The 72089-nt window shown below is 32.5% G+C and overlaps 4 protein-coding genes across 10 annotated transcripts in view; 2 read left to right on the top strand and 2 right to left on the bottom strand.

Annotated features, from left to right (window-relative positions):
* The window catches only part of LOC133669596 (uncharacterized), a 6822-nt gene extending 337 nt beyond the window's left edge, over window positions 1-6485 (bottom strand). Inside the window, exons 1-11 of one of the 3 annotated variants that reach the window (XR_009833916.1) lie at window positions 6194-6485; window positions 5884-6091; window positions 5690-5815; window positions 5434-5598; window positions 4305-4434; window positions 4111-4152; window positions 3427-3765; window positions 3245-3287; window positions 2045-2122; window positions 488-749; window positions 1-154 (exon numbers count right to left, since the gene is read on the bottom strand). The exon at window positions 1-154 is cut by the window's left edge and continues 337 nt beyond it. Coding sequence is in view for 1 of the 3 variants with exons in the window: in XM_062089797.1 (XP_061945781.1) it covers window positions 671-749; window positions 2045-2122; window positions 3245-3287; window positions 3427-3765; window positions 4111-4152; window positions 4305-4434; window positions 5434-5598; window positions 5690-5815; window positions 5884-6091; window positions 6194-6258 (1275 nt within the window). In the remaining 2 variants the exon portion in view is untranslated. Of the gene's footprint in view, window positions 155-278; window positions 750-2044; window positions 2123-3244; window positions 3288-3426; window positions 3766-4110; window positions 4153-4304; window positions 4435-5433; window positions 5599-5689; window positions 5816-5883; window positions 6092-6193 lie in introns of those variants that run through there. The other 2 variants (XR_009833915.1, XM_062089797.1) reach the window with 2 other exon arrangements.
* An 18421-nt stretch (window positions 6486-24906) lies between these two features.
* Window positions 24907-33721, top strand: LOC133669565 (protein LNK1). 4 transcript variants are annotated; one of them, XM_062089779.1, is made up of 8 exons: window positions 24907-25112; window positions 25524-25631; window positions 26240-26823; window positions 27094-27412; window positions 27635-28327; window positions 29060-29208; window positions 33178-33310; window positions 33399-33721. In XM_062089779.1, exons 2-8 carry the CDS (start codon window positions 25608-25610, stop codon window positions 33504-33506), a joined length of 2010 nt encoding a protein of 669 aa, XP_061945763.1. In that variant the 5' UTR covers window positions 24907-25112; window positions 25524-25607; the 3' UTR covers window positions 33507-33721. The 4 variants fall into 4 exon arrangements, with proteins under 4 accessions (XP_061945763.1, XP_061945756.1, XP_061945748.1 ...); XM_062089772.1 differs by having other exon boundaries at window positions 25449-25631; window positions 27094-27445; XM_062089764.1 differs by having other exon boundaries at window positions 24908-25112; window positions 27094-27445.
* A 6550-nt stretch (window positions 33722-40271) lies between these two features.
* Window positions 40272-41511, bottom strand: LOC133681087 (uncharacterized). Its single transcript, XM_062104184.1, has 3 exons — window positions 41472-41511; window positions 41134-41301; window positions 40272-40492 (listed from the first exon to the last, which is right to left on the bottom strand). Exons 1-3 carry the CDS (start codon window positions 41509-41511, stop codon window positions 40272-40274), a joined length of 429 nt encoding a protein of 142 aa, XP_061960168.1.
* A 12573-nt stretch (window positions 41512-54084) lies between these two features.
* On the top strand, window positions 54085-63973 carry LOC133675275 (uncharacterized). 2 transcript variants are annotated; one of them, XM_062096606.1, is made up of 14 exons: window positions 54085-54355; window positions 54442-54515; window positions 54607-54690; window positions 54800-54880; window positions 55206-55286; window positions 56723-56815; window positions 58566-58745; window positions 58950-59017; window positions 59320-59371; window positions 59830-59883; window positions 59962-60054; window positions 60493-60605; window positions 63397-63519; window positions 63620-63973. In XM_062096606.1, the coding sequence occupies exons 1-14, from the start codon at window positions 54214-54216 to the stop codon at window positions 63624-63626; spliced, it is 1245 nt and encodes a 414-aa protein (XP_061952590.1). In that variant the 5' UTR covers window positions 54085-54213; the 3' UTR covers window positions 63627-63973. The 2 variants fall into 2 exon arrangements, with proteins under 2 accessions (XP_061952590.1, XP_061952599.1); XM_062096615.1 differs by having other exon boundaries at window positions 54086-54355; window positions 60493-60559.
* Window positions 63974-72089: the final 8116 nt, after the last annotated feature.

Here is a 72089-nt window from a genome sequence, read left to right as displayed (position 1 = left end):
ATCCAATATATCTCAAGAAAAGTTGATATAGTTCACAATTTCTGAATCGCTGAAGCTTCAAAATTTCTACTAGCAGGGTTTCCCTGCTTTTAGGTTCTTGGTCACTCTGTAATGCTGCTCAATGTGAAGACCAGATCAAGCAGCGATGTGAAATCTTTATATGCAGCAAACAGCATAATTACAAAAAGTTCATGACAACCGGCAGTGCCAATTATATGTGCAATTCCAGAAGAATCAACCAACAAGAACAAAGAAGGCACTAGAAAATTCAAAACAACTTCTAAACTAAAGAGATAATCCCTCAATAATGGATATCAAACCCAAAGAGAAGTAACCCAATCAATGGAATAACAATCTTCAGAAGTGTTGAGAGAAATTTCTAAGACATGCTTGGATAAATTTGCTTCATCCTATCCTTGTCAAAACAAAACATAAAGATTTTGAAGATAAAAGGCTTCTAAACACAAAATGGTAAAACACCACATACCTACAAGTCCTCATTAGCATTCACAATCGAGAAACTTTAGCTCGTCTTTCAAAATGATAAATCACTTTATGGGTCAGGCCAGCTCACTAGCATAGAGAACAGTTGTTATATCAGTTCACATATCACAACTTTTCCTCTGTAAACCTGTACAAACTCCTCAAACAAGCAACAAAACCAGTTCCTTTAGTTTGCATTGGTTGCCACCTCATGAATTTCATTATGAATTTCACTGTACGTGCCAGTTTCCTCGTTAAATAAGTACCTGATCATAAAAAGCAAGAAAAAACAATTAGCTTGTGGACCATGTATTATTGCAACCACATGCCTGTGGATATCTCATTTAATGACTGCCACCAACTTAACTAAATTCCATTCACCCGACACTCAAGAGGGGAGTCTGTTTTCATTTTTCCTTCTCTTTTGGTTCAAAAGTAGGACACAAAACCAAGTGCATTCTCCTCTCCCATGCTTTGGAGAGGAGATCCATTGGGTTCTTTATTCCCCATGGACATTTGACATTCATAGGGAATCTCTACACAACAATAACAAGATAACATAAAAAGCAATGGTGAAACACCTTCCTATTTATATTGCAAATCATTTGGAAAACCCTCTTAAACAATCGCATGGCCTATTATAAAAATCCTATGAAAACCTTTCTGCTGCATAAAAAAGCTTATGATGTGCACATAGCTTTGAAACTACACAGATTGATGAAATTAACGAGCACAACACTTCTACAATCTTAATTTAACATGGTTCTCATCAGGCAGAAAGGCAGTGATCTAAGTTGCTCCATACAAAGGAAGTGCAGGAAAGTGATCGCGAGAAGTTTAACCAATCCGGCCTGAATATCATTCTCATGTGCTTGGACATACTAACAGTTGGTATGTTGGTACCATGGATCTGCTTTTCTAGGAACATTTCAAGTGTGGGATGGACCCATTTGATTTCCCTTGGCAATACTACCACCTTGCTAGATTTTTATTCAGGCCATTATAGCAAAGAAATATATTATGTTAGCAATCTATTTTATACCCACAAAGAAATACAGGGCATTCAAAGACCCATTAGACACCCAGCAATAAAGATCTCCATAACTTGACACGAATTGAGACATTTGCCTTAATATATCATATGAAGCAACGACCGAACTTTATAAAGCACAACCTAACTTCTTTATATTGCAATATCTTCAGTTATGGGCTACACAAAACCTTCGACAGGGCATCTGTGAGAATTACAACTTTGTTTTTCTTTTGGAGCATCTCAGAAGTACACCTTGGGTAAAACTAGTTAGAGATCACACGTGAGATGTTATACACAAATCTTGAAGGCATCATTATGTTCCTATACTACCAAATATTTATATCTATATATGTTGATCACTTGAATTTCAAACTGGGCATCTATTTCTTTTTTCTTTCCTGCGTGTGGATATCAAAACAAGGCATGCAAAAAGCAAAACCCAAATCATAAATCAAACAACTCATTAAGTTGGGATTTTCTTATACTGTAAGTAAAATGAAATTAAAAAAGAAATTGCAACTTAATTACCATTGCCCTGATGTTGCCTGGCAGAACAGCCCCGTAGATGGGTCATAATAATATCCCAAATTGCTGCTGTAGTAGTACCTGACATGGGGAATTTAGTGTTAGTTCGAATTCCATGAAAACCCTATATAACAAAATTGTTTTTGTAGTTTCTGCTATCCCATGTCCCTGGAAAAATAAAAAATTGAAATATAAGAAGTGTTCACAGATAAATTCTAGATAATTATTGCAATTTAACCGCAGCTGTAAGATTTGTGCGAAAACAAGATCTTTTAGCCCAAATAACTAAAATCTGTGAAAACAAGATCTTTTAGCCCAAATAACTAAAATCTGTAATATGATGAATTTGGATATATCAATAGTCAAAAGCAACGAGAGCAGAAAGAGATAAAATAATTCGAAAATGCAAAACAAGTCAATTAAAATATGGATTACTGAAGATGTTCTTTACTACTTGCAAACATCCATAAAACAATCAAAATGTCTACCCACAATACTCTTAAAGGGCCTAAAGGGGATCATCTTTCAAAATAAGAAGAGAATCAAATGATAAAGGAACCAGCTGTAGGAAGTAATTTGACACAGCGATACCTAGTCTATCGAAATAAGAATTCTTTTGACAGTTCTACAATATAATATTACTAAGTTCTCACTCCATTGAAACATGCATTTTTAAGAAACCTTGTTTCACTTTTTCTGTATCAGATCAAACTCAAATCTTGTCATTCATTTTCAATATTGATCATGAAATAATGTCAATACATAGAAGACCTTGCTTTATAAGACTTCAGAAGAAATTAACAAACAGGTTAGCTTGAATATTTGGGACAGATACAACAACATTTCTTAGAAAGCTTAGAAAGCTGGGTTATGAATTTTGAACTAACACCACACCATATTGTCTCTCTAACAACAGCGATGATGGAAGAAAAATAATTAATGAAGTTGATTGCACAAATTCTTTTCTTCAACTTCAATTATTGAGACAGACAACAATATGCTTCAAAAGCTTGGAAATAAATTTTGAACCAATACCAACACCCAAAAGTCAGGTTATCTATACTACAATAACTAAGGAACATTAGCAAGCAAGAACAAGAAAACATGTTGCAAACGGATCAATGATACACAAAATACTACAAGAAATTTTATTGCAATTTACTTAAAAGCCTGGAGAGAGAGAGAGAGGGAGAGGGAGAGTACCCAGAAGTCTCATCATAGACATAATCATTTTGCAAGGGTCCAGCTGCAGAACAAGCAATAAAAAGCATTAGAAACAAAAGGTCAAGCATGGAATGTGTAACTATTTCATCTGTACAATTGACTAAGCTATTATTATTTCATCTCAAAACTTCTACAATACTCAGATAATTATAAAAGCTTACTTCCAGAGATGGTATTAAGACCATCTGATGATGGTTGACAGGCTACATTAGACTTGGTGCCAGGGACAAAATTACTAACATCAGACGATGCAACAGCTATAGCATTGTCCTCATCATCCCCAAACATGTCATATGCATTACCGTCATTGCCTGAGATTTCTGCAGTAGATACATTTGGGATTGAAGTACCCACATCCATATCAGAGAGCACTGAAGAGGCTGCACCACGATCAGTCACACCAGATGACAAGTCCTTCTCCATGCTAAAATCAGAATCATCCAGGACATCACTGATGGCTGTGCCCTTCCCCCTAGCTAAAGCTAACTTTTCAAATCCTTCTAAAGAACATTACAGAAAATAATTATTCAATAAACACATAAAAATAATTTCCACACATTTGCAAAAGCCCATGAAGAGGTGATGAAAGCAAACTTTTGCAGATAGAAGCTTTTCTAAAACTCATCATCCTGAAACCATGACTCGTGACATGTATGGATAACACATTTTTGTGGATGTCAATTCAATTAACCATCTGAAAATATTCAATGACAATCCAATAGGACAGCTCAAATTGTTGCATACTATAACAGATTACATAACCATACCCAATTCTTCTATTCAAAAGTTGAACTGGAACAGAGTATCACTGGTAACATATATAAGGTAAAAGGAAAATTACCAACCTGCCTCACGCCTGAAAACCTCTTGCTTGTCATAATATACATCTGCATAGTGGATGATTAAATCAGTAAGAGTGGACAAAACAATGGAGCAGGGGGGCACAGCAAACAAAAATGAAGACTGCATGGACATCATAAATACTCAGGTATACTTTTCCCTTCAATGAAACCTAAGAAAGGGGGAAAAAACACTTAACTGTACTCGCCATGATCCAACAACTTGTTGGCATCTTCAGTTAGCTGGTCAAACAGAAGCTGTGTCTCAGTCGGCATCTTTTCCTTGCTCTTATTTGATCTTCCTTTCAACCTTCTCAAAGCTTGTAAGACCTGTCAACAAAGGGTAAGACCTGTCAACAAAGGGACCCCTCCACTAATCAATTCTTTTCTTTTCTTTCTTAGCACTTATTTTTCCACACACCAAAAACCAAATAAGTATTTTCAAGTAGTTTACATTAACATAACCAAACATAGGAAAATACTTTTCATCTAAAATATTTCCAAAGACAAATTGTTTTAAAAGAAAAAAATGGAGCCCCAATTCTCAATTTCTCTCTCCTTGACTGCATCATTCAGAAATCCAGTAGTAATAATAAGAAGTTCATAAATTATTTTAGTTTAATTCAACTTTAAATTCTCAACATAACAGTTTATCTAGTAATTTTAATCACATAAGATCTATGCCCATTTGGATATCTATTTCCTATTTTACTTGGAATCATTGGGGATTTGGGTGCCTTTATAAATAAAACAGATTCTATCTAATATTTAGGGCTTTGATAATGGAGTTTTGAGTAATTATGGATCGAGTCCTGCGAAGAGTGTGTCCCTCTCTTTTCTCTAAATATTATTCTCTTCCTTTCTTCTTCCAAAATTTTGTTGTCACAATATCTCAGGTTACTACTCACAACGAACAACTCCAATTTCTTCTAAACCAAGCCCCTTATCAACTCTTACTCCTATAAACTCAAACCCCTAACAAAAATCCCTAACTCTCTGAATCTCTGGTTCACCACAAGCAAAAACCTTTATGGGATACAAATTCAAAGTTATCCTGCATCAAATTTCTTATTAAAAAACCTACATAACCATCTTGCATTACTCACTAATAGATAATTAACGATATGCAACTCTAAACCTGGACTTCAGGCTCGATATACTAGTGTTTTTAATAATACCATGTCCTTGCAAAGTAGTAATCAATGACAGCAGGACACTTATCCATGACATATCAAGTGGAACAACTCTAATACAATTTAAATTATGAAAGAATAAACTACTTCAAAAAGGCTAAAAAAAATCAAAGAATCAAGCTTCAATCAATTTTACTGTTTCTCCTGGCTCAAGCAAGTTGGCAATGCGCTTCTTCATTGCTCCAATTTCTTGGGAAGAAAGTTCACGGACATCATCTTTATCATCATGTTCATTAATTCTAACCATAGAGTTTTTCCCAGCATATCTTGGATCAACTTGAATACTATCCAGCCACGCATCCTGCAAAGAACCCATCCACACACAAAGATTGAAAGCAATGCTTTTGTAGTCTTAAACAAGAAGGCAGACAGTAAGATAGAGTTTGCTTAACCTTGATTTCATTTTGATTGATATATTCAACAAAATTGCCCTCTGCATCAAAATAACCTTCTTCTCTCTCTTTCTCGAGATTAAATGGTTCTATCTGGATGCCATCTTCAACAAAGTTCTCATTCTCCTAAGAAAAGAAAAATCCCCCGTCATAGATTAATTGAGAAGGAACCCTAACCCTAACCCTAACCATACCTCATAAGCGACTTCAGCAGCAGAGAGATCATTGGAATCTTCACTAAAAATTTGAGCAGTAATTTCATTGCGAAGAATAGCACGTTCCTTGGCAGCGAGACGAGGATCCTTCCTCTCACTTGGACCTTCTTCTTCAGCTTTGCTTCTGTCCACTATTTCATCTCCACTCTTCACCTTCTTACCTTTAGGAAATCTAACCTTCTTCTGCCTGCAAATTAAAAATAAATATATAAATCATTACCTGAGGAAAAACTATGTATATATATGTATATATATATATATGAAGAACCAAATAATAACTTCAGCTCACTTGGATTTTTCAGATTCATTGTCTTCGATTTCTTCAAGGAAAGAGCGCTTCCGCTTGCTCTCCATTTTTGCTCAATTTTATGAGTTGCTCTCGAAAAAAGACAGAGAGAAGGGGGATTAAAGGGAAATAGACTTCGCTTGCCGGCAACTGATGGGGCCCTGGCTTGCTCGTGCTCGGAGTCGATTCAATCTTTTATCTTTTTTATTTCGTAAATGTGAAAATAAGCACGTCTTTTAATTTGCCGGTAGCCGTGCCAGTTTTCGCCGTGGACTTGGCTGAATTTTCTGTAAAGTAAAAAATTGATGTTCAAGTGCTGCTAAAGTATTTTAAAGAAAAGAAAAAATTCATGACTTTATTAAAATAAAATCAAGAAAAAATACAAACATCAATCTCTAAGGATTTAAATATTTAAGAATGAAATCAAAAATAAATAATTAACAAAAAAAAAACTAAAAAGATAAAAAATCAATAAATTTAGGTGAGGTCACTAAAACTAGAGATCATATAAACAAAATAATTAAATAGAAAGCAAAACAAAATTTTTTAACCCTTAATAAAAACCTATTCATGGGAATCGCTTGAATTTTTTCATAACAAATTTATTTGAAACTACCATCGAAATGATTTTTATGTTTGGAATAACTTTGAAATTCCAAAAATTATCCATTAAAAATAATCAAATTTTCTTTTAAACAACCACATCCCCAAAGAAAACCTGAATTAAACGCTTGAGAGTATGATCAGGCTTGGGGCAAGGTAATAAAAAGGCACATGATAAGGCTAACTTCATGATTTCTTTTCTAAGAAAACACAAAATGTAAGGCAGAGTTGGCAACCTTTGAGATAAAAGTTTGTAAGCAAATAAGTATGTTGATATCATGTCATTTCTAGAAGTCAAGATCATAAAATGTGACTTGAGTAAATAAAAACAAAAAAGTCATCAAAGCTTACTATGGAGACTTAAAATTTTGAGGGAAAAAAACTCCATGAAGAAAAAGGGACCAATATTTCTTAGGTAAATACACATACATATTAATCATAATGCATTATACTTTGATCTTTGATAAATGTCTTACCACAAATCTCCTTTCGAGCATGCCTTTAGGCCCTCATCTCTCAGGTAATGTGTTTTATAACCCCTCATTTCGAGTGCACATTTGAGCCTTCATCTCTTAGATAGTGTGCTTTTTAGCCCCATCTTCTTTCTTTCAAGTGCGTTTTTGAGCCCTCATCTCTCGGGTAGTGCGTTTTTTAACCCTACCTCATTTCGAGTGCACCTTTGAGCCCTTATCCCTTAGATAGTGTGCTTTTAGCCCCATCTTTTTTCTTTTAAGTGCGTTTTTTAGCCCTTATCTCTCAAGTAGTGCATTTTCTAACCCTATTTTCTTTCAAGTGCGCCTTTGAGCCCTCATATCTCAAGTAATGCGTTTTCTAACCCTACCTCTTTTCGAGTGCTCTTTTGAGCCCTTATCTCTCGGGTAATGTATTTTCTAACCCTACCTCCTTTGGAATACGCATTTGACTCTCAACTCGGGTAGTGCATTTTCTAACGGCACCTTCTTTCGAGTACACCTTTGAGCCCTCATCTCCCAGGGAATGTGTTTTCTAACCCTACCTACTTTCGAGTGCATCTTTGAGCCATCATCTCTCATGTAGTGTGTTTTTTAACCCCTACCTTCTTTCGAGTGTAACTTTGAGCCATCATCTCTTAGATAATACGTCTTCGAGCCCTATCTCTTTTCCCCTAAGTGCTCTTTTGAGCTCTCATCTCTTAGATAGTGTGCCTTTGAGCCCTATCATGTCGTCCCTTCAAGACATCTCTGGCCAGATTGAAAAAAATTTAAAAGTCGAGGGACCAAATTGAACTTTGGTCAAACCCTTAAATTAAAACCCTAAAAAGTCTAAAACGGCACCATTTTGAATAGTAAAAAAAAGGACCAAATGACTTGTCATCTAGGTATTATTCATCTTCTTTTTCTTTCTTGAAAAAGCTATTTAGGTGATTACTTTTCAGATGCATTTAATGCTTCATCTCTCAATCAAACCAGACAAACCATACACCACTATGATGATTTGACACTTGATCATACTCCGATATGGTTTTTTCTAGTCGATTGACACCAAAGCAACCATGGCGTCGGTCTAAAGAGGCCAACTCAAGCAGCCTTTAACTGCCAAAATTTGACAGTTTATGATGGTCACCTTGAGCTAACAATTGGAATCCTTCCGGTTCGAATCAAGGGCCGAGATTAGTCCCTAAAAGAGATAAAATATCCCTCTTCCACCCCTTATAAAAAGGGGTGGATTCCATGCATTGAGGGGGAAGAAATCAAGGTGCAAAGTTTGGAAAAACTTAGTCCCTCCCTTAGTTTTTCATCTGCTAGCCTCTTTCTTTTCTCCTCCACAACTTTGGTTTCTTCAGCCACCACCACCTCAGAATCACCATATCCAATAACGATCCAACACCCTTGCAACCTCGTTTCTTCACTGGCATCAGGAGTAACCACCATGAGCTCCTTCTCTATCCCCCACACAATAATCCTTGTCAACCCCTTTTCCCAGTAACCAACAAAGCCTCCGTGAGCTACTAACACCTTCATCCTCCTCATGCCGAACCACCCAATACAACCACCAACCAATCATCTTCGCGTCAGGTAATCATCTTCACTCTCCCTCTGTTTTTCTTATTCTTCTACATGTAAACATGCAGGAAGTGAATTATAATTCACATTTTATTGTTTACAAAACAACTTAATCAATGGGTTGGGTAGGGGTGAGCATTTTTGGTTTGAATCGGTTTATATCTAAAAAAATAACCAAAATAAAATTTTGAAAAACTGAAAAATTAAAATCGAAACCGGTTCAAACCAACCGATTTCGGTTCGGTTCGATTCAGTTTTTTAACAGAAAAATCAGAAACTCTGTATTTTTTTTTCTTTTTTTGGGCTGGGTTTTTGATAGGCTTATGATTAATGTTAATATTATCTAATTTTGTTACAAGATTCTATAATATATTTAATATTTTTTGTCATTGAATATTCATTTATATTAAATTATTAGTGCTAATATTGTGTTCAATATGTTGCAAGTCTTTTTAATATTTGTGTTTTGGACTCCTCCTACATCAAAGTTTAAATAACACACACACCAAGTTAAAATTTAAATTACAAAGCATCGCATTTAAAAGGGTTTAAAATAAACAACAAATAACCTTGCCATAAAAAATAAAACACTTCATGCAAAAAATACAAATCTTCATTGTGCACATCATCCCAATCGAAAAGCACATCAAGATGACAAGAACATTGCACTTTGATTCCTTAATATCATTGACATCAAAACCTGGAAATCAATATCTAAAATTATAACATTATAAAATAAATTAGAATATGTAAAATAAACAGTAGTAATTTACCACCAAAGTAACTTTTGAACTAATTATCATTCATTGCTACATGTAACTTTCCACTAAATTCTACAAAATAAAAAATTAGACATGTTAGATGATTGCAAATGATTTAATTAATAAATTACAAAATAAAAGGTGCAAGTTTATAAAAAAGAATTACCTGAATCAAGGTTTTCACAGGTTTCAAGATCATTTATCAAGCTTCTAATATCAGTTGCAATTGATCCATGATGCAACTAATTTCGACAACAAATGAGTGCTTGAACAGTTGTTTGAACAGATGCACCTATCGAGTAACCTACACTTCAGCTATTCCTTAAAATGTAATTGGAAGAACACCAATTTCTTAATTTCTAGCTATGAAGAGTATTTGATTTACTGTTCAAAACAATCAACAACAAGGGCAAAGAAAACTTGAGAGATTAATGAGTTAAGAATTATTAGCGCAATAACTCATTTCTAAGATACTCGTACATCATTTAAGAAGAAGTAATTTCAATGGCTACTTTGTTTTTGGGCCTTGTTATGTAAGTATAAACTAAAGATCAAATATAGATTTACAAATGCGCTAGATGTAGTTCATTTTAAAGGAAATTCATTTTAAAGGAAATGCATGTTCCATAAAAACATTCGTGAAGAAAATCCAAAAGTCCCCATGGCATTATAAACTAGCAGTCAACAAAATCAAAATACATATTTAGAAGTTGTAAACAAATAGTGGTACCTGTTTTCTAACTCTAGACCTCGCAGCAAACTCTCTATTCTTGATCATCCTTCGTTGCCTCCTCTCCACCACCCTCTCCACCGGCCCATCAATAATCCTCTTCCGTCCACTTAACCCCTGTATCCATCCTAAACTGATTTCCTGGACTCAGTGGTGCAACCATTCCCACTCCATGACCCTGCCTATACCCACCACCATTCCCTGCTCTCCCAGCATAACCACCATTCCTACTAGATGACTCTCCTATGCCTTGATGCATAACACCACCAACACCCCCACCCCCACCCCCACCCCCCGTAGCCATGCCTAAAATAGGTCTAGCCATGAAACATGTTGTTGCAGCCCGATTATTATTGTTATTCTCGTACAACAACTAGAAAGTAGAAATTTAATCTTTATATATACACAGAACCTTATCCAAAAATAACCTAGACATTATAATTAAAATAAATTAGTAAATTAATCATCCCTATGCTAAATTTATCCATATTCCCAGAATCCACAAAATACAACCAAAATATTAATCACAGATTTTTTCATGCATAAAAAATCACAAAATACAACCTAAACATTGTTGGTAAATTAATCACAGATTTTTTAATGTAGAAAAAAAAATCAACCAGAAAAAAATAAACAGAATCACAGAGCATATGTTAAAAAAATAAAAACAAAGATTGACAGAAAAAAGAAATCATACCTGGTGTGAGTTGTGACACGATTCCAGGTCGAGTGTGAGAGAGGGAGGTGACTGCCTGACTGGTTTGCTAGATTTGAAGTTGGACTCTGGAGGTTTGGTGTGCCAGTTTGGTGTGTGTTATATGATTCAAGGTTGGGTGTGACCGTGTGAGAGAGGAATGTGGCAGACTGGCTAGTTTGAAAATGAAAATGGTGTGGGAGAGGGATATGGTTGGTTGTGGATGAAGATGGATTAACTTGATTTCGTTACAAATCTGTGAGTGAAAGTGTGAAATTGTGAGGGAGCGGCTTAGGATCAAGGAGAAGGATGGTTGGAGTCTGAACGTTTTTTTTTGTATTTATAGTACCCCTTAAACCGAACCGGTTCGGTTCGGTTGGAGTTTTTCCGGTTTCAGGTTTCTAAAATGAAAACCGAACCGAACAGAAAATTTTTACAAAAATTTTAATCGGTTTTTTTTCAGTTTGGTTTTTTTGGTTTTTTTCTCAGTTTTCTCAGTTTAATAAGTTTCTCGGTTTTTTTGCTCACCCCTAGGGTTGGGCCAGTCACTAAGTTGCACTAGGCTGGATTGGGTCTAACCCACTAAAAAAAAGAGAGAAATGCCAGGTCTGTTAGGCCATCTATCAGCCCAACCCGGCTAGGTCTAGCCTAGATGGCTGGGCCGGGCTAATATATTTAATAATAATATAATAATATTAATATATATTTATATAATTTTTTTTTTCAAATTTTCAAAAGGGCATTTTAAAAATATTTGTGAGCCCCTCGTATGTTTTTTCAACAATTTTGTATAATATTGGGCTATAGACTTACACTATAAGATACAAACTCGGTATTAAAAATACTCGATTTCTTCCAAAACTTAAAAATAAAATTTTAAAAATAAAATTTCATTTCAAAAAACAAAAAAAAATGTTTTGTTTTTGTCAATACAGTCGAATTCTAAAAATTTTCCAAGCATATTTTCATAAAAAAAAAACAAAAAATTTCATCTTTCTTATATTTTACAATGTAAAATGGATATCATAATATAATTATTCGTTAGGGTTTGACCAAAATATCAAAAATCATTCACTGATCATTTTGTTCAATTTATATTTAAAATGTTAGGACTTAGTTATAGACTTTGATATTTGAAGGTATAAAATTACATTGTAAAGTATACCCTTAGGTATTAAAGATATAAGGTGTAAAATAAATGAGATGCTAAAATTTAGACATTAGAATGGTTAAGATTTAACCTAATAAGGTAGAGACTTCCTTACGAATAGAGATTTGCCTTGAACCTTAGACAAGATCAATGAACAAAAATACGACTTAGAATAACAATCAAACAATAATACAGCTTACCTTAGGTAGGGTGCACTGGAGATGATGCATTTTCTCCTTACATAATCAGTCCCTTACCCAAACTCTCGCAGACCATAGGTCTCTTAGTAACCATAATACTAAGTGGTGACTCTTGAACCTTATAATTATAACTTTATGATTATACCCAAAACTCTTTCCTTTCAACACATCCATAGAGGCAGACTTGTCATTCTCGATGTCATGCAACCCGCAACAATGTATACAATACTTCACAAACAAACCTACAAACTACCTCGATATGTAAAAGAGAAACTAAAAATGTATCTCATTGCAAAATCTATAATCAATACATGTTAAGCAACATCTCAAGCATTTCTGTGCTGCAAGTGTTAATTATTTGTTTATCTAAACTATTGCCAGAAAATGAAAGTACACAATATAATAATTTCTATCATTAAAACTTATTCAAATATTAGTGGATTCAATACTCAAAAGAAAAAAAAAGGTGGTAGGAAAGAAAGGAAATATAAAGACTTGGAAAGCAAAAAAGAAAAAAAAAACAAACATATGGGAAGAGTATATTTAGTACCTATTTGTTTTTACATTTCAAAAGTGTTTTTGTAAAAAAATAATTTTTTTAAAATTTTTTCTTTGCTTCAAATTAATTTTTTTTGTGTTTTTGAATTATTTTGATGTGTTGATATCAAAATGAATTTTTTTAAAAAAAGTATTATTTCAATGCATTTCCAAATGAAAAGCAACCACTGCTACAATATCAAATAGACTCTTAATAAATCAATTAAATGAAAAACCCATGAAAAGATAAAAACACAATCACAAGTTATCAAAGATTATAAAAACCAATGATAAACTTTAAGTAAAAGAAAACCATTAAAAAACCTATAAATATTGTGGCATTCATCACCCTAAAACCTAAATAGAATAAACTCTAATATCTATTTTAAAATAGAAGGAATGATAAAATCATGTAAAGAAGCACAATTATTTGTTTAGTGAGCACCATAATCTTTTCAATGCCATAAAAAAAAATGTCAAATACTTAAAATAAATTATTTTGTCCTAACCTATAGAGCAACCAACATTAAACTTAATTACCGACATATTAATATTAAACCTTTGAAACCAATATGTTAAACACTTACAATAGTAATAACACATTTATCAATGATCTGTTTATTTAAATGAAAAAATATATCAGCCAAATAACAAAAAACCCATTGAAGAAGAAATTTCATTACAGATAGATGCAGGTCTTCCAAAAAAAAAAACTTAAGGTTAGTGTTGATCTCATGCATCAAATTCGTCTTGAGGGAAAATCAACAATAAAGATAAAATCATATCCTTGTCTAACGCACTCATAATACATGATAGAAAATATCATGTTGACATTAATTCTAATCTTGTCACCTTAGATAGCACAAATCTAATTATAGATCCAAAAATGAAAACTTAGATGGACTAATAACACAAACAGAAAGGCAAACAAACTTCTAAAGAGATTTTCACATAGAACAAAAAAAGAAAAAGAAAAAAATTATATTCTCACAGTAGAAATCAATCATCTAAGTAAAGCATGAATAATGATGACAAAGCTTGGTAAAGATAAAAGCTAATTGAAAGGGAAAACCAAATACATAGAGACATAGTTTTTAGACCAAATATTTGTAACAACAAATGACAAAAATATGGCATAAAAGGTTAAAATATAAGTGAAGAGCAATACCTTTCCTATTAAAGAATATAAACCAATGCAGTAAGCAATAACACAATAAAAAACAAAGCATTTACAAAACCTAAAAAAAAGATCAAAAGATTTATTTATGAGAAAGAGGTAGAATCCCAAATGACCAAAAACCATACATGTCAAAATAATATAATTCATGATATACCCAAGAATTTTTATTAACAATCTAACCAAACCATAAATCAAATCAACAATGACTGACACGTCTTTTACTTGCCAAGAAATTGCTAGCATTAAATGCATAAACATTACACCTTAGAACCATAAAAAATGCTAGTTTATGATATCATTAAAAAAATGATGGCATGAATAGGTGGTAAATCGACAATCATTAGGAATAAAAACTAAAATCAAATGTTAATATAAAAATATCTCTAGATTACCTATCAATAGAAGGACAAAAAAGAAGAAGAAAAGAAAGCCAAAAAAAAAGAAGAATATGCGAATTGAAAGTCTAATAAGGATCCAATGAATAATAATATAGGAGTAGATGTGCAATAATTTCATAATTAGTTTTAGTTTTTGTTATTTTTAATTTTAATTTTTAATGTTAATTTTTTTCCACCAAGCTATTTTATTTTCTAGCTAAGTTTTTAAAGTCTATTTTTTTTCATCATCTACATCCATGCTCTTTATTTTATAGCTAAGTTTTTAGCTAAAATAGCTAAAAAGCCATTTTAGCTAACTCTTTAAAAAAATATGATCACATCCATGCTATTTAAATTAAATGAACATTCAAGTATATATTATTCATATCCATGCTCCTTATTTTTAGCTAAGAAGGTACTTAAAAATCAATCAAAAACTCAAATAGTTGTTATTGTTAGCTGAAAAGGTTGTTCTTTCAATTCAACTCCTTTCTAGTTCTTTGAGTTCTATCTCTAATTCATCCTGAAAATATCCAACTATTTAGATGCTCTGCCATATGAAAAATTATATGTAATTTAGAGAGATATGCTCTCATAGCAAAGTATGATAACAATATAATTTATCTTTTTCTATAAAATATGCATGAAAAGTTTTAGAATTTTGTCATATGCACACAAACAAAAACATATTTTTGTATCTTTTTAAATAAGAAATTTTGGATTTTTGTATTTTTCTAAAATTTTAAAGAAAAACAGGTATATTTAATATCGGGTCAGTATTTTACAATGTAAGTTTACAGCCTAAATATTAAATGAAATGGTTGAAAAATATGTGAGGAACCCATAATAATTTTAAGATGATCCCTGGATTTTTTTTAGAATTTTTAGAAATTATTTGGGGTTTATTTACCAAAACAAGAAAAATAATTTAACAAAAAAAACTGGTGAAAATTCAATAGGACGTATTTGCCAAACACATCCTAAGGATAAAAAAAATGCATTTTTTTCTTTGAAAAATTTTGTACAACCAAACAATGCCTTAAACCTGGAATGGGCTCAGCCCAGCCACGTAGGTTGGGCTTCTTGGTCCAATCCAAAAAACATGACCCACAAACAAAAAAGAAAGAAAGAAAATCAAAAGGAGTTTTTCGTTTGAATCTAAGCCAAAAACACCAAGAACTCAGCGACGAAACCCAAAAATCAAAGTTAAAATATATGTTAGATTATGTCAAAATAAAAGCACAGAAGGATGCAAAATGAAGAACTAATGCATAATCATATGTTGAAAAGTAATAACACGTTCTTATTTTCAATAAATCAAACCCAACAATTATGACCCCTAACATAGGCATTAAAGAGAACTAATGATCGATTGATCCAAAACATGCAATAAAAGGAATAAAAAATGGCATAGAACACTCATACATAGATCTGAGACTCAACTGAAGCTCACAAGGAAAACAAAAATATTAGTTTATGAGGGAACCCAAATTTCAGCTGAAGAACACTCAAGAACACAAATCTAGAAATGCCCATAAAGCTAAAACCCCATAAAAAAAGCATAAAACAATGTAAAGGGACCTAAGCATTGCAAATATAGATTAAACATACTAAGTACAATTTGTATGAACCATCATAAACAACAAGAATCCATAAACAGTAGTACAGCCAACATAACCAATTACCAACAGGCAGCAAAAATTGCATCCCTTTATGTATAAACATTGTTCTATTAATTGATTTCCTCTTTCCTTAACCATAAACATTATACTTATAGTTCAAGTAAACTTAGTAGACTATCAAAAACAGCTCAAGATCAACTAAAACAACAACATCACACTCTAACATATTTTACATTAAATATATTATTGATTAAACTAAGCCTTAAATCATGCCAAAACAAACATTTTAAACTATCATTCATCACTTAATCATAAACTCTAAAGCACAAAATAGACATCAAACAAAACTTGAAAGTACATGATGATTCATGGCATAACAAAACATCTTAAAAAGAAGCATCTATTATATTTAAATTGATAAATAACTTCAAAGGATGCCTAACAAACATTTTAGGCAGAAATCTAAAAGACAAAATAAGAAGGGAGGGAGTGTGCTCATTGAGCGACTCTCCCTCATTAAAGTTAGAGGTATACATTATCTCATAATGTTGTCTCATTTGCTAGGCATTTCTTGCTCCTTCTTTAAGCTTTAGATCTCTGGTATTTTTTCTTCCAATCCTGGACTCACAAACTCTACCTTTTACCTCTTTCCTTTCACTTTTTATTAATACTATATGGGCTTGTTATCAAGAAACTTTAGTGGTTTGATTTTCTTTAATCTTTCATTTTTTCTTTTCTGTTTTTTCTCTCCAAAAACCCTCATCCTCTACTCAAGAGCAAATGCTCTTTTATAACCAAACTAATACCAGAAATTTCAAAACCATTATGATTCTTTGCCAAGAGATTGTTAGGGAAGATTCTTATTCTTTCTCTTTCAAAACCTTTCTTTTTGAAATGGGTGGTGCCTGGTGCCTTTTTGTCCTCTTAAAAACCAAAATCACACATGAGAGAATAACCTGGGAGTCTTTTCTATCATGATGAATTTTTCTTTAGTCATAGATGATTGAGTTGAGTACTTTATCAAGATCATTGTGCATATTGAGTCATAAATGTATCATTTTATTGACCTTGTAGAGGGGATGTATATATGTCATTAAGAACAAACCACATTGAATTTAAAGGTCTAAAACTTTAAATTCATTAATTGGAATGTGAGCTCTTGATCAGCTTGAATTTGTCAATGCAAAGACGGTTAATCATAGACAAGATGTTGTTAAGTCCATTGAGCCAAATGAGGTACAAACATGTGATGATGATAGGTGATTCTTGTAGAGGAGATGTTTCTAAGTCGAGTAGTAGTTAGAGCCGGTGAGGTGGTCAAAGATACCACGTTCATTCACCTGAAAGTGACAACTCGATCAGCCTTCTCGACTAAATGGAATGATAAGAAGACCAAATGACATGTCACTTATTTCTTCATTAAAGTCTGAGTGACGCGTCGTTTGTTTAAATCCTAAAAATTAGGGTTTTTAAAATAAGATTTTAGGAAAAATTCAGTTTAATCCTTGTTTTTCCAATTTAAGTGTATGAATCCTTAATTGATCCTAAAACTTCTCAATTTTAGCAATTACACCTATAGTTTTCAGATCCGGCCCGGCCCAAGGCCTGGGTTTCGGGTTTTGACCAGGTCACCAGGTCGTCTGAGTCAATTGTTTTTTTAAAAAAATTAAAACGACGTCGTTTTAGTAAAAAAAACAAAAGTTAAAGGATTACAACCGAGTTTTTAATCGGGTCTTGCCGAATCAAACAGGTCACACCGGGTTTTTTCTTCCCCTATTTTTTCTTTAACCCGACCCCGTTCCAGCCCTAGGTCGGCTGGGTCTTGGGTCAACCCGTCGAACTGGGCCGGGTTTCAAAACTATGATTACACCCCTAGAAACATTGATTTAAATCCTTTAATTTGATCATCTTTTGCCCTTTGTTTTTTGGCTTTTAGATTATGTAATTTCACCCTTATCAACCATCAAAATTTTAATTTCTTTAAGTATATCCCTAATTTGATTAATTTCAGTCCTCAAACTTACACACCTTATGCACTTTGGCATTTGGTTTTGTAATTCTTCAATATGACCCTCAATAAGCTTGTAGTCTTTACATTTCTCTCAATTGAACTCCTGATTGCACCAATTTAGCCTTTTCAAGTTTAAATTATGTCCCAAATCTTCTAATTTTTGTGAATTGACCCGAATTAGGCCTTCAAACTTGATTTTTTTCAATTAAATCCTTGATTGAACTCATAAAACTATTATAAGTTAAATTAAGTCCTTTAATTTAATTAATTATTCCAATTATGGCCAAATTGACTTTTAAACTTAATTTTTCTTTAATTAAGTCTTTAGCTAAGACAATTAAACCCATTAAAAGTTTAATCAAGTCCTTAAACTTAATTAATTCTTCTAATTTTGATCAAGTTGAATTTTAATCTCCATTTTTTTTGTTAAGTCTTTCTTTAGCTCATCGTGTTAAAATATCTCAGTCTGGTTATTTTACTTTGTTGCAGCTTGAGAGCTTATCTCTTCGTGTCCCAAAAATATTTTTAGATTTTTTTATTTGTATGTATTTAAAACAATTTTTTAGGGATCCAAAATTGAGTTATAAAAGATATTCTCAGGGTAAAACAAGTTTTATAAATTTGCAATTTGGGTAGTATAAATCACAAATATCCTTGTATATGTTTCTTAGCTTAAACTTTACAATTTTATAACTGCAATATCTTTTATGATTATTTTCACTGATACTTTTTAAAAGGTACATAGATAAAGAACAAATAGATTAACAAGTTTGGATTGGAGCTAAGTTTAGGATTATTTAGATAAAAAAAAAATTATAAATGAATATGCTATAGGATCATATATGTGATTAGCATTCGGATTTCTGAAAGAGAATCTGCCATGAGTACCAACCAATTGGTACAAGAAAAGATGTGTTTCGCTATCCAAATTTATTTTGTTTCCATGTGTTAACTAATGCATCTTGGTTTAAATGTTACGAGATGGCATGCTCACACGCTGCTGCGGACTTATAAAACAAATGTACTTGATAGTGTTATAATTGTGAACCAGTGCTAGATAAGTAATAAAAACTAAAGGTATGATAGAGCTAATATTTCATGACAGAAAAAAAAAGTTGTGTTGGTGATCAAAAACTTAGAGATTGAACAAAATGATTTGTATCAATCCATAGTGTTTGTGAGGAAAGATACAGTGCTTTCGCCACATGATTTAGCTTTTCTGTTAATAAAAAGCAAAAAAAATTATAAAGCTAAATTCTCTACCAACTTAATATTAAAAAAAAACCAACAAAGATAATTTTGGAAAGGAAAAAAACCCATGAGAAAAAACATTGTAGCAATTGACAATGTTTTGTGAAGAAAACTACAGTGTTTTCTCCAATAAAATTGATAAAGATAATTTTAGAAAAAATCATACAAAAAACCATTTAGACAAATACTGAAGTAATTCACAATGTTTTGTGAGAAAAGTTACAATGTTTTCCACATATGATTTAGCTTTATTGTAATTATAATTCTTAACCAACTCAATATTAAAAAAAAATTCGACAAAGATAATTTTGGAAAAAATCATATGGGAAAATACTGCAACAATTCACCGTGTTTTAAAGAAAACAATTACAAAGCTAAATTATCAATAAGCTTAAAAAAATAACATCGATAGAGACAATTTTAGAAAAAAAATTACAAAAAGAAAATAAAAAAAAAAACAGGAAAAAAAAACAATGTTGGAAACATTGTAGCAATTCACAGTGTTTTATAATGAAAATTACAGTGCTTCCCTACGTGATTTAGCCTTATTTGTAATAACTTGTAATTGTAATTCTTAACCAGCTCAATATTAAAAAAGATAAAACTGACAAAGATAATTTTGAAAAAATCATAAGAAAAAAAACCATGTTGAGAGACACTCTAACAATCCATAGTGTTTTGTGAGGAAAGCTACAATGTTTTCCCCACATGATTAAGGTTTATTATAAAGTTAAATTCTAACCAGCTTAATATTAAAAAAATAAAATCGACAAAGATAATTTTGAAAAAAAATATTAAAAAAAAACACAAAGGAAACTGGAAAAAAAACCATGTGGGAAAAAACACTATGGCAATTCACAGTAATTTGCAAGGAAAGTTATAGTGTTTTTCTCACATATTGTAACTGTAATTTTTGACCAGCTCAATATTAAAAAATAAAATCGAAAAAGATAATTTCATAGAAAATCATCAATAAACAAAACAAAAAAAACCATACGGAGAAACACTGTAGCAATCAACAATGTTTTTTTTTTAAATTATAAAATTAAATTTTCAATCAGCTCAATATTAGAAAAAATAAAATCAATAAAAATAATTTTGAAAAATAAAAAAATAAAATAGATAAACCATGTGGAAAAATGCCATAGGAATCCACAGTATTTTAAAGCAAAAAATTATAAAGCAAAATTTTTAACCAGCTCAATATTAAAAAAGTAAAATCAACAAAAATAATTTAAAAAAATAAACAAAAAAAGAGAGGAAAAGTTGGAAAAAAGGAAAGTAATTTTGGAAAAATTTAAAAAATAAACAAAAAAGGGGGAAAGTTGGAAAAAAAATGAAAAAAAACAAAAAAGTAAAAAAAAAGAAAAGGAATGCACTGTGGATCACAACAGTAATCCACAGTGCATTGGGTGTGGGTGAACAGTGAATCACCCACACCCTTTAGCTTATTACTTGATAAAAAAATAAAATCAACAAAAATAATTTTAAAAATAAAAAAATAAAATAGAAAAACCGTGTGGGAAAATACCATAGTAATTCACAGTATTTTAAAAGAAAAAAATTACAAAGCAAAATTTTTAACCAGCTCAATATTAAAAAAGTAAAATCGACAAAGATAATTTTTTTAAAAAATAAATAAATAAAGAGGAAAAGTTGGAAAAAAAAAAGAAAAGTAATTTTGGAAAAAAAATAAACGAAAAAAGGAGAAAGTTGGAAAAAAAATATAAAAAAAAAGTAAAAAAAAAGAGAGGAATGCACTGTGGATTACTGTTGTAATCCACAATGCATTGGGTGTGAGTGAATAGTAAATCACCCACACCCTTTAGCTTATTACTTAATTGTAATTCATAGACTTTTCCTATGATAAATACAAAATTAACACCATAAAGTTTTTTTTAAAATTAAAACCCATATCCAAATCTCAAAGTTTCAATTTCTCGTACTTCTATGGCCTAATAACCTCTATTTCCGCAAACTCTTTGTGTGTGTTTGGTATTGCGGTAGTGGTTGTGGTTGTGGTTTGAAAAAAATAGTTTTATAAAAAGTACTTTTAATTAAGGTTGGTTTGAAAAAATAGATGATTGGTTAAAAATGTGGTTGAAATTGAGGTTGAAAAAAAGTAGTTTAATGTGTTTGGGTAAGAATGTTTTTGAAATTGAGGTTATAAAATAATTTTAAAAAATATATATTAATATTGATAGTTTTAAATTTAAATATTGTAGAATTAATTACTCATATTAAATTATGAAATAAATAATACTTTATATAAAATATTTTTTATTATTCCATTAAACTATTTAATAATACAATTAAATAAAATATTATCATGTATAAAATTGATATTACAGTGCGAGTAAATTTAATTTACTCTATACTAATTTTTCGGTAAAAATATATTGTTCATATCACAGTGCAAATAAATTTAATTTACTTTAAATTATTTTTTTAAAAAAAAATATTAATAAAATTAATACACACTAAAAAAAAAAGGTTTTAATAGTGCAAGGTAACTGCACTGTTCACGTGAACAGTGCAATTCTCCTGCACTGTTCAAGTGAACAGTGTACCGTGTACACTATGCATGTTAATTGCACTGTTCAGTGAACAGTGCAATTAGCATGCACAGTAAATGGAAAGCATGATTTTCCTGCTTTTCATTTTTAACGTTTCAGCCGCAAAAAACACGTGGGATCCAGGCATAGTAAATCAAGTTTTTTCATTACCAAACGGCTGCCAACTACGTTTTAATTAAAACGCAGCCGCAGTCGCGTAAACAAACGGACCTATAAAATTTCTAAGCCCACAAGTCAACAAATGAAAAACAAAAAGGCCCCATAAAATTTTCAAAGAAACTCATAAAATATTTGCTTCCAATAAACTAAGATTCTAATATATTTGTCTTAGAAATCCACAAAATCCTAGATACACATTTTTATCATTTGGTTATCATGTATGCAAGTTGTTACTAATATGGTTCACGGGCTTAATAATATCTATCATTGTTTAGGTTTGAACTAGATAAATAACTCGCACTGCTCTACGAGACAAGTTACTTTTTTATCAATGTAAAAAAAGATATTCATGTAATATCAGAATTTTAAAATGAATAACAAAAATCTAAGATTTTGTTAATCAAAAAAGGTTGCATGTATATCAGGTCAGTTACTAGAAAAACAAATAAAAAAATCATGAATCGAGCATAAAAGGATTAAGGGAAGATATCATAAATCATAATAATAAATATCAAATCTAAAACATCAAAACATAATAAAAAAATCGAACATGCAAAATTTTTCAAAATGTTTTTTTACGTGAACAAAATCCCAGATGTAAATAAAAAAACTTATACACGTATCTAACTAAACAAATCAATAGCCATTGTGTAAATAAATAAATAAAAATAATCACCAAACGATATTTAATAATTGCCCTGATATAAAAAACAAAACTAAAAAAACTAAGAGACAAATATAGATCAAGATATTTAATATCGCAATACAGGTAATTTACCAAGTTTTGTTTAATGAATTTATTGATTAAAATAAATTTGTAATATAAACCGACACACATATTAAATTTATTAAATACAATAAAAGAAAAAAATATTATGTAAGGTTCCACATATTAAAAATCTTATAAAAAACCAATATTTATTTTTTTAAAAAAATTAATATATATAGAATTTTTTTTAAAAAATCACAAATGAATCATTCCAATCTCTTTAAAAATTAAACACGCCCAATGTCATTAAAAAATAACCACAATATGAAAAAGGCTAAATAAGCAAAAAATATCACACATAATGGGTACTAATTAAAACAAAAGCAAGAAAATTATTTCACAAAATACATAGAAAATAAGGCATTAATAAAAAAAATTCAAAATTTTAAAAAAATTAAATCAGGTGCTATTGAGCCTGACAGGCTAGGCCCATCAAGCAACGACCCATGTTGGGCCTGCTAGGTCAGGCCCAAGCACACATACCTTTATTTTTTAAAAAGTTAATGGGGGTGGAGCCCAATCATTTTTAAAAAAAATGTGTAACTTGTATTAGTAGACGACGTGTCATCTCGAAATCCCTGGAATCCAACTTTTATGGTGGCTGGAAAAACAGGTCCTAAAGTTTTGTTTTATAAACAAATCTATTTTTGACCTAAAACACCTAGAAAACACTCTAGAAACCTTGTTAAACCAATTCATGACCTTTAAAAACACCAAAAACCCGACACAAAATCCAAAATCAACCTCAAATCCAAAATCTTCTCAAGCTGATTTGTTTTTTTAGACACTTTTAAGGTTAAAAAAAGGTCTCATCTTAACTCTCGTCATCATATGAAACTATTTGACATAAAAACGACTGTTTTGATGATCATAATCATCACCAACGTGTCCACTTTTTTTTATTTATGCCGAAATTTAGTGACTCCTTCTCTCTCCTTCCATAAAAAAGAAAGACTCAAAAATGAGAAAAATAAAGTTTGGTATCAAAATTGATTTTTTAAAAATTAAAGGAACCGATTAATCTAATAGCTAAAAACTATGAGGGACTAAAATGAGCTTTTATAATAAATTTTAAATCCGTCATCTATTCTACCTGTTTTTTTCACTTTAGTTCCCTGTATTTTAATTCAACCATTTATTCTAAAAAAATATGTAATTAAGTGTTGATTTGAGTTACGAAGGATTAAATTAAGTAAAATAAAAGTTAGAAAATTAAAAAAAAATTTTAAAAAAAAACTATTTCAGTCCACAACCAAAAACTAATCTCTTTTAGTATACATTACAATTCATTATATCTGCATAGTCATGCAAAAAGTTCAAGTATTTTAGCCAGGGAAGATTCTTTAAATTCCAAGATTTGAAACAAAAAGAATGAAAGAAATAGAATATATGAAATAGAGTCTTACTTGAGTGTTATTCATTCCTAATTTCCATCATTCCCTTCCCTCTCATGGCCATCATCTTCATCAAATGCTCTTAAAATCACCAGCACGAGAAACCACCATGATCACTCATGCAATCATAATTGCAAACAGATTAAAAAAACCCACTTAAGAAAATAATTGATCAAATAGAATCGATCAGATTGAGTGATAAAATCAGTGCAAGAAAACTCTAATTTAGAAAATAATAAAGTAAGTTTTGAGGGTTATTAATCAAAAAAAAAAAGAGAAAAAAAAAACGTTTTGAAATCAGAGACCAAGAAACCACTATTTGAAACCAGAGACAGAGAACCGTCGGCTCTTTTTCCTTTTTTTTCCCTGTGTACTCTGCTACAAAGTGACGTCAGTGGGCATGACCACGTGCAGGGCATAAATATTCGGGGCAAAGGATCGGTCCCAGACATGTGTCGAGGGATTCGTAGGTGAGAGCTACGTGGACCAATGGGCTGGCAGAAAGTGATTGGATCTCATCCCTTGCTCTCGTCCACGAATTCTTGCTTTCTGTTTTGATATCTGTTACGCTTCCTTGTTTTGATCTCCTACCCACGTGTCAGAACGTGCCTCACCCAGCAAAATTAAAAAAATATTAACCACTAAAAAAATTTAAATTTTTTTGTTTTTGTACCTAAAAGAAAAGAAAAGAAAGAGCGAGATAGAAAGAGAGAGAGAGAGAGTGTGCGGTCTGGTGTAGAATACTAGAAAAGAAGAAGAAAAATTGTGTAGAAACTTCTGGAAATCAGTGGCTGCGATTCGATTAGGGTTAAAGTCTTGCAGTAAAGGAGGAGGAGGAAGATTTCGTTTACTTGGATTCTTTTTAGGTGAGTTTTACTCTGGGAGATCCGTTTGGTCTGTGGTTTATGGCTTGTTTGGTTGCTGAGAATTTGTGAGAAACGAAGAGTAACAGTCCAATTATTATGCTTGTTTTAGATTTAAGAATTTTTTTTTGATATTTTTTTATTCTAGTAATTAAAAAAGAGTTGAGAAATTCCTCTGGTATGTTTATATATTGGATTCAGAAAGAAAAGATTTGCGTTTAGTTGAGTAACCAGTAAAGCAAGACTAATCCCTGATTAATTCTCTGCCACAAACTGGCTAGGTTAATGCTATTTCTGTAAGTATTTGACTCTAATTTGTTGAGTTCTGGTTTGAAACAGATGCGTGAAGAATCTAGTTCTCTTCTGACCCGAATACAAGAAATTGACTGTTAGTTTTTCTTTTCTTTTTTGGAGGGGGCATTAACTTTCAACGAAGAACATGACATCATATAATGAAATTGTGTGTGGCTTCAATGGTGGGTAGGTGATTGTGGAGGAATGTCAGATTTGTGCATGTATGAGGTAGGGATTCTTTTGAGGTTAATTGTTTTTGCAAATAGTGTAGTTTTGTGATGCCTTTATGTGTGTTTGTGGTATTTGATCATTCTTGTATGTTGTTTCAGGTTAAGCCCATTATGCGAAACAGAAAAAATATTCAACTATTCAGTTTTAGAACAACAATTGGTTAGGACGGATTTGTCTGCATTTAGTAATCTATTAACGTACTCAGAATCACAGCCTCTCTGGCTTTCTTGGGACTTTTTTTTTGGCCTGAAATATTGAGTGAAAACATACCCTTTTTAACCACTGACAGCTATTCATTTATTTTGGCGGGTTTAAATTTATTTGCAGCAATCATACTATCCTTACCGTAGAGTTTCTAAATTCCATTAATTTTGTGAAGAAGCTCTCATATTGGGATCAAGACCAATCATCTCACTCACTTTTTATTGGGTCAATATTCTTGATAATATGCACGTCTTCTCTGGCCAATAAATAATTGAATGCAGCGCAATCTTCAGTTTTTGTTCTTGTCTCATCCCAAATTATCAACTTCCATTTTCTATGTGTTTTTATCGTGTTTCCCATGAAGATACTGATGGCTACAGTGTGTTTCTAATCTATGGCAGCTTGAAGATAATCTGTGGGATGAATTCAGTGTGAGTGATGATCACATAGTACCTCATCCTGGTCATGAATATGGAGATCACTTTGTAGCTCAGGGCGTCAAGCAAAAGAAACCTGAAAGTAAGATAATTAATGTTGCGAATAATGAAGACGATTCACTTACCTATAGCACTCAGGAAGAGGAGGAAGCTAGCTTACCTACTCTGGTAAAGAAGGATACAATGTTAGAAAAGGATTCGTGGTCTAACACACCTGACAGTGTGTTTCCTACCTCACGAGATAGTGGTGCAGTCAAGGACTTTATAACAATAAGATCTGAAGAAAAAAGCATGTCCAGTCATTGTTTAAAAAATGGGAATATTGATTCAGTTGGCAGTGAGTTCTGTGCCAGTGATCCTACATCAGTTGAAAAATGTTCCGCAGTTGATAATAACCTGTATAGTTATCCACTCAGTCACATTTCGAAGACAGACAATGATCTCAGCTTCTTTGATAATGACCGTGAAGACAAAGAAAGCAGTGATCCCTTATATTACGGGTGGCCTGATGATATAGGAAATTTTGATGATGTTGATAGGATGTTTAGGTAGTCCAACCCTTCCTCTTCTATATCATCATCATCATCATCATCTCTACTTTTGAAAATTCACACTACTGGTGGAATTATTTGCAATTTCTATAATTAAATATATTCATTTTATGAGTGATACAGTTTTGTATGATCTATTTGAGTACACACACAATGTGCACACGCGCGAGCATGTAAATATGCATAAGAGTTGATGTATACATCTCTATGTATTTGCACACAAAGACACGTGTACTCTTGCATGATATCTATAGGTTTATCTTGCAGAAGTTGTGATTCAACATTTGGGTTGGGGAGTCTGAGCAATGAAGATGACTTGTGCTGGTTTTCATCTTCTGATTTCACTGAAAGATCTGATGATGCGTTGAATCTGGGTTCCAAGTTCTTAAATTCTGAGGCAAGTGCTTTGGATAGTGTATCAGAACATCCTGAAGCTTCACAACTAAGCAGTGATGACCCTTCAGTCCACGATTCCAACAAGAAAAGCATTTTCACAGATGACAAAATAAGCTCCAGGACTTCCAGTGCTGTTGACCATTCTTCTCTTGGTTACTTAACATTTCTGAATGGGTCAGAGACAAAATCTGTAAGTATGGATGACTTGGTACTCAAGGAAAAGGTTGGTGAAGTCTTCATGTTTTCGAACAATATCTTCTTTTCAATTCTGTTTAGATTAGCCGATATCACCTGATCTGAACTTATTTGGGATGGGGGCGCGCTTCCATAAGCATTTTAGTTGATTGCCAGGTTGCATGTTTATATGTATACGTGAATTCATTGCTTTGTTGATTGTGTGGTTGCATGATAGATGAATTGGAACAAAAGGCAGGCAAGGCACAACAACCGATTTGAAGGAAGGAGAAAAGACGGTGATATTGAAAGTGGTTCTTTTCCTCTCGATGTTAACATGAAGCATTTCGCAGATACAAAGCATTCATCTGGAGACTCATACCGTCAAGTTTTACCTCTTCCAGGCATCCAGCAGCATAAACAAATAATAGGATCCAATTCCTTAAATTACATGCAGACACATATTCCATTGATACACATCGACTACAGTCATTCTTCAGATCAAATTTCGACCTGTCCAACTCAATCTAGTGTTAAATCTGAAAACAATAGCTACCCATCTCCTTCTCCAAAGGAGTCTTCCCATGCATCAAATCATGTACGGTCCATTGAGAGCGCTAATGGTCCTGACTTTGAGGCTCCTGCTATAACAACAAATGAGAATGAGGAAAATCTGTATCATTGCCAGGAACCATCATCTGGTATGAATCTCAAACCTGCAAACATGGCAGGTCCAGCAGAATTTTATGGTCCAGTTTCAGCTAAGAAGGTAGCCCGTCAGTCTGAATATGATATCAAAGGAGTTGGCACAGGGATTCCAGCAGAACTAGACTCTTCAAATGCACAGGAGAGCTCTTGCATGAGTTCTGTGTTGGATGGAATTTCACTAGAAGCAACTAGTTTTCGCCAACTTCAACAAGTCATGGAACAGGTGTGGTGTTTTATAAAACTTTGGTTATTTGCATGATATGATTGATATAATAAAAACTGAATCTTCATAGCATTAGAAGAACCTATGTATGTGCGTGCATTTTTCTGTGAGTGCTCTGAATGATTTCGCTTGATTGTGTTTAAAATATTATGAAATATGAAAACTTGGTTCACAAAATGCAGCATAACCTTGCAATTTTAAAATAGCAGCATAAACTATTAATGTCAACTTTCAACATGCTCTCTCTCATGTCAGTCCATGGTGTAAATCGGTTTCATTCAAAGCCTCCAAAGGTTTATATTCAGAGTGAAAAAAAGTTTGTGATTGTGCAACAACTATTACAGAGTGACAAAATACCAATAAAAAGCATTGCATAATAGTCTTCAGCTATTATGTATGGCTATACGGGAAGCTAATGGGAAAATGCTGACCGACCTTTAGATAATATAAGAGATGGTCAGTAACATACTTCTTTTAATGATATGGAATTTTCTAGTTTGTGCTGTTCTTATGTTCAAATTATGATTGTTGTTTATATATCTGCAAATGTGTATGTATGAATGGGATCTGAGCATTTGACATGATAAAAAATGGCTTCTAGATATTTTATTTCTCTTGGTGATGATCATTCTCTGCACATAAAAACTCTGCACGAGCAGTATCCTGCCATTATTATTATTATTATAAAGTCAATATTGTGGGATTTAGTGATCTGAACCTGCCTGAATTCAGTTGGATATTAGGACAAAACTATGTATAAGGGATAGCCTGTATCGCTTAGCTAGAAGCGCTGAGCAAAGGCATAATCATAGGAATGGAAGTGGTGGCAAGAGAGATGGCGGAGACAGAAGTGGGGCATTGATGGCTGAAGAAGCTGACAAGTATGGTCATGCCTTTCTCTTTTATTTTCTCCATTGTTTACCTTCTTTCTTTTTCTTATTTGTGCAGTACTTCTTAAGTTAAGATGCATGTTATTGTTTATTGATTGTAGTTATTCTTGTTATGAGTAATCACAATCTGTGTGTGAGGGTGTGTTTTCGTTGGGGGGAGGGGGGGGGGCATGTGTGCTTTAGCCGGGTACTAACTAGTCAGAATTGCCTAGCTTAGATTCTATGTAATTTTCATGCCTTTCATTCATTCTTTGAAGTGGAAATAACCTATGTTATCATGTCATGTTTGTTGATATAACATGGGTTAAGCATTGGTGAAGCAACTAATATTTGTTTCATGATAAGGTCGCTGGGGTTTTTTTAGAGTTCTTTAAACGATACCATAGTTTATCCCAAACCCCCTTGCATGGTACTTTCTCAAACATTGGTCTAGTGGGCTAAAGTTCCGTTGTGCTCCTTCATGTGGCAAGAATTTGACTCGGGCAGTTGAGCTCAACATTAAGCTTGAGTTTTTTTTTTTTTTTCCCAGCAAGAAGTGAAAGTAACCAACAAGCAGGCCCCACATAGAGGGCATGGATGGCATGTGTGCTTTAGCTGGTTTGAATATGAATTACATAATTTTCATGCCTTTCATTCATTCTTTGAAGTGGAAATAACCTATGTTATCATGTCATGTTCCTTGATATAACCTGGGTTAAACATTGGTGAAGCAATTAATATTTGTTTCATGATAAGGTCGCTGGGGTTATTTTAGAGTTCTTTAAACAATGCCATAGTTTATCCCAGACTTTCTTGTTTGGTACTTTCTCAAACATTGGTCTAGTGGGCTAAAGTTCCTCTGTGCTACTTCATGTGGCAAGAATTTGACTCGGGTAGTTGAGCTCAACATTAAGCTTGATATTGCACCTCTATGTGGAGGCCTACTTGTTGGTTACTTTCAGTTGCTGAAAAAAAAAACTCTCCTTCTCATCTCCTTTTATGTCCAATTTCATTGATATGCTACTTAGGCCAGACACCTATTCAAGGATAATTTATATCCAAGAACTTCAGGCTTGTCTTGGTTTGTATTTGCTGATCTCTTAAGCCTGCTTATTTTTAAAAGGGGAGCGATGTAGCAGAGAGTGATTTATTTAGATATCCTAGACTGACTTGATTTGTTCAGTATATGTTTTTTTTCTTTGTCTGTGTGATCACATGTCTGCTTATGTTTGTGTGTAACTTCTATTATGATTATGAGTTGTTAGGCAATCATCAATCTTGTTGCGTCTCCTGTTTAAAGGTGATTATATAATATTTGTGAATGTAGGTCTGTAGACTCAGCTATATAAAATCATTTACATTTATGTCATTTCTTGTCTCTTATTTTTTTTCCTTGTCGGAACTCATATCATCTGATCCATTTATTCTGTGTCCAAAAATGGCAGCTAATGACCTAGCACATTGAAATTTAATTTAATAAACTCTGTAAAGAAGTTACCCTAATATATATGCTGTATTTGGAGGACAAGTCAATTACCATCAAGTGTTCAACAACTAGTGATCGGTGAGGAATGCTCTTAAAGGAAAATGATATGATGATCGATGGGATTTCGGTGGGTCCATTGCGGTGAAATGTGATTAATGCCATCCCTCCTCGGTGGTTCCAAATATTGATATTTTAGTCACATAAGGAATATCTCATGTAGTAGATGATGGCATCAATGAGATAGAGGGTTTATTTGAAAGATTTAGCTAATTGAGATTTGAGACTTTATTGCAAGCAATATAAAAGAGATTGCTATAAACTATTAAGCATGCATTTCATGGCACTCTTATTGGGTTGGAATTGGGTGTTGACCTAGGTAATTATGTACGAAGGCTAGAGAATTGATACTTTGAGTGAATGTTGTTTGAAGAGAAGGCTAGAGAATTGATACTTTGAGTGAATGTTGTTTGAAGAGAGTTATTCATCTGTATAGGAGGGTGTTGTTTTACTTGGAACTATTATGGTTCAGCTAGATAAACAGATTGAAGAGAATGACATAACTGAGTAGATTATCCCTCAGATACATTTTCTTGATCTCAAATATCAATGCTGTTTCCTTTTGTTTTCTGGATTTGAGTAATTATTCTGAAATTATTACTCTTTTAGTGTTTGAAGGGATCCTTTGGGTGTGTTGGGTTTTAGCGAAGGCATACATTGATTTAGATTTCAAATTTCACCAGTGTGCCTCAAGTATCAGAATTGAAAGGAGTTTTATTTTTGAGCCTTTGGAGAATGAGGGTGATGGTAGGCATCTAAAGAATTCTGTATTTCTGAGGGTTAATGCCAGGACAAGAAGATGGAGGAGTTGCAAAGCTTGTTAGTGCTTCCATGGTGTCAGCCATTGGAACTGAAATGTTTTTTGGGATGTTACGAAGTAGCAGTGAATCTTTTGTGAAATCGATATCATAGATAGAAGGCAGAGTTAAGATGAAAGGGAAATTTGAGCTTGTCAAATCTTACAACAGATTTATACACAAATGATTGTTTAAATAAAAATTTGGGTTGGAATTGGGTGAGGAGGTCTTTTGGGATGTTAACATGTTTGTTAAACAAATGTAAGAGAAAATTTTGAACTTATCAGATCTTACAAAAGATTGAGAAAACTGGAGTTTCCTTGATCTTTAAAAAACTCTACTTTGATGAAACAAGACAAACCATCACCTGGACAATGTATTGAAGAATCTTTCATTACAACTGAAATGGGTATGGGAGATGTTGAGGGCTTTATGGGCTGATAGGATTACATTTGATGTGTTGGGAGATTTCCACGTTCATGAGATGGTTATAGCAGCAAGTAGGTTGGCTTGTAAAGGACACAAGGGTCTTGTTTGGAAAGCAAACTATTTTGTTGAATAAATGTAAAAAATGAGTAAAAAAAGATCTCATTAACATGGTAAAGAATACATGAAAGAATTCACGGTACTTGGTCAGGGTATCCATAGAGTTAGAGGGTCTGATTGTAAAAGAAAAACTTTGAAATAATCACATCTTCAAGGCATTATTTTTAGAGAGAAATTTATATTCGACAGTATAGAAGAACTACTAAAAGAGAAATGCACATGGCATGAGAATAACCCGTTCTCGTAAGAGCAAAAGAGAACAAAACAATGTTAAAAAAACTTTCTAATTCTCTATGTTTGCTAAGGATATTATAGTAAAAGCATCAGTACATAACACCGTAAAGATGCGAGAAAAACTATTTTGTCCTATTTTAAAGGGAGGAAAGCTGTTTGTCCTGGAAGATTCTAGTGTTTCCTTCATTCCGAATGGTCCAAATCATAGAAAATATGGCACACTTCTATGGCACCTTCCCCTGTTTGATCTCCAAAATCCCATTTGGCATGCTAGAGTAGGTCTTCTGGAGAATTAGGGAAAATCTCACATAACATGTTTATTCAATATTAGAGATTTTATAATTGGCAAAAAAGTAGGTTCTCCTAGCATTATTATATTGAAAAGACTTGTTCGTTGATAGGCACTGACATCTTTCACCGTTCTCAATATATGAAAAGATTGGTTGATGCATGGGGATGAACATGCAATGAAAATGGTTGCTTTAGTTGCATTATGTTAACCCAAAAAAATATTTGGGATGAGAGGGAGAATATTATCAGAAACCAAATCAATTTATTTGCTAATTAAATTTATGATTGTAATGGCGCACTGAAATGAGTAGTATTTAGTGCATTTGATCTCAGATATCTTGCTTTGCCAGTTCTATGAGATACAATTAGGAAGGCTCCCATTGAAGGTATAGAAGAATATTAAAGTTTTGGAAGATTTTTTCAAAACAGTTGGAGAACAAAGGGGAAATGTTACCTGAGTAATTTGCTAGTTTCACTTGTAAAAGGCCTTTATGCTATTGGCTAGAGCTCAAATTCTTGCTCTTTTAGTGGTTATTATTTTTATGTATTTTAATGGTTTTCCTCATCCAGGACCGGATTAATGGATATGGAAACTGATACCAATCCAATAGATCGATCAATAGCGCATTTGCTGTTTCACAGGCCATCAGACCCATCTTTGATGCCTGCTATTGATTCCTCGTCGCTCAAGTCTCACACCATGGTAAGTTTTCACATATCTACTTAACATTTAGTATTTCATTTTGTATTGCTGTGTAAATTGTAACCTTACACTGGAAGTAAATCGACAGATTCATGGATCTATTAGCAGCTTGCCGGTGATGACCAAGGAACATTGCCAGGAGGAAACTGCCACTGGTTCGGATGGAAGTTTGTTGATGAGTAATGACAAACAGTAAGTTAGCATTAACATAAGTGCATTCATAGTAAAAGGTGTTCTATTTTCAAATCACCACAGTTCTTCATGTGTAATAACATTGGTTGAGGCACCGCAGGACATACTTCTTAAGGTTTGGTTCCATGTTTTAGATCTGATAATTCCTCTGATGTATAATGTAATTTTTGTTGATGTTTGTCACTGTAGCAGTTATATTTGCTGAGATTGTTTTGTTTATTGGTTCCATCATATCACTAACCATCTGGTTCATGGAATCTATTTCAAATTCCTACATGATTGTATGAGTTTGTCTTCAACTTTTGAAATCTGTAGGCATTAGGGTAAATAATTGCTTTCAGAATCTACTGAGAAACTTAGAAAAGGAAGAAAGGGGTCACCGCCTAGAGGCTTGGTTGGCATTCAAATATATATATATATATATATATATATATATATATATTCAGAATTCTAACGAGTAGGATTTTATGTTTGTTCATGGAATCTATCTCCCTCTCTCACGATTGCTGCTTCAGCTTGAGTCAGCACTTCTCCATCTGGGGAAGCGTTGCCTTCTGGTATATATTCTTGGAATACATTCTTGGTGATGTGTGGTCCTGTCTCACAATGAGTATCTACATCATTAAATATGGTTTTTTTACACCTTATCCAGGACTTGAGGTTGATAACTTATTATTCTGGTGAGTGGTGATGTGTGGTCCAGAATGTACGTTCATTATCTAGGACTTGAGGTTGAGATGGGGTTATTGTGCTTTTTAGTTGATCCTCGATTTGACATAATATAATATAATTTTATTAATTAAAAATAATTGAGATTTTTTTAAGATTAAATTTGACAATGAAACAAAAAACAACATTTTCTTTCAAATTTTTTTACTATTCATGGGCATGCTTTTTAAAATTTTGCTCCTTGGAGTTTTCATGTTTTTCATTTTTGCACCCTTTGTTGTTTGAATTTTTAATTTTTATTCAAAATTTTATTTTATTCATTTTTAGTTGCTAAATCTAAGAGAGGAGAGTGACATCAAAAAATGAGACTCACCGACAATAAAAAAACAAGATTTTTGTGTATTATTTAGAAGTTTTTGATCATTTATCTTACCGTAATAAGTAGATCAGGCTAGAGATTAGGCTTCAAATTTTTTTTATTCAAATGATTTTTTTTACGGATTAAAGGAGATTTAAGATTAGAAATGAGTTTATTAATGTCTTTAAGGTGTTTTTTTAAATATTTTCAAGTAAAACAAAAGGTCAAAAATGATTTTTTTGAATCCTAGAAGTCAAAAAATTTGAAGTAGCTGATGGTGCTAGTTCTTTTGTTAAAAAAAAAAAATTTGGTGCCCAACATGTCTTATCGTGGCGTGCATGGCATCAAATGATGTGTTTTCCTCTTGGGTTGTAGAGGCTTCGAGTGTGTTGGAATTAATCATAAATTTATAATTTTAAAAGGTTCAAGAGTCACCACTTGATATTTTGATCACTAGAAAATCTATTAGTTTATAAGAGTCTGGGTAAGATAACTAGTTGTGCACGAAAAAGATGTATCAGTCTCAATACACCCTACCTATGTAAGCTATATTATTGATTGTTTTTTTAGATCATATATTTTTTTTCTTAGTCTGTTTAAAGTTTAAGAAAAATTATTCTCAATAAGAAGGTTCCTATCTCTGTAGATGCAAGACATCATCTTTGTCATTAAGAAGGTCACTGCTTTATCAAGCTAAAATCTAACATTTCTAGGGATCAAATTTTAATGGTGTATTTATTTTTATTTTATATTTTTAATATCTGAGGATATACTTTACAGTGCGATTTTATGCTCCAAATTATTAAAGTCTACAATTAATTCTCAACATTTTATTTTTTTAATTAGTTTAATTTAAAATCAAAATATGCATTACATTATAAAATTCATGCTCCAAATATTAATTAAATAAAATGATTTTTTTTTATATTTTTTTAATTTAAGCCAAGTCCTCTTGGCTTTAATAAATAAGTTATTAAATACAACATGCATGAAACAAAATGTGATTTTTTAGTATGCTAAAATATACAAATATGATTTTTTTAGAGATTTAGCCACATGCAATAAAATTATTTAAATGTATTTTTTTAAAAAAAATTGTTGTTTTTTTTTGGAAGAAAATTAATTTATTTAATATATAAAAAAACGTAACACGTATTATATAGGAAAGGATAAAAAAATATATATGAAATTTAAAATTAATTACAAAATAATCTAACTTAATCAAGATCTCAAGCTTGAAATCAAGACATTTAACTCATTTATCAACTCAAAATTTCATGATCCACATAATCTAAACTTACGCTATTTGTTATTACGATTCAATTTTCTATTTTGAATTTGATCGCTCATCAACTATTCTAATTAAAATTCGCAATCAAAGTAGCACCTAAAAGAAAAAAAGAAAAAGAAGGAACAAGATTATGATTGACTCATTTAAATACATTTCATGTATCATTCTCAATCCAAGTCATCATATTACTTCCAAACCCAGCTCATGAAGCATATAATCATTCATACAAGAATATTCCATAACAACAAGTTGGAAGTTCATGCTTTGAGGTGGTGTTATTATTCATACTCCTGTTAATGATCACGATTACATCAAAGGCTGCTCACGGCTACTAGAACCTACCACCGGTCGACCGGTTTAATTTTTGTTGGCAATTGGTTTACTGGTTGGAGTTTGCTGCTGTTGATTAGGGAGAACCACCTCTACTGCTTCCAGCTTGGAATGAGTTCTACTGTTGCGGCTGGGATACAAGTATCTCTGGTGCTGCTGTGGCAAGGAGGAAGAATTTTGCTGCTGTGATTGAGAAGAAAAGCCTCTGTTGTTTTTTTTGGTTGAATCTTATATTGTTGTTCATAATGCTGCTGTTGCAAAGTTGAGGAAAAAGCTGCTGCTGTGAGGAGAAGCAAACTCTGTTGCTGAGAGAGAGAGCTACTGGTGACGAAATCTTTGTTGCTCACGTTGCTGAAAAGATGAGAGATGTTGACTGTTGAAGAGCAGTTTCCACTGCTAGTGATAATTGAAGTGCAGACATGATTGAGGAAAACAGCCTTTGTTGCTGCTCACATTTCTGAAACAAGTAATTGTTAGTCCGAGAGACTGTAAGGGAATTGCTCACAGTGGCTGAGAAGAGATGCTAGTGATGGTTGAAGGCTGTGCTGAGGAGACTTAGGCTAAGAGCTCTTGCTGCACTCGGTGGAGTCAGCTGCAGATGAAGCTAGTCACGGTGGTAGCTTGTTGTGGATGCTTTGGAAGGAGATATCACTGGGACTGTTGTGGGGGGTTGTGATGATTTGAGGGCTATTTATGGGTTTATTTCAGGCTGGAAAGATTAAAGAGCGAGGCTTTTACAGTCTTGGCTGAGAGAGAGTATTTATGGCAGTGTTCGTCTCCCTTTCCTCCACTGCTTGGGTTAGGGTTTGTGGGGTTTTTATGGGGGAAACATGGTGGTTCTAGGGCTTCTAAATTTATGTGATCTCGACTACTGATGTTGAAAAATAGATTTATCATTCATTGAAACTAAAAAAAAGAAGGTTGTCCTGCTCTGCAACTGGAAAATAGAGAACATAAGGTTGTTTTTACAGGTGAAGCAGCGTTGGATAGCGTGTTTGAAAGAGAATTTAAAGGTGTTTTTAATGGAATTAGAGCTGGAATTATAGCGTAGATGAAATACAAGTATCAGGATATAAGTTGTAATAAGATATGTGTGTGTGGTGAAGAGGTGAAGAAGAAATTAGAGCTGAAAATTGTCACTTGGACATTTTTTTTTGGTTTTGACAAGAAAAAGACAATGAATAATGAAATTATAGTATTTTTTAATTTAGTTTCTGAACTTTTGGAACTTTGCAATGGAACCTCCAATTAGCCTTCTTTAATTACCTCCTTAAATTTTTATGCTTTTTACAAAGTAGTTCTTAATCTTGAAATTCTTCAATTTAATTTTAAATCAAACTTCAATCTTTAAATTGTTTTTAATTGAACCCCTGATTGCATCAATTTAGCCTTTCCAAGCTCTAATTGTCTTCCTAATCTTTCAATCATTGTGAATTTGTTTGAATTAGACCTCCAAACTTAATTTTTTTTCAATTAATTCTTTAATTAAGTCAATTAAACCCATCAAAAGTTTAATTAAGTCCTTGAACTTAATTAATTCTTCTGATTTTAGCCCAATTAACTTTCTAAAATAATTTTTCTTTTAATTAAGCACTTCATTAAATCATTTAGGCTCATCAAAAGTTTGATTAAGTCCTTGAACTTAATTATTTTGCAAGTTTTCCCTAATATTCAATATCTTTCTTTAATTTGATCCTAAATTCTTGTTGTTTTCTTCAATTAGACCCTTCATTGTTGCAATTGGGCTCCTAACATTGGCTACTCGGTTAAATTTGATCCATCAACCTTCCATTAACTCCCCCCTTTTGTTTTTCATTATTTATTTTTTGGATAATTTTAGGGAACCCAAAATTAGATTACGACAATTGTCTTTTTCTTTACAATGCTTACGACAGAAAATCTCATATGAGACTTTAGATAATAAGTTGTAAAGAAAAAAAATAAAAAGATATGGATTTACCAAATCAAGAAGTGGTTAATTCTTCTCAAAATGATAGGATATTCAAAGATATCTCAAAGAATGACGAATCTAATAAAAACATAAAAAAGGAGGTCTCAAAGGTGCATTATCTGAAAGGTAAAGGCTTAATGGCGCACTTAGAAGAAAGTAGTGTCAAAAGCACTATTTAAAATAAATAAGGCTCAAAGCCATGCTATCTAGAAGACGAGGGCTCAAAAGTGCACTTGGAAGCAAAAAATGTCAAAAGAATTATATAAAAGAGATAAGCTTAAAGGCATGCTATCTAGAAGGCAAGGGCTCAAATCCGCACTTATAAGCAAATAATGCTAAAAGCATTATGTAAAAAAGTTATGGATCAAAGGTGCATTATCTGGAAGGCGAGGGATCAAATCCACACTTATAAGCAAATAATATTGAAAGCATTATGTAAAAAGATAGGGATCAAATGTGCACTATTTGGAAGGCGAGGAATCAAAAACGCACTCAGAAAAAAATAGTGTCAAAATCACTATGTAAAAGAGATAAGGCTCAAAGATGTGTTATCTAGAAAGTAAGGGCTTTGTTATGGTGCATTTCTACATGGAATGCTACCCCTTCATCATATTTCTTCTTGGTTTTTGGATCTTTTGTTCTGTTCATTTGGAAGTCAAGATGATGTAGTTGTTTGAAAGAAATGTTAACATAATTGCTTGTTATATATATTTGCACTAAACTGAATTATATGAGAATTTCATATAATGTTTAAATCACTATGTAAAAGAGATAGGGCTTAAAAGCGCGCTATCTAGAAGGCGAGACGCACTTGGAAGGAAATAGTGTTAAAATCATTATGTAAAAGAGATAGGACTTAAAAGCACACTATCTAGAAGGCGGGGGTTCAAAGATATACTCAGATTCAAATAGTGCTAAAAGCACTATGTGAAAAAGATAGGGCTCAAAGGCACACTATCTAGAAGGCGAGGACGCAAAGGTGCACTTAGAAGAAAATAATACCAAAAGCACTATGTAAAATAGATAGGGCTAAAAGGCGCACTATCTGAAAGACGAGGGTTCAATAGCGCACTTCGAAACAAATAGTGCTAAAAGCACTATATAAAAGATATATGGTTCAAATATGCATTATTTGGAAGGCGATGACTTAAAGACGCACTTAGAAAAAAAAATAGTACCAAAAGCAAGTATGTAAAAGAGATAGGGCTTAAAGACGCGTTATCTATAGAAGGCAATAGTTTACATACACACTCAGAAGGTGCTAACTAGTGAAAAAGAGATAAGGTAAAACACACACTATCTAAAAGACGATGACTCAAAGGCGCATTTAAAAGAAAATAGAGCTAAAACACTATGTAAAAGAGTTAAATATAGAGATTTTCTTATGACAGAGTTGAATTTAAAAATCCTGATGATAAGGTTAAACTTTTTGATGTTTCTGATTGTAAGATTGACATTTTTCATTCCTAATAAAAAGGTTGGACTTCCTAATTGTAGAGTTGAAGTTTTGGTGAAAAATATCTATAATTTTCATGAATAGCTTGTGTTAGATGACCTGCCTTTTATGAAGCGGACCATTTTATAATTTTTCTTTGGATTATATATGCTAGACTTTTAGTTATCTGTTGGAGCCTTGTTGGTTTCATAACCTTACCAGGTTTTTATTTGCTGGATTCTCACTAGACTCTTTTTACTAAGCCCTTGTTGAGTTGTTAATTGTTGGGATTCTTGTTGAGCTCAAATAATTGTTGAGTCTATTTTGTTGGAGCCTTGCTGGACTCTTTTTTTATAAAGAACTTGCTAGGTTTTTAATCACAAGAGCCTTGCTAGGCTAAGTTCCACTGATACAAACCAAGGACACAGCAAGGATACAAATCTCTTCTTCAAAGTGGACCTGGCTGAAGTAATCCAAACACTAAACATAAATGTTCCCACCCAGCTTGAGGTAAAAACAGAACCCATGAAGCAACCGATTGAGGTATGTTTGCACGACACATTTTTCATTAGAAATTAACCAACACTACAACTTCTTGGAAGTATCATACAATGGAAAGGTCCTGATATAATTAAGTAAACTACTTCATCAATCACCACTCGTTGCAGAATAAACTACAATGATTACGCATTTTTCCTTGATGATCCTTGATCCTAACATGTTCTCTAAATTAGGCTAATCAAACTGCTGCCTAAGTTGCATCTCTATCTCACTTTTCCAAGTAGTATGAGATGACTGGCCCTTCATCCTCTTACTTTTTTCCTTGTCTTTGATAACAGATCCCTTCTTCTTGGATTCGTTGCTAGTGTCATTGGGTGGGCGATCACCATAAATAGGATAGACCATTCCACATGTATTAGAGAATGTCTTGGGTACTCCACATTGCAGGCACATCCCATAATCAGGTAAACGAATGTTAACAAAAAGAAATTAATTGGCAAACAAGGATACTTTAAAACAATCATCACAAGGCTATAGGCAAATAGAAACCAAAAAGAATGATGTGTATGGTATATGTTTAAGCTCGTTCTGTAGAGGCTTTTGGTTTTATTTATTCTGCAGTCTGTCCTAGCCAAAGTTCAAAATCCTTTTCTTTTCCCCTGGCCTGAGAACAGCCCAAGATCCACTAGTCCTACTGTCACAACCAGAACTCCAAACCTCCACCTTAGAAAGGCGGATATTGAATGTGATTACATAAACACATGCTGTGGATTTAGTCTAGAGAAATGTAAAGGGTTCCAACTAGACAAAGAAAAGGAGTTGGTTGACTACCTTAGTAGAAAAAACACAGAAAGAAGGCAAATGAAGGTCAGGTTATGTTTCAAGTTGTAGTGCAAACACCATATGATAATTAACTAAAGCAAAGTAGTTTTACTTTCAAGATAGCAGTTGATTGCCAACAATAGAAATCCCCATTTATCATACATATTTAAACTATCAATTTATATCCTCAGCTCGAGGTCATGCAACAGAGAGAACAAACTATAAAATCGTGTCATAGCTTAAATTCATGTTGCAAAAGATGTGAATATATACCTCAATAGCTCTGCAGCATCTTCTGCACTAGGATTGGTAGCAGTTGGAACACACTTTCCTCCCTCATCTATAGTGCTTGGAACTGATGATGGAGGTTCATGGGCCACGATATCACTCCTCACTCGCTTATGAATTCCAACAAGTAGAGGTTTGACCTCCACTATAGCTCCTACATTGCGCACAACACATAAAAGAAAATTATATCTTCCCTGTAAAACAACATTAGCTCTAATCAAATAAATGGTTAATCAAAATAAACAATCATCAAGCTGTTGGTAATTGGTAAAAGCACGAAATCAAGTATGTCATGGACTAAGAAGACGTGTATAATAGATTCACTGCGATCAAAATGGGAGGGGAACTTAATCATGGCAGGCATAATGGAGTAACAGAGAGCGCACTCTTAAATTTCCATATTAACTATTGGCATAATTTCAAAGTAATATGATTTAGTTATATGTGATTCCATCATAGTGAGATTTGGTAATTGAGATGGTCATTGTGCTTTGAGCCTCTTGATAGTTTCCCTGCAGAATTACATGGACGACATAGATGGTTAAAGAAGGTAGGCTTGGTTTTTAACTATCAGTGTGAGATTTCCTTTATTGAATTTAGAAAGCAAATCAAGCTTGACTGTTGAACAGTGTAGAGCATTAAGATAAAGAGCTAGATAGATTAAAACCAAGTTGCAAGCTTAAATGCTTGTAACAGAACTAGCTTACAAGAACTCCATAAGTGAAACATCCTGACGAAACTCTCTGATAAACTAAGCCCTTGACATAACTAAAATACAGCTTTTATGCTGACAATAAATTGTCCAAAAATATAAGTAGGGTACCAAAAAGATAATCAATCCTCTATCCCTCTTTCCTTTTCACTATTGTGGAGAAGACATTCAGCTTGCTACTTGTGATCTAATGAGAAATACATGCAGCAAGTGAAAAGCATTTGAAATGGGAAAATCAATAATTTACTAGAAGGCAAATCTTTCTTCTTATCCTTCTATTGATTATTGTTATTTCTTCATATATTTTGATGCTTCCTTTGCTGATGCGGATTATAATCAGCTCCAACAATATACTCTTCCACAAAGTGACTAAGAAACTAGAGCGGCCCTGAAATCTCTAAAAAAAAGAAAGAAAAAAAACCCTAAACCTCTATGTCTTGATATTATCCAAAAAAGAAACTTGAGAAGATAACCTAATTGGGAAAAAGTGTATATAGCAGAGGGAAGAAGGGGAGAGGAGGATCCATTCGAGGGTGCTTTGTATGAAATCTTTAAATGGCTGCTGGAATGCCCTTCTTCTTCTGACAACTTTTGGTAATCTTCTTCTTCTTCTTCATCAGTAACTGTTTCTTCTTCTTCTTTCACGGAAGAATGACCTTGGATCAATGACAAGCTCATTTCTTTTTCTAATTTTTTTATTTTATTTTATTTTATTTCCTTCATCTTATCGTCCCCAAATCCTGGTCCGGCTGAATTTAATTTCAAATGAAATGTTGACCCAAGTTTATTTTGAACAAGTTCGAGTCCATTTTAAGATTTTTTTAACTTTTTTTCAAATATACTTTTTAAATTTAAATTAATTTGACAAGTTCATAACTCAGGTGTTAGATAGAATCAAATCTTAAACCAAGTATGATAATTATGCCAAAGACCAGAATAAAAAAAATAAAAATAAAAAGGAATAAACTAAGTGCTTCTTTCCTTGATTTCTTTTTGTTAACTTGTATTAGGATTCCTATAATTTGCGGGATTCCCACAATATTAGATTTCCTAGTTTAGGAAGTAATTAGTCTTTCCTTATTTTGTTAGGAAAGTGTAGGGTTGTATATATATACCTTTTGTATGACAAAAACAGAAAATAAGAAAGCATTATTTCTTCTTGGTATTAGAGCTCAAATAGAAAAGAAAACACTGAACCCTAAAATTTTTTGCTTCCTGCCGTATCTCTAAGTAATTGCAGCGAGCAACTTAGAGTTGTTGCTGCTGGTTTCAGCGAACAACTGTAAAGTTGCTGCTGCTCCTTCCCTGCTTCGTAAGTCTGTTTGTATTATTTCATAATCTATCAAAACTACAAGTCTTAGGCTATACCAACAGTAAGAGAGATGGCTGAAGAAAAGAGGGTCGGTTCTCAAGATGCTCCAGCAGCTGCTCCAATCATGGTGCAGACAGAAAATTCAAGCTTTAATATTGGTATGGTTTTGGATGAAAAAAACTATGATTTATGGGCTCCTCTCATTCAAATCCATATTGCTGGAAGGAAGAAGATAGGATATCTCTGTGGGTCGATCAAGGCACCTCATGAAGACGATCGTAAATATGATGACTGGTTTTCTGAAGATCAGAAAATCAAGAGTTGGCTTTTGTCTTCAATGAAGCTTGAGATTATAAAACGGTACATTCGGTTGTCTAAATCAAAGGAGATTTGGGACTCCCTTAAAGCAGCTTACTTTGATGAGAATGATGAGGCTAGAATTTATTCGTTGAATCAGAAGGCATCACGTCTTCATCAGAATAGCCGACCTTTGGCAACCTATTTTGGGGAGCTAACTGAGATTTTCCAAGAATTGGATCACTTTAATAGAGTATCCATGGAGTGTGAAAATGACATCAAGATGTTTCAGAAATCTCTGAGAGACAACGAGTCTATATATTTCTTGGTAGTCTTGATGACAGATTTAATCAGGTATGTGGAGAAGTGCTACGGAAGGAGCCCCCACTTGGCCTTCAGGCTTCTTATGTATATGTTCGTCGTGAAGCTGATAGGAAGGAAGCAATAAAGATGGAGGTTGACAAGAGTGAACCTGCTGCTATGGCAGCAAAAACTCGTGGATCATTCTCTGGATTGAACCGAGGAGGGTCACAAAACCGGCCAGGACAAACTCGACCTAGCCAGCCAAGCTAGGATCGTTCCCAAGGAATATGCCCACACTGTGGCTTGCCAGGACACTCTAAGAGTCACTGTTTTGAGCTGATTGGATATCCTGAGAATTGAGATAAAACCCGTGATCCTCGGTGCAACAAGTCACGAGCCTTTATTACAGAAACTAGGACAGATTCAGACCAGATAGCAGACAAGGCATTTGCCATGGTTGCTGCAACAGGTAGAGATGGTAAGGCACTAAGTACTTCTACTTCTGTTATGAATAATAAATGGATAATTGATTCCGGAGCTACTGAACATATGACTTGCGATTCTAGATAGGTTCCATCATTAAAAACATCAGCCTAAACCGAGGTTAATGTTGCTAATGGTAATGTCGTCCCTGTTATTGGGGAAGGCACTGTTTCCCTTACTAATACCATGAAACTTGACACTGTTCTTGTGGTTCCCTCTTTAAACTATAATTTGTTGTCTGTTGCTCAAATAACCCTTACCTTACATTGTTTGGTTATTTTTTTGCCTTATTTTTGTGTTTTTAAGGATATTCGGACGCGGAAGACGATTGGTTATGATATTAGAAAAGGAAAACTTATTACTTGGAACTGACCACCAGCAGTTCTAGCTTGCTGACTCAAGCTCTTTCCAGTTATGGGTCTCAAAGGGATACTAATAAAGTGTCGGAAATCTGAATGTTGCACAGACGTCTTGGGCATGCTTCCTTCAGCCATCTATACAAGCTATTTCCTAGTTTGTTTGTCAGGACTGATGTTTCCCAATTTAAGTATGATGTTTTTGAAATGGCTAAGAGCCATCGAACCTCTTTTCCTTCAAGTTTCAATAAAAGTACCATTCCTTTTATGATTGTGCATTCTGATGTATAGGGACCATCGAAAATAACTACTCTAGGTGGTGCTCACTGGTTTGTTACTTTTATTGATGATTGTACCAGAATGACTTGGGTCACTTTGTTGAAATCAAAAAGCGAAGTCAGTTCAGCCTTTCAGAGGTTTCATAAAATGATTACGGTGCAATACAACAGCAAGATCCAAGTTCTTAGAAGTGACAATGGTGGTGAATATGTTAATTTAGAACTTCATTCCTTCCTAGAACTGCATGGTATTGTTCATCAGACCACGTGCCCGTATACTCCTCAACAGAATGGGGTTGCTGAACGAAAAAATAGACACATGTTAGAAATGGTTCGTGCTTCACTCATTGCAGCACATCTGCCTCCATAGTATTGGGGAGAGGTACTTACATCTGCAGCTTATTAATCGTCTTTCTTCTCATACTATCAACTTCTATACACCATTTCAGGCTCTCACATCTCATATTAGCAGTCCACTGACTCCCAATCTTCCCCCACGGGTCGTGGGGTATGTTGCTTTTGTTCACCTGCATCCTCTTCAACGGCATAATAAACTTGAGCCTTGCGCCATTCGTTGTGTTTTTTTGGGCTATGCTACTACCCAGAAAGGATATCATTGTTATCATCCTTCGAGTAAAAGAATGTTTATTACACAGGATGTGAATTTTCATGAGAATGAAATGTTTTTTGGACCCTTCACGTCCTAACTTCAGGAGGAGTACTGAAGCAATGAAGTTCTAACCCGAGATAATACTAAAGTTTTGACATTTGATTACTCTTCTGTGGCTAGAAACGAGCTACACGAAGAGCAACCGGTGCATTCATCACGCCCGGAGTACACAACACCTGGAGAAAAGCAACAATCCACATGTTATGGTGATTAGGCTACTAAAAAGCTCACAAGGAGCAACAAACATTGCAGGAGGAAGAACAACCCACTAGTCCCACGAAGTTGGGGCTTGATAATGAGCTGCAGTCTACTACTTACAATAGAACAGAGCAACAACTGCAACAATTGTCACAGGATTTTCCTTCCGATGGTATACATGATCCAAGTATGAACTCATCCTCTGTTAATTCTCATAACCAATCGTCTCCCACATTGGATGCAATTCCACCCCGTCACCTTCCAGAGCGTTTTAATCGAGGTATTCCCAAACCTATTTGCGAGGCAAATCTTAAGTGTAAACACAAGTATTCCATGAGTGAGCCAAATTCCGATTCAAGAGTGAGATACCCATTAAGCAATTATGTGTCTACCGGTCACCTGTCAGAATCAAATAAGTCATTTGTATATCAATTATCTACTGTATCTATTCCTAATAATGTGCAGGAGGCCTTAGCAGATTCTCGCTGGAAAGATGCAATGAATGAAGAATTGAGATCGTTGAAGAAGAATGCTACTTGGGAAATAACTGACTTACTGGCTGGAAAGAAATATGTGGGATGCAAATGGGTCTATACAGTGAAATACAAAGCAAATGGAGCAAATGGAGCAATAGATCACTTTAAGGCAAGATTGGTGGCAAAGGGATACACACAGAAATATGGCATTGACTACACTGATACATTTGCACCAGTGGTAAAAATCAACACAGTTTGTGTTCTACTGTCCTTAGCAGCAAATTTAGATTGGCTTTTGCAACATTTTGATGTAAAAAATGCATTTCTCCATGGAAATTTAACTGAGGAGATTTACATGGACCTTCCACCCGGATGGAGTGATCTGGACATACTGAAACCCAAGGTATGTAGACTTAAGAAATCATTGTATGGGTTGAAGCAGTTTCCACCAGCTTGGTTTGGTAGGTTTACCAAATCAATGAGAGCATTCGGGTATAGACAAAGTAATTGGGATCACACGTTATTCCTGAAACACCGGGATGGAAAGGTTACAACTCTCATTGTATATGTGGATGATATGGTAGTTACTGGTAACGATCCTGCTGAGCAAGCAGCCTTGAAAAACTATTTGTCCACAGAATTTGAAATGAAAGATCTTGGTTCTTTAAAATATTTTCTTGGGATTGAAATGACGAGGTGCAAGTCCGGGATATTTTTATATCAAAGAAAGTATATTCTTGACCTATTAAAAGAAACCGGTATGACAGCGTGCAAACCGGTATCCACTATGTTGGCTGAAGGAATGAAGTTAGGTATTGATCGGACCCAAGGATCGATTGATAAAGGGAGGTATCAACGGTTAGTAGGAAGATTGATGTATTTGGGTCACACTAGACCGGATCTGACTCATGATTTGAGCGTAATTAGTCAATATATGCACAATCCGGGAGAACAACACATGAGTGCAGTCATGAGAATATTGAGTTACTTGAAAGGAAGCCTTGGTAAAGGAGTTTTATTTCAAAGAAATGGGCATTTCAAAATTGAGTGCTATACAGATGCTGACTAGGCCGGATCCACGGATGTTAGGCGTTCGACATTCGGGTATTTTACCTTTGTTGGAGGAAATCTAGTAACATGGAGAAGTAAGAAGCAAAATGTTGTGTCAAGATCAAGCGCAGAAGCTGAATTTAGAGGCATGACACTCGGTATCTGTGAACTCTTATGGCTTAAGTTTCTATTACAAGATGTGGGGGTCAACCATAGCCAACCGATGAAGTTATTTTGTGACAATAAAACTGCTCGTGATATTGCGCATAATCTAGTGCAACATGATAGGACCAAACATGTAGAGGTTGATCGGTTCTTTATTAAAGAAAAGCTAGATAACAAAGTAATTGAGGTTCCTCCCATAGGAACAGACGACCAAGTAGCAGATATTCTCACTAAGGCGGTTTCTAGTAACAAGTTCTCCAGGTTTCTAAACAAGTTGGGCATGTGCGACATCTATGCACCAACTTGAAGGGGAATGTTAACTTGTATTAGGATTCCTATAATTTGCAGGATTCCTACAATATTTGATTTCCTAGTTTAGGAAGTAATTTAGTCTTTCCTTATTCTGTTAGGAAAGTGTAGGGTTGTATATATATACATGTTGTATGACGAAAACAGAAAATAAGAAAGCATTATTTCTTCTCTTTTTTCTTTATTTCGAGTTGGCAATAAGAATTTGTTTTTTCGAAGCTTTAGTCTTACCTAGGGGTGATCAAATAACTCATGCATACGTGGTATTTATATTATTTGATTAGATATAAATGAATATTATAGATGATAGTGAGTCAAAAATGTAAAACATAAATGTCAAAGGTCATATGATGGGTTGAAATTTTTAGAACCTGATCAACTTGACTCAACTCGTATGTATATCGTATACTCCTTTTATCTTTATATTTAATATATTATGGATTGAACATTTATTTTTATTTTACTTAGAAATGTTTCATTTTCAAAGTTCTTGTTAATGAATTTCCTATTAAATTTCTTTAACGTAACAAAAAAGAGCTTGTTTTGTTGTTGAAGAGGAGGGAATATAATTAGAATTCAATGGTAGTGCAATGAATGAAAATTAAATCTAATATTAGGGGTGCTATGATATCTATAGTCTATGTTATAGACTTGTTTTTAAATGTGAGTCCATTAAAATTAGCAATATAAGCTCAACTCGTGTCTATTTATAATATTCATAAAAAAAATTAGTTTAACTTGATATATCTAACCCACTCAGGTCAAAAAAAAAAACAAGTTTGTAATTTACAAAATATCAAGAATTGAATTAGATATAATTTTAAGCTCAAACTCAACTATATCCATGAATATCTCTATTCTTGATTAACCAATCAATTGATATAAAGATAATTATCACTGTTAAATAAAAAAATATATATTATGATCTAACTTTGAGTTCATTTGTTTTTGCGTTTCAAAAATGTTTTTGAAAAAAAATAATTTTTTTATTTTTTCTTTGCTTCAAATTATTTTTTTTAGTATTTTTCAATCGTTTAGATGTGTTAATATTTCAAAAAAATATATTTTAAAAAGTAATTGTTACCATACTCTCAAACACTTTTAACAATGAATCACATAACAAATTCTGTATAATAAATCAGTCAAATACTTTCACTAACAACATTTTTTTTTGTTACAATACATATAAACAAAAAGAGCCTTGCTTCTCCCAATAACAAGGAAATATTTCGAGTGTTCCACTATTCCGTATTATGTTTTAAGTAAATCAAAACATTTTCACTCACATTAAATTTAATATGTTTTATATGATTTTAAAAAAATAGAAATAGAAATCATTTCAACTTTAAAATGTGATTGTTAATCAATACATATAACTAACAAAATAAACATCAATGAGCACTTTTAGCATAGTAGGAGATATTCTCAAAGAACAACTCAGATTTTTTAATATTATTTTGATAGTTACAAGTCTAAAGTATTGAACCAATCAAGAGTGGGAAATCATGGATTCAAAATAAAAAGAATATAATTTATTTTTTAATGAGTTTTCTTATTGATAAATAAAAGGAGTGAATCAGGAGTTGGATAGAAAGTTATACCTAAAACTTTTCATTTACTTTAATTTTTTTTGTTAGATTTTTAATTTTTTAATTAAGCGTGATTAAATAGAGTGATGATTTGTGTTGATGAGATTCAAAATCCAAATGACATTAAGAAAGATTGTGTGTGTTTTTTCAACCTTTTCTATCTCTTTTGAAAGAGATGAAGAGGGAGGAGTGAGTGTTTTCTTAATGATATGATATTGTATTTTATGATTTAATGACGTGGCACTATTTTAGTGGGAACAAGATGTAATTTATAAGATTTTAATATTTACACCTTGAGTATTATTTATTTTTTTATTTTCTTGGCATTTTTTCTATCTAGTTTAAGAAATCAAATATCGAGATTGGTGATTTTATTTTTCTATCAGTTTATGAATCTCTATAATGATTCTATAATTTGAGACATTGGGCTAATATAAATAAAATTGTTTAACTTATATTTCAACAATTATTATTAAATTCAGCATGACCTAGCGGGTCAACCCATGACTTGGCTTGTCCGTCCTCAAGCCCGAAGTGGGGGTAAAAAGAGTTAACCCAAAGTCAACTCGGGCTGACCTGGTCAAAACTCGATAAAAAAACATGGTTGCATTTTTTTCCAAAATAATATTGTTTTGACCTTTTTTAAATCTTTTTTAATCTTTTTTTATCGATCCAAGTCAACATGAGTTAACATACTCGACTTGTAACCCATAGCTTGCACCGGATCGATCCTCGAGTCAAGTTTAATAACTATGATTCAAGTAGACTACTTGAGGGGAAAATATTCGATGATAAAAATTTGAATTAAAGTTTTTGTATGGTGCCTTATTCAACAAAAAAAATTTGTGTTACTTGTTCTTGTTGTTTTTATTATGATGTTTTCATTGGCATTGGTTGATATTAAAGCTCACAAATTCCTGTTGGTTAGTTAATGTATGTTGTTGAATAACAATGGTTGAAAAAGGTCATAAAACATGACGTGCTCATGCAAAAGAGGATAGAGAGGTTTCTTATCGAGGAAGAGACGTTCATAAACTCATGATAAAAGACATACAAAGACAGATTATAAAATTAATCAATCGAATGATAGTAATAAACTAGTATATGAAAGTTGAAAGCTTGTCTTGTTGTTGACAAATATATAGAACAGAAAACTAGAGGATCACGATAAGAGTGATCACGAATCCATAAATAATATTATGAGCCTATTTTCAAAGGTGTGAACAAAGAAGACAACCTCTTGATTTGAATTTACAAGAGAAATTTTATAAACAATAAAATGATGTTAAAATTAAAAACTTTCATGGTTATAGTTCTTCTATGGATTGGAGTCAACCACCAAATATATGATGAGAATAAGGAAGATGATGTTGAAGGAGGAGATTTTGATGCAAAATCTTGATTTGTGATTACCCTAAGTTTGCAAGAGATGTTCATGCTACATTAGTTGTATGGGTGCATGAAATCTGATCTTATTAATAAAATTGTTTATGAGAAAAGAACCAAATTAGATGTGGTTCTACAAGTAATCTTTAATGAAGCATATTGTGTTTCAGTAGAATTCTAAAATTGATGAGGTCAAAATTGATTTCCTTGACCTTAGATAAAAGTTGTGAAGCAGATGCCCAAAAGTTCTTCTAGTAAAAAAATCAACATCTTGTTAGTGATGATATAAAAGATACAAAGGAGAGATTGCTTGGTCCTTATAGACCAAAATCTCTAGTTGAGTTAGAATATGAGAAGGTTCCTGCAAGAGTTGTTACACATAGTCTTTAATGTAATGCTAAGATTGGTTCCGTTGTTAGCGAGACTGAGCATGTTATTGACATGTATGGTATTTTTAGTGAAAAGGTTGAGCATGTAAAAAGTGATATTTTTTTATTAGACACCTATAAGATCAAGACAAGCATAATTTGAACTCGAGGACAAGTTCTCTCAAACCCAAGATGATTGATGTTTGAAAGTTCTCATAGTGGAAAAACTAACACACATCTTGTTAGTGATGATATAAAAGATACTGGAGAGATTTCTTGGTCCTTATAGTCCAAAATCTTTAGTTAAGTTAGAATTTGAGAAGGTTGCTGCAAGAGTTATTGCACATGGTCTTTAAGGCAATGCTAAGATTGGTTCCGTTGATAGGAAGATTAGGCATGTTATTGACATTTATGGTATTTTTAGTGAAAAGATTGAATATGTAAAGGGTGATATTTTTTTTATTGGACATCTACAAGATCAAGACGAGCATAATTTAAAGTCGATGACAAGTTCTCTTAAACATAAAAAGACTGATGCAAGAGGATTTTTTTAGGGTGAATTTTTTGTTGACTTAGTATTTTTATTTCTATTTAGTTTAGGAAAACATTTTCCCCTATGATGTTCTTATTTTTTTCCTATTTAGTTTATGAAATTAAATATCAAGATTGATACTTTTATTTTTCCAATTTCCTTTAGAAATCTTTATAATAGCTATATAACCATGGATTGATATTATTTTATTCTTAAAAATAGAACTAGAACTAGTATAAATAGAGTTGTATTAACTTGTATTTTAGTAGACTACTTAAAGAGAAAATATTCGATAATAAAATTTTAAATTAAAATTATTCTGTGGTGATACTGTTTGACATGGTTCTATGTTGTGTTTTCTTGTATTATTTTCGTTGTTTTTGTCTGTGGAGCCTTAATCTCCTGTAGCCTTTTGTTATTATTTTATAATAAAAAATATTAAAATAATAAAAATAGTGGAGACATGTTCATCATACCTTATATTTTAAAATAAATAAAAACTTATTCTAAAAACATGACATAAATAAATTTATTTTATATTTTTATATCATTATTTCTATCACAATATAGTCATGTCCTTCATGTAAAAACACAACCTAAAAAATATTAAGTAAAACTCTAAAAAGCATGGTCTTTTTATTGTTCATTCAATCATTGTTCACCATCTCACATATTATTGTAGATTACAATAGTGTATTTTTTTTAAAAAAATTCACTTTGTTTCTTGAACTTTTTTTTTTTGCATAATTGAGCCCAATTGCATGTTTTTTCGTGGTGATGGTTGAATTGAAAGATAGAGAACTGAAGTGAAAAAATCGAGTAAAAAAGGTGGCAAGTTTGTAATTGGTTGAAAACATTTATTTGTGTCCCTAATCTTTTTAAGATATTTGTTAATCGGTCCCTATATTTTTTTAAAATATATTTTGGTACCAAACTTTATTTTTCTCTTTTTTAGTTTTTTTTCGGTGGAGGAGAGAGAGGGTTGCCAGATTCCGGCTTAGAGAGAAAAAGTTGGCATTGAGAAAGATTTAGGCCACAAAATAGTCGGTTTTTGTGTTAAATAGTTCCATATGATGAGGAGGTTATGATTAGGTGTTCTTTTACCTTGGTTTTGAGTTGATTTCGGGTTTTAGACCGGGTTTTTTTTTCCTGTTTTGAATGCTATAGATTGGTTTAAAAAGATTCCTAGGATATTTTCTTGGTTTTTGGGAAAAAAAAACAAATAACCTCGTTTTTTGACTACACTATTGGCTAGATTCTTGGATTTCCAAACGACACGTTATCTGGTGGGACAGATGATGTATCATCTATTTTTTTTTTAAAGAAACTATGGTGGACAACACATCTTTGGCCCTATTAAACTTAAAAAAATTAAAGAACTATGCTCAGGTCTTTTCTTGACTAGGTCAAGTGCTAGGCCTAGCTTATCAGGCCCAACAGAGCTTGGCCTCATTCCTTTTTTTTTTTTAATTTTTTTTGTATTAATGGCTTTTTTATATGTGTTTTCTCCAATAATTTTTATAATTTTTAAATTTTAATTAATACTCTTTCTCTATGTTTTTTTTTATATTTTAGCCTTTCTTGAATAACAATTATTTTTTAATTATATTAGGTGTGTTTAGTTTTTTCAAAGGTTAGTACAATTCATCGGTAAATTTTTTTGTATATTTTATATAGATTAAATATTTTTTATATAATATTTTTAATATGTGCAACCTTGTATAATATTTTTTTACTTTTATTTTGTCCAATAAATTTTATGTGTATAAATTTCTATTACAAATTGATTTTCATAAACAAATTCATTAAACATAATCAAGTAAATAACTCATTGCGATATTAAATATCTTTATCTACATTAATATTTTAATTTTTCCAATTATATTTTAATTTATCATTTATTATTATTATTTTTTATTTACTTACATAATGGTTAGTCGTTTATTTAATTGGAAGCAAGTATGAGTTTTTCAGTTTACTTTTATAATTTTTTATATAAAAAAATACATTGAAAAATTCAATATATTTAAGTTTATTTAATTATGTATTGATGTTTTCAATTTGATCTTTATTTTTATTTTTTTTCTTAACTTTTTATAAAAATTTTATTCTTTTTAATTTTATTTATTCATTCATGTTAATAGTGTATTTTTTCTTGTCCTCATTAATTGGTTTTTTCATATCTATGTTTTTCTGTTTATTATCATTTTTTTAATATAATTCAAATATAATTAATTTATTTAATTGATGAAGACTAAAATATATTTGCACATCAAAATATTTTAGTAAAAAAATAATATAGATAGACAGCACAAAGCTGGCACCAATAATTAGCATCGCGTGGTTATTTTCGGTTGGTTGATTCATGAGTTGAAAAAAAAAGATTAAAAAAACAAAACACGGAGAGTGGACCCCATTGACCCCAACCGAAGCAGATACAAGTCTTCGTGTCATGTCTCTTTTTTCTTTCTTAGGTAGGAGACGGACTCGGGAGGACTCGTATCTTCTTCTGTTCACCGGCCGGCACTCTTCTTCTTCTCGTCGTAAAACCAGCTCCAGGCAGAGAAACGAAGGGAAAGAAAATGGAGGGTATTTATCAGAAACTGAGGAACTTGGATGCGTATCCAAAAATAAATGAGGATTTCTACAGCCGTACTCTCTCCGGTGGCCTTATCACTCTGATCTCTTCTATTATCATGCTTTTCCTCTTCTTCTCTGAATTCAGTACGTAACCTTTCCTATTCTTTTCTTTCTTTTTATATCTCTTAATTATCTTGTCTTGGTCATTTTTTTATTTTTTATTTTGAAAGGCTTGTATCTCCACGCGGTTACTGAGACAAAGCTTTTAGTGGACACTACAAGGGGACAAACACTACGCATCAATGTACCCTTTCATCTTTTATTTTTTTTATTTTTTTACGGAGAAAAGATATAGTTAGAGTTACTAATATTGTCATGATTATATTTATGTGCAGTTTGATATCACTTTTCCTGCCATTCGATGTTCTTTACTGAGTGTTGACGCTATTGATATCAGTGGAGAGCAGCATCATGATATTGTATGTACCCTAGAATAAATAAATAAATTGAAATTGGGTTTATGGTGGTTGTTGTTTTTAATTTAATTTAATTTCCCATTGATTGATTTGGTTCTAATTGCAATTGCAGAGGCATGATATAACTAAGAAAAGAATTAACGCTCATGGCGATGTAATTGAAGTCCGCCAGGATGGGATTGGTGCCCCAAAGGTCAGTAACCAAGAAGAAGAATTGAAGCATTTTATGCTAAAAGAAATAAAGTGATTTCTGTGCATTGCTTGTTTTTAACTTGAAATCGTGAACGAAGGTTCCGAGTCTAACTCATAAAGTTGATATACTTATACAAAGATGATTTTTGATTTAGAACACTGTAGATTCTTGTGCCGTTTTAGGCTTTTTTTTTTCCTTCTAAATGCTTGGTGTTTTTTTTACCCTCAAGTTTCTTTCCCTTTTCATCCATTGTTCCGACATATTTCTATCTTGCTCTTTGCTTTACATTGGCTGTCTGCCTTTTAATTTTGTTTCTTTCATGCAGATTGACAAGCCTTTACAGAAGCACGGTGGCAGGCTTGAACACAATGAGGAATATTGCGGTTCATGTTTTGGTGCTGAAATGGTATGTTGATGTATTCTACTCCTTAATTTGTAATGTCACATGGAAAATCTTTATAGCCTAGGTGCCTGTAGAAATGTATGAATACGAAGAAAAAGAGTTTCCAGGTTGATTTTTTGACAATATAGGAAACCAGTCATCTAGAGCTCATTGTTACATGATTTGGTACTCTGAAAAGGTTATTAGTGTTGTTAGGAAACATAGTTAGTAATGAAGATAGAGTAGAATAATGAGGAAAATGAAAAAGGTTAAGGATTTCCTTGGTTATAAATATTGACTTTCTGATCTAAACTAGAGCCAGAAGGTTGGCTGTAATTTTCTTAGTTAAATTTGCAATCACTCTAGCTGATTCATGGGAGTTACATAGCAGGGTGTTTTTCAAATATTGCAATCTTTATCACCAAAGCTGTCAATCCAATCTCCATAAAGCAGTTGTTGAGAATGCACTCACTTCCCAGACTTGAAAAATTTTCAATCTAGACCTAAGGATCAAATTCAGCAAGCGATTGTCAGCATTTGCTAGTGATTGTGAAATGAAAGACAGGGAAATCAAGTAGAAGAAATTATAAAGGAGGAGGAGCTGACCACTGTTGCTTGGGTGGTATGCTTAGTGAAAGGTGTTGCTGATGGAATAAAAGGGAAGCAGTTGAAAGGTTTAGGCAGGGCTACTTTGCTTGCTAGCTCTGGTTGGGTTTGCCTTGTTGATCATTGGGTTAGGTTGGGTTTGCATTTTACTTTATTGGTTAGCTGAATTAGGCTCTCTTTGGTTTACTAGTTGGAATTGGGCCATAATTTATGTGGTGCATTAGGTTTTGGTCTAGTTGAGCAAGGATCTTGTGCTAATGATGGTTATGGCACATTGTTTAGAGAAGAACAAAGAAAACATGGACAGCTATTTTTTTTTTCTCATTTACAGATGTTAATTAAAATCTGATTTTTTATTCCACTACAGAAATTAAATGGGATGATGCTTCTCTTAATTAATAAAAAGGGTTGAATTCATGTCCACGTATGGATTTAAATGGCTTGTGGCATCTTAACATTACAGGAAAAATCTGAACAAAAGTTTCCTACAATCCTTGGCTGTAGGAATTCATATTGCCACTTATGGGGAATCAAAATCATTGCTGTATAACAAAAATGATAAGTTAATGAGGAGCAAAGGTGTATAGTGGCAATAGATTTTAACTGACCCAATTTGTAACCTAAGAAATTGCCACATATTATGGGAAGCAGGAATTCCTACAGCCAAGGGTTGTAGGAAACTTCCTTTTCTTAAAATTTTATTAAGCAACCTAAGCAAGTGCTTCAGAGCATCCTGCAATATGAAGTAGCAGCTAAATAAGCCTTCCCTTCCCACTTCCACAACTAGCTACGTTTTGAAGGTTCGCTCTTAATTTTATTTTTCTGTAGATTATTAATCAATCTCTACTCTGCAGTCAGATGATCATTGTTGCAACTCATGCGACGAAGTTCGTGAAGCATACAGGAAAAAAGGGTGGGCTTTGACAAATATGGATCTGATTGACCAAGTAAGTTCTCTAGATTTTACTTTAGAGAATTTCACATGTATTATATTCTATTTCTTAGCAATTAAAAAGGAGTTTATTATTGTGGGTACTGGGTGCTGATGTATCCCTTATTAGAACATCATCTCAAGGAGGATTTCTAGTTACCTTTATGATGGGACTTTTTCCTTATGTCTTTTCTGGTGCGATACTAGATTTGTGCTCATCTAGCAGTAGAAAGTGCATCACATCACTTGAATAAAGAGTCCTAACATCTTAAATGGTGGCTATCGCATACCTTATAGAAAAGTTGATTTCATGTGATCGTGTGAGTGGAGTCAGGTGGACAGGTTTTGTTAGCAAAACTCTTTCATAATTCCAATAATTACTGAAACAACTTTAGCTAGTACTTTTGGTTTGTGAGCTTATGCTGATTGCTAGTATGATTAAAAATTCAGATGAATAAAGGGAATGATATAACAGTGCTAGAAGTCGCACTTACTTCTCCATCATGCCCTGAGGAAACTTGCTGGAAAAATTTCTTTGTGCAGATAAATCTGTAGTTAGAATTATTTTTATAATTTGCTTTTATATGTCTTGCTAGTTTAGCCTTTGGGGATTTGCTTATACATATTCCTTGATGCGCTTGTATGATTGTTGCCACACAGTAGCCAAAAACTAATTTCCCATATTGATGCTTCTGCTGAGTCTTTATGTGTGGGTGAACCACCAATGTCTAACCAAATTCCTCTGTGGAGACATTCCACCTCTTGCAGTTAATAGGCAAATATTGTACATACTGAAAAGGCGCATCTTATTCATTAAAGTTTTTCACTGTCAATATAGCGAGCTACCATTCCTTGTTAAGCCTTGCATACTCTGCTGTTTTGTCAACTGTGATCTAATCTAGTTCAGTTGAATAAGTTGTCATGCATGGAAGCATCCACGCGGTAGGTATGCCTCTTGATATTCCTTCCAAAATTGTTTTCTGCGGGCTCATAACTGGTTGCCTTTGGACTACTATAGGCTTAGATGGAAGATGCTTTCATCATTTGCCTTTCATGTTAATTGAGGCAGCTTGGCTAATGGGGCCTATCTTGGGCTTTTTTTTTTTACAAGTCAAAATTCAATAATTAATAATTAGACAGGTGAATAAAGCTTGTGCATTAAAATTAACAATTCCCCACATGATAAATTATGGATCAAATCCACTGCCAAGACTATAATTGCTAATGCATGGTGGACAGGAAGGAAAACAAAGACTTGGCACTGAAGAGGAAAAACCTCAAACTAGTGAGGTACCAGTGTATGTGGTGTAGAATCACCAACAAGATCACAAAACAGAGAACCGATTCACTGGAAGAAAACTCAGTTTTATTCTGATATCAATATTCAACGTTAAAACTGAATGCTTCATGAGGTGCTTATTCATAGACACCCAAGCAAATAAAATACGAAATCATAACAAAACTAAAATAACAAAATTAAAGTCTACATTTCTTTCAAAAATATGTGGTCCTATATCTATTGGTGGGCCCACACCAGTATCCCCTTTTATCTATAGGGTAGCCATGGTTTGTTCTTTTTTTTTGTTGGTGGGGGTGGGTGGGTTGATTAATACCGCGAATGGATCAATCTATTAGTTAAAAGCAATAGCCATATCCATGTTCTAGTTTTCAATTTCTACTTGTAATGATTGTCTAGCTGCTTAGCCTGAGAAATTTTTATTTTGAGTTTTATATTCTGAATTTTCATCAGTACCATTTGCTTTCAGTGCATACGTGAAGGCTTTGTCCAAATGATAAAAGACGAAGAAGGTGAAGGATGTAATATTAATGGATCCCTGGAAGTAAATAGAGTTGCTGGGAATTTTCATTTTGTTCCTGGGAAAAGCTTCCATCAATCAAATTTTCAACTACTGGATTTACTGGATATGCAAAAGGAGAGTTATAATGTAAGACACGTCTTTGGTACCTTGAGTAATTCAGTTATGATTTAAAAATTTCTTTTCAGAATTTTGTCGTGTCCTTTTTTTTCTTATGTTGTATGAAATTCCAATATGTTAATGTCAGTCTTGTAACTTTTCTCCTATACTTTTTTCTTTTTATGGAATCTTAATACAATGATGTCGCTCTAAATATCTTGGAGCATTATACAGATAAGTCACAGGATCAATAGACTGGCTTTTGGTGACTACTTTCCAGGCGTGGTAAATCCCCTTGATGGGTAATTTTCTCTTTCATTTCTTGCATAGCTACATGCACTTATGTAAGTGCTCAGATTGTTCTTAAGGGCTTATTTGTCGTATTAATTGAAATGGTCTGTGTTTGAGTAGTTGACAGGCACACATATATTCAAAATAGATACTTGTGATTTATCTATTGTCATTTTAGATTCTTGTGGTTTATCTTTTGTCAAGTTGAGATTCCTTTCTATTTTGGATGTTTCCTGTTTGTTTATTTCATCTTCTCACCCCCACATGTTTTTGACCTTTTTATCTTAATAGTTCTAATTTATTGCCTTGCCAGGATACAGTTGATGCATGAAACACCAAATGGTGTGCAACAGTTTTTCATTAAGGTTTGTATTTTCAATGCCGAGGCATTATTCTGACTCTGCACATTGATACTGAATCTTGTTCTCCAAAGTTAAAACAATTAATATTTTTGATTTAGAAATCCATCCAAACTTGTGCATGCCTATGGAATTTTGGCTTAAATCCAACAAAGTAAAATTACTGCATGGGCATTTTTCAGTTGTCTTCCACCTTTTGTAGTTGATTCTGTTTTTCCAAACATCGTACCCATTAACTGTGAGGATTTCTAACGTATTTCTGTCTTTTGTTCATAGGCTGCTAGCATATGAGAGAAATGAATTCTGAGTGTTTATGGAAGATTACTGGATGCATGTATACTATATATTTAACGGTTTTGAAATTTGGATTATGTGAACAACCTGTGTGTGGCCCATGTCATGTTCTCATCATTATCTTACATATAGCTGGCAATGTTCCAATAGAATCAGTTTTAACTTTGCAGGTGGTTCCTACAATATACACTGATATTCGAGGCCGCACTGTGCATTCAAATCAGGTATTACAAAAAAAATATAAAGATTATGATGATTTATTCATGTCATCATGCCCTGAAGTAGCATGGATGTTTTGTCAGTACTCTGTTACAGAGCATTTCACGAAATCAGAATTGATGCGCCTTGATTCTCTTCCTGGAGTTTACTTCATCTATGACTTTTCTCCAATTAAGGTGTGTTCCTTCTTGCATATACAATAATCTTGTCGAGCATCCATCTAGAGTCTTTCATTATTATGTTGGTGCCGAAGCTGTTACTAATGTAAAGCTTCCATTCTGTTGACTGTTGTTATTTAAACTAATTTTGTTTGCGTTTCCACTACTTATATGTTCCATACATTTTTACCATTTACAAAAGGGAATTTTAGAGACTCTACATTTTGGAAATTATATTGTTGGATTTTGGAAAGTTCTTTAGAGTCCATCTGGTGAAAAAAAATAAAAAAAATAATAGAAGTGCTTGGAGAAAAATATTGTTGAAACAAAAGAGCCAGCAATCTCCATGTTTTGAATCTTTTGATTGTCAATACACAAGATGGTACTATATGAAAACAAACAGCCACTTGGTGTTGCTAATCATTTGCCATGTATCACACTCTTTGCATTTTGCAGGTGACATTTAAAGAGGAGCATACTTCATTTTTACACTTCATGACAAGTATTTGTGCAATAATTGGAGGTAGTTTCTCTGTCTTTTGCTCTCCTCAACCCCCTGCCCTAGAAAGGTTACAATCTTATTCCTGAACATACACGCACCTGCTGTTTATCCAACATCTTGAAAGTTTGCTCTTGTTATTCGTCATTATAGTGTTTATTATGGTGTTAATTGGTAGCTGTGAAATGCATTGTAGTATTGTGATAGTGTGATGCTTTTCACTAGACCTTTTTGACAACTCTGGAGCATACTGAAACTCGTATAGGTCTATTTAAATTTAGTTAAATTCTAGGAACATTCTCCATGGCAAATGCTTTAGTTTTACAATTTGCGCCCACATGCCCAAGTAGTTATACAGTGGTCTTAGCCTTTGGAGGTGGCAATCCCACTAAAAATAAATAACAAGCCAAAAAATTACTGTGGTTTAGCAATTGTCAACACAAACCGTCAGTAATCAAAATAATTAGAATCACTGGTAGATTTTCTCGAGACAATCTCTCAACCATTTCTCTCACTAATTAGCCCAAAGTCCAATCACATCCAAAAAAGTTCTTACAACAAAAATTACTAAAATCCGTGAAAAAAATGTCTCCATCAAGGGAAATAAAACCTTCCAAGAACACCTCTCAAATACACCTTAAAAGGAAATCCCACACCTTGTGATAAGGAATGCTATTTTAGTCAAAGGATTGTTGTTTTAAACGAAGATATTTCTCCATAGGATTAGGAATCTGATGCACAATTCCAACAGAGGACTGGAAAATTAGGATAGTTGGAATAGCTGCTAAATATGAAATAGAATTATGAAAATAAGTAGAGAACCTGACTTGGATAATTACATAAAACTGAAAAAAATATGAATCTTAGAGGTCCTTCATTGTCTTATAATTAGTCCCAGTATGAAGTGGAGAAATGGCTTTTGAAGTTGCTGTTTGCTTCACTAGCCTTACTAGAGAACTAATGCCAAAGTAACCTTTAGCACCAGAGAAACCCTTAAAGAACTTTACTTTGGCTAAGTTGTATTTGTATAAAGGATGGAAGAGATTAGTTAGGCTGCTGCCAGAGAAGGCTGTTTCTAGCTGGTGGACCCTGAGATTCCCATGCTTCTGGGTTTCTCTTTAGGGCTTTGATCCAAATTGATAACTCCTGGTTAGTTAAGATTAGGAACATCATGTTTAGTGCCTTAAATTAGGAAACATCATTTTGTTGTATCGTAGTGAAAATAACAGGAAATCACTATTTATTATACATAAAATCTCAACTTCTTGTGCATTTGTGAGCATAATTTATCCACTTAACTAGGTCTCATTTCTAACTAGTGTGGTTGACTGGATATTTTTTGTTCACTCTGTTATCTTTAGCTCTGTTTGTTCTCCTTTCCGATCTTCAAGCCAATAGTTTTTTGTTTACCAATGCATTCTCATCTCTGCTATGTGATGCATTTCGCTCAATTTGCAAATTGAACCAACACTGGTAACTTGACATGTAGCACAATTCAAACACTCAAAATATTACAAGTTAGGAATTTTAGAACTCTCATCACAGCTATTTTCTGTATCACAGATTTAGTTTCTGGTTTGGAAATATTTTAGAGAACATGAAATTAAATATGGTTTTCCCCATTGTTAATCCATTCACATGGCTGCCCTAGCACCACATTCAAGAGCTATCACAGTTGTAATTCAAGATTTGGATCAAAAAGATGCAAAAACTAATGTGGAAGAAGCTCTCAAGTCACAAAATTGCAAGCATCTCCAAAAGGAAAATTCTGCAGATCTATAGAAAATTTACTTGCAAAATACTAGGAAAATCATGGATATAGTTGGGTCAGGTTTGCATCCATAATTGTATCTAACTCAACTTTTGATATTTTATAAATTCTAACCCGACCCATTTAGTTTTTTCTAGACATGATATTGGGTTGGGGTAAATTTTTTATGGATATTACAGATATCCACGGGTTGAGTTTATATTATTAATTTTCATGGATCCGCTTCTATAGGTGGATGTACAACATGGATCGTGAGTTCCATGACACCCTCAATAATAGGTTTAATTTTCATACTTTGCACCACCATTAAATTTTAGTTGCCTCACCTTATCCTCTAGCAAAGAGATAAGCTATTTTTTGTTAAGTTTAAGAAATCTAATAGAAAGTCCACTAACAAGAACTTTAGAGCTGAAATATTTCAAAATAAAATAAAAATAAATGCTCAACCCACAATCTATCAAATATAAAGACAAGGAGTATAGGGTAGATAGGTTGAGTTGACCGGGTTTTAAAAATCCTGACCCGTCACCCGACCTGTGATATCTATTTTTTAAGTTTTTTAACTCAATCATTTGTAATATCCACATTATCCGTTTTTGACACGGGTCGTGTTAGATAATGCAAATATTACAGATGAGCTGATTTTTTTGAACACCCCTGGGAAAAACCATTGTTAGTTTCTCGAGAAATAATAATAAGATGTGTAGTTTTTGCAAGGATGTCAATCAAAACAACCTCAACAAATACTCCTCAACACACTAAATTATGAAATACCAATTCAACTAAGCCTGTTATAGGTTGTTGTACGAGTCAAAGTAGCATATCTACGTCAGAAACTATGCCCCGAGCCTTAAATACTACAAGCTTGTCAATACTGGTTTGTCCTGCAATATGGTAGTAGTGAAGTTTGACATTGAAAACCAGCAATCCCTAGCAGTACACTCTCTTTTGCTTTTTTGTATAATATATATAGTTGAGACTTTTATAAGAATGATATTACGATGTCGCCACATCTTCTCATATTCCTGTGTAAGTTCCTTTTCTTTCTTTCTCTCTTTTTTGAATGATTAATATAGTGTTACCTTTGTAGGCATCTTCACTATCGCGGGGATAGTAGATTCCTTTATTTATCATGGTCGAAGAGCAATCAAGAAGAAAATGGAAATTGGCAAATTCAACTGACGTTTTCTGTGGCTTCCTTTGACATTTTCAGGTATTTTCATCGTTTTTAGATCTGTAATTTATCTGCCAATATGATTATTCACTCCCTGAGTCGAGGGTAAATTCCCTTTTCCACGAACCTGGTGTTTTAGGCTGTAAATGTCACACAAAGATGCATGCTACACCCAGAAGGATATGCTGAAGTCAAAGAACAAAACTTTCAGCTCCAGCTTAACTGATTGATACTTGTTACACATTTCTGCTTGGCTGTTAGATAGCTAGTGCTTGCTAGGACCTGGACAATGGAAGGCTGAGACTTTCTTTTTGTAGAATATCAAAATCAGCTCTTTTTTTTTTTTAATTTATGAAGTGTTTCCAGTTAGTCGCATTTCGACTCCATTTTGGACTATCTATTAAGATTTAATTAGAAGTTGAATGGAGCTCCATCCTCTGTCATAGACCTACACAAAATATTAAGAATATAGTAACAGAGTTGTATCGTGCCAGAGTTCATTTAATATATTACTCAAAGGTCTCTTCTGAAAAAAGACAAGAAAAAACACCATTTTATACGAGTTTAATTATTAACAAGGACGGCCTAAAAACTGAAGTCTGTTCTAGATTAAAATATAAATAATGTTAATTTAGGGGCCTTTCTGGAAGCTGGATCAAAACCAATGACTATTATTGCAAATAGCTAAACTAAAGTTTGGATGAAACATAATAGACTATACTTGTCTGACTTGGTTTAGGGTGGGAGTCATTGGGTCATTTTTTTTTTGACTCAGTTAGGTTTAGTTTTGTTAACCGAGTCATGAATCATCCTGTCAGGTCACTAAGTTTGGCTTGGTCAATGTAAAAAACAGCTCTAAACAAAACTCAAGGTTAGGCTCCGAGTTTCTGAGTCACTGGTTTAACTCGTCTGTGGGATAGAATAGACTAGCAGGCAAACAAAATTCAAACCGTGCTGTTCACAATGAGATTGTGTTGCTACGATGTGTCATTCTATCGTGGTTCCCTGTTCTTATGGGGCAACAATGGCCAGGGGATCCTTGAGAGATGAAATTGGGCAGCCAGTGTGAGGGAACCAGACTAGGCTTGCTTCTAGCCTGTTGAATCATAGGGATAAAAGATGATAAAAAATATACTTGCAACCAATGAGCGACCAGGATAGTCCCTGACAAGGTTGCAAGCGAAAGACGTGAGTAGATTCTAGAAAAACATATGATAAATATTTTTTATTTAAAAATATATTAAAATAATATTTTTATATATTGTAAAAGTCATTCCTAATATTAACATATTAAAACGATTTGAAAATATAAAATAAAATTAATTTAATAAAAAATAAAAAAATTTAAATTTTTTTCAAAAATACTTTTAAAATATATATAAAAGTAAGCTCTTGGTTGGGAATCAACCCTTTACCTTGCAAAAGAGAATCCAAATAATAAAAGGTGAAAAAAAGTTAAGAGAATAATGGGATTAAAGGTGAAAAAAAGTTAAGAGAATAATGGGATTAAAATTTATTATGCTTTTGAAAGAATATAATTATGATGAATGAGAAATCAAGATTACTCCCTTAAAAAATCCTAGTTTCCAAAGAAAAAAGCTACTGAAAAGAGAAATAGAATTCTAAAAGCTCGAATCATATTCTTGAACTTCCATCTAAGTTTACAAATGCTTGTAAAATTATAGAGTTTGGTGATTGATGAGAAATAGAGGAATGTGGGGTTTGTCAAGAGGATAGAGATGAAGCTAGAGATATGGAATGTAATGCATAAATTCCCTTCTTCTTGCATTTATAATTTTTTTTTTCATAAATCTTTATTTGGAAACTAGGATTTATTTCTTTTTACGAGGGTTATCTTGATTTCTTACTGGTTATAATTATGTTAATTGGAAAGCATAATAAACTCCTATCTCATGATTTTATTATCTTTTTTTCTCCTTTAATTATTAGATCATCTTCTAAATTAAAATCTTAGCTACCCATATTAAGCTTTTTTTTTTTTTTATCATCCACATCAAAACTAAAATAAGATTTGCTTTTCTCATCATCCACATCAAAATTAAAAGATGATATAATATATTAGGTAATAGGATCAAAGTGTAACTTATATAATATTACTATTTATACCTTGATCACCATCAAATAATATTTGTAATTAAATTAATTAAGATATTGATTTGGTGAAACTCAGATGATTTAGTCAACATCTAGTAAGTTTGACATTGAAAATATTTACTATTTTATTAACAAAAAAGATCTTTCCAACTCATTAATACCAATACATGTGATATAATTTAATTTTAATATTATATATAATATTTAAGTTATTAAAAAATAAAATCTAAAAATGCTTGGTCTTTCATTGTACACCTAAACTCATTACATTATGGGTTGGAATAATATAATAGTTATTTTGCCATTTCAATAAAAAATTATTGAATTGGCTATCAAGAATAATGTAATTTTTTAAAAAGGTCAATTGATCATTACCAGAATGATCGAGGATAAATTGATCTTTTAAGAATAATGAAATAACTAAACTATCTTTAAAAGAGATTTTTATAAACCGGCATCTACGAGCCTTTTTAAATTTTCACTTTTAAAACATGGTAAAATGAAAAACCACCATTAACAATAAAATTTTTTGAACTGATATCCATGGTTTTTTTTTTGTATTTTTATCCTAGTTTTTTTAATTATAATCAAGTTGACTAAGAAACAATTTGGTATTTTATTAAATATAAAATATTATTTAAAAACCAAAAGTGGTTGCATATACGTGTCGAGTGCAGCGTCTCCCTATGACCAAACGCTAGCTTCCATGGTGACGCTGGGAGTAACGCACCAAGCTCTTCTAAGATGTGTGGGGGCAAAAGATTAATAGTGTGGTTTCCATATACTAGTTTTCTTTTCCTTCCTTTATCATTTTTTCCTGACTTAGGATTTTACACATGTCGTTTTAAAAATTAAATATGTCCTATCAATTTGTATTTGTATCAAATTCAGTCCTCATTATTTTGATTACTATTTGTTTTGCTTTTAATGTTTTTTGAAGTTGATTTTGTTTTTCAATTTCATCCCTTAATATTTGATCCTTATTTTTTTATTGCTATTTTTTTTATTCTTTTCTTGATTTATTTTATTTTTCATTTTCATCGCTTATTATTTTATTTCATTTAATTTTTATACTAGATTTTTTTTTTATCTTTTTCTTCATTGATTTTTTTTTCAATTTCATCTCTCGATATTTGGATGATTGGAGATTTAACTTCATAATTTTTTAATGTTTACCTTTTATAGAGTAATCTCGATCTCATGACCTGATCATAAGTTTTGAAAATTAACCTGATTTGATTTCAGTCTTTTTTTCATTTTTTTTTTAATTTTATCCTTCAAAATTAGGTTATTGGACCTTAAACTTCATGACTTTTCCTGTTTTTTTTTTTTTATGAAGGAGCTATCATGATCTCATAACCTAGATTGACTCGAGTTTTTTTAATGTCTTTTTAATTGATTTTGTTTTTAGTTTAACATTTCACCATTTAGTTTGTCTAAAAATTGACCTACATTTTCTTATTCAATTTATTTTGTACGTGGTTATCTTGGTTTTACGATTAGGCAGTAAATTTAGCATATTGACTCGAGTTGAGTTTTTATTTTTATTTTTTTAATATTGATTTTTTCCTGATTTGTCGTTAAGCATTTAATTTGGTGGTAATTTAGCTTCAAATTTCTGTTTTTCTCTTTGTGAGTTTTTCGAGTTCTCATTTATTTTTTATTTTGTTATCGGATAAGATTGTTAAGACATTTTAAAAATATTTCAAAAGTATCTTTTATAATATTGACAAATATTTATTTTTTTATTTGTTATTTTCATTTCATTTTGTTTTTTTAGTGTTGTTGGCTTTTTTTTAATCATATTATTAAATTAATTGAAATTATTAAACTTAGTTAAATCAATAACATTAATCCAGAATTTTTTTGTTTTCTTAAAAACACTATCATCGTTTAGGTATTTTTTAGTATAACGCAAAACGCCTAACTAACATATTATTATAATTTATCAATTGGGTTCATGCATTGATGACTCATGGTCTGATGATCCAAGACTTTATAGGTTGAATATTCATGCATGACGTGTCATGTTGGATGACAATCGTACTCAGGCTCAATTTTACTAATTAATTCGTTGTGAATAGTAGATATCAAGTTTGAAATTAAATCATATCTTGAATTGAATTTATAAATAAATTTAAATTTAATTAATAATTTTTAATAATTTTTATTTTTAAAATAAAATGCTAAAATATATAATTAAATTCAATTTTTTTAAAAAATTCACTTGGAAATAATTTAAATTATATTATTTTACTTTTAATTTAAAAATCACCTTTTTTGTTACAAGGATCTTTATATTTATTTAAAATGACATAAAATATAAGTATTTTTTAAAGTGATTTAAATAGACCTATATCATATTAATTGTTTATTATATATATATATATATATATATATATATATATATATATATATATATATATATATATATTAGGGGTGATCATTTTCGGTTCGGTTCAGTTTTTACCTTTAAAAAAAATCAAACCAGAAGGTAAAAAAAAAGGGATCCAAACCGAACTAGAACCGGTCTAAACCAACCGTTTCGATTTGGTTTGGGTCCGGTTTTTGAGGCCAAAAACCGGAAAAACCTATGGTTATTTTTCTAGCTTTGTAATGGGCTTCGTATTGGGCTTTTAGTGGATTTTTGATGGGCTTATAATTGATGTTAATAATATCTAATTTTCTTAAAAGATTCCAAAGTATATTTAATGTTTTTGCCACTAAATATTCATTTATATTAAATTGTTATTATCAATTTTGTGTTCAATATATTTTTTACCTTCCTAATTTTTTCTCCTGCTTCAAAAAAATTTAAATAACACACAATCACACATCAATAAATTAAAATCCAAATTAATCCAAATTACAAACCAATGTCTTCAAAAGGCTTAAAAAAAAACAACAAAAAACATTATAACAAAAATCCAAGCCAAAAAAATAAATCTTCATTTGCACATCATCTTGATAAAAAAGCACATCAAGAATATTGCACTTTCAGCTCCTTTCAAAATTCGTTATTGAAGCATCGTCTCAATAGTGCCACTTTGATACCTGAAATTCAAAATATAGAGCCTAACTGTTATAGTATAACATGATAAATTAAATTAGAAGATACAAAATTAAAAAATAGTATTTTTACCATATATTTTGAATAAATGCATCAACTTGTGAACTAATTATCATTTGTTGCTAGATGCAACTTTCCACTGAATTCTACAAAATAAAAAATTAAACATGTTAGAATAAAAAATAAAAACACGTTGATTAATAAATTATAAAATAAAATGTGTAAGTTTATAAGAAAAATTACCTCCTTCGAGATTTTCATAAGTTTCAAAATCATTAATCAAGGTTCCATCATCAGTTGGAATTGGTCCATGATGCAACCAATTTTAACAACAAATAAGTGCTTGAACTGTTGCTGGAGATAGAGAACTTCGAAATTGGTCGAGTATACGACCACCTGTACTAAAGGCTGATTCAGAAGCCACTATAGATATAGGAATAGCCAGAACATATTGTGCAACTTTTGAAAGTATCTTATATTTTGAAGCATTAATTTTCCACCAACATAAAATATCTAATTTATCATCATTAGGATCCTTACAACCATCAATCAAATACCTCTCAACCTCATTTCTATTTTCCATATTATCTTCCTCCTATAAGTGTCTTTTGAATCGAGCTAAAGTATTAACATCTACCTCTATGTCATCAATAGCATCATCAACATCTTGTGTATGCCTATTATCTTCCACCACTTCATCGGCTTTTAAATAAAACTCATTCAAACTCACCAAATTATCTTTCACCTTCTTTGTTAGCAATTGTGCTTTGTCATAATCATACAACTCACCAAAACAAAATTTCACATATTTCAACTTAGGACGTGGATCCAAAACATTAGCCACATATAATAAAAAATTCTAATTTGCTTCAGAACCCCAATACTTCTCAAACTTTAACATCATGTTCATCGCCATTCCACTTAAAATATTATCTCTACTTTTACACAATTGCAACAAGTTTGTAGGCATATAAATCAATTCATTGAAGAAAGAATTTGATGTGACATGCAATGAACCAGAAAATCTCAATGTAACCATGTAAAAGATCTTTAAAAACTTCATCAAAGTTCTAGCACTTTCCCAATCCTCCAAACTAGGTGGCCCTATGTTTTTTTTATTCCCCTTTGAATCAACCTCCAAAAAGTAACTCATATACTTAGGTTCACTTTGACCTAACCTCACAAACACCTTTTCAAACTTTTCAGCAGCTTCTAACATAAGATAAGTTGAATTCCATCGAGTTGCAACATCCAGACACAATGATTTCTTACACTCTATATGCAACTTTTCTACACACTTCTTAAATGCAAGTAGCTTAGAAGGTGAAGATCTCATAAACCTAATTGCATTTTGAATCTTAACAACCGAAACATTAATCTCTTTCAAGCCATCACACATAATGAGGTTTACAATGTGTGCACAACATCTAACATGCAAATGTTCATTTGACAATATATTCGTTGGCCAATCTTTTATCATATTCTTTAAATATGAAATAGTAACACTATTAGAGCTTGCATTGTCTACTGTAACAGTTAAAAGTTTATCAATCCCCCAATCTAACAAACAATTCTCAATAACTTAACCAATTGTCTCACCCATATGATTGGAAACTTAACAAAAATTCAGAATTCTTTTATGCAAATTCCACTTATTATCAATCTAATGAACCGTTAAGGACATATAGTTAATGTTTTGGATTGATGTCCATGTATTTATTGTTAAGCATAATCGTTGACCCTTAAGAGCTCTCTTTAATTTTTCCTTCTCTTTAATATAAAGTTTTAAACAATCTCTTATAACAGTGAAACGAGAAGGAATGTCAAATCTAGGCTGCAAGGTCCTAGAAAATAATCTAAATCCATTACCCTCCACAAAATTAAAAGGCAACTCATCAATTATAACCATTTTTACTAGTGTCTTTCTGCATTCATCATAATCATAACCTATTGCCTTAAGAGTTCCACACTTCAATCTCCTAATTCACCCTCTGCTTTATTAGGTTCTAATACCAAAATATTTTGCTTCTTATCAACTAGAAAAGGAAACTTTTTGCATACTTTTAAATGACTCCACATATTACTTGTCCCATTAACAATAGTATGACATGCATAATCCTTTCCACAATAATTACATTCAGCTCTAGGGGTTGAAGGATCACCATCAAGTTTTGTAAAATGATCCCAAATTTGTGACTTCTTTTTTTATCATCAACATTTCTTTTCCTTGATGTAAGGACTTGAGGTTGTTTACCTTTATTATCCGTGGCAGATCCTACAGTAGTTGATCCTGGGTTAGTGTTTGAAGCTAGGGCATTGGTTGATGTTGGGGTAGTGCCAGTGAATAAAACATTTTGATTTTGAAGGTTTTCCATCTGTAATTAACAATTAAGGACATGTTAATATTTCTGCATGTTGAACTCAAAACAATAGCCAACAACAATGAAGAACTCAAAAGAAATCAGCTTCAAACAACACAAAAACACAGTAATGTTGCAGTAACAACACATATTAAAATGATAAAATCAGATGTTGCAGTAACAACACATAACAACACATATTAAAATGATAAAATCAGATGTTGCAGTAACAACACATATTAAAATCAGATGTTAAATCATAATAAATCTTCTAACCAACTGTCATATAAATTATTCATACATATCTCAAATATGAATTTTATAGAGAAACCGTATGCATCATTATATAACCACAATAAAATTACATCCAAGAAATGCAAAACATCTATAACAGAATCAATAAAAAAATAGGTGTGCTAACCTGAAGGTAAGGAAAGACACTATTGTATACTTGTAGGAGAAATTTTTACTTGGTCGACAACCTGAGGCAAGATTGAAGTTTCATTAGCGATAAATATCAAAGATTTGAATAAGAATTTGCCATATAAATAAAGAGCACAAATCCAGCAGTAACATAGCTTAGGTGTATATGTGCACACGCACACGAGCCAGAGACACACAGAAAGAGAGTTTCACAACCATTGCAAATAAAAAGATAGTTCATCTTCCCAAAACATAACCTCTATGCTTGCTGGTTACTACTGAAATTGGGAAGACTAAAGTGTCTAGAAGAAATAAACAACATTTTTCTCAAATAGATTATAGAAGAAAGTAAAACAAAGCAACAAGCTGCATGTCTAAAATAGAATGTCCCCACTATATATCACCAAGTCACTTGAGTCAATTTCTTAGTTGGATAGCAACACAGTAAGCCATCAAGATTTTAAGATATAGTTTTTTATTAAGATTAAAATTATATTTTGGCGAGCAAAGGTGGAAACTGGAAAGTAGGTAGGATTCTCTAAGGTTTGTGAGGGAGATTTCAGATTAGATTTGAAATTAGACAAGATAAAATTAAATTAAATTAAATAGAACATAACATAACATAAATGAAATGAAAGGGT

This window comes from Populus nigra, chromosome 1 (assembly GCF_951802175.1).
Source record: "Populus nigra chromosome 1, ddPopNigr1.1, whole genome shotgun sequence".
In the NCBI taxonomy this organism is placed as follows: domain Eukaryota; kingdom Viridiplantae; phylum Streptophyta; class Magnoliopsida; order Malpighiales; family Salicaceae; genus Populus; species Populus nigra.
This window is presented reverse-complemented; position numbering and strand designations above follow the sequence as displayed.

Excerpts from the sequence above, each read along its gene's own strand:
- LOC133669565 (XM_062089772.1), top strand. The coding sequence starts at position 25,608 with ATGTCAGATTTGTGCATGTATGAG. Across the intron at positions 27,446-27,634 it reads ACTTGGTACTCAAGGAAAAG|ATGAATTGGAACAAAAGGCA; the intron begins GTTGGTGAAGTC and ends GTTGCATGATAG. Across the intron at positions 28,328-29,059 it reads TTCAACAAGTCATGGAACAG|TTGGATATTAGGACAAAACT; the intron begins GTGTGGTGTTTT and ends GCCTGAATTCAG.
- LOC133675275 (XM_062096606.1), top strand. The coding sequence starts at position 54,214 with ATGGAGGGTATTTATCAGAAACTGAGGAACTTGGATGCGTATCCAAAA. Across the intron at positions 54,516-54,606 it reads GACAAACACTACGCATCAAT|TTTGATATCACTTTTCCTGC; the intron begins GTACCCTTTCAT and ends ATTTATGTGCAG. Across the intron at positions 56,816-58,565 it reads ATATGGATCTGATTGACCAA|TGCATACGTGAAGGCTTTGT; the intron begins GTAAGTTCTCTA and ends ATTTGCTTTCAG.
- LOC133681087 (XM_062104184.1), bottom strand. The coding sequence starts at position 41,511 with ATGCCTGCCATGATTAAGTTCCCCTCCCATTTTGATCGCA. Across the intron at positions 41,302-41,471 it reads CCCCTCCCATTTTGATCGCA|GAGCTATAGTGGAGGTCAAA; the intron begins GTGAATCTATTA and ends TGCGCAATGTAG. Across the intron at positions 40,493-41,133 it reads AGATGCTGCAGAGCTATTGA|GGATGTGCCTGCAATGTGGA; the intron begins GGTATATATTCA and ends TACCTGATTATG.